The sequence below is a fragment of the Syzygium oleosum genome, unplaced genomic scaffold, assembly GCF_021117445.2.
Source record: "Syzygium oleosum isolate NSW1041296 unplaced genomic scaffold, Sole_v2.1 Sole_v2.31, whole genome shotgun sequence".
Taxonomy (NCBI): Eukaryota; Viridiplantae; Streptophyta; class Magnoliopsida; order Myrtales; family Myrtaceae; genus Syzygium; species Syzygium oleosum.
In genome coordinates, this window is record NW_026607515.1 from 1,728,500 (window position 1) to 1,793,850 (window position 65,351).

Here is a 65,351-nt window from a genome sequence, read left to right on the forward strand (position 1 = left end):
CGCAGCAATAATTAGGAAGATGAGGTGTCTAGGTAAGGTGGCCGTCCAATGGAAATGAATGTTCCGAAAATGTTACCTTGAGAAGATATTTTACATTTTGGTAGCAAAATCAAAGATATCGGGATCCATTCTAAAGCTGGTCAAGGACCACTGAAATATTTCAAACAGGCTGATGAACATGGATATGATCACAAACTCTCCTACATTGTACATCAATATTATGTACCTTCCGAAACAAGCATTCATTGTTTTCTGACCGTTCTCCTAACAACAATCATCTCATCATATTAACAAATGCGTAGAGAAAAAATTCAGAACAAGCCAGATGAAGAACGCAAATTCTGAAGTCATTTCTTATTCTCCGGATTTCATACACCATAGAGAGACTATTTCAGAACAAGCTTGATGGTTGGGGAATTATTGGACTGACGGTCCGATCTGGTTCCCGGTCCTAGAAATAGGGAACCGGTCCTCCCGATCTGGTTCTCAGTAATCCGGTTCCCGGTTTTTAGATGTAACCGGACCAGATCGGAAACCGATCACTCCTCTACAGGTCAAACCATCGGGGGATATGGCAAGTGTCCTAAAATTCTTGTGCAAGTGTGGGTCTTGCAAAGACCAATCAAGATAGACACTGACTGCTTCATTTGGCTTGTGGATATATATAATTTAAGCATGAACATGCAGACACGAGGTAATTTACAAGGCCATGAAGTTCTACTGTATGGTGGTCACAACGCTTGTCTCAACCTTTCCGTCCATGGATATGGCGGATCAACCTTGACCACCTCCCTCGAACTAAGCCAAAAAAAGGAAAGGAGAAGAGCGTCTTTTCTTGAAAAAGAAAGGTGACCCACTAGCCGAACACGGACATTTAAGAACTTTTATATGAAATTTGTAACAGGACAGTCTTAAAAAAAATGTTAAAGCAAAAAGCTTGCATCATTCTGTTTTGGGAATAAATCATCTTCAGTTACCAACATATTTTGCATAGCTAGGTTCTAAAATTATTTTCTATCCAAAACAAACCATGTTCATGCTCCAATGATTAGATATTTTCTACCCCAATCTATTCACCCATTATGAAACATGAAGTTATTCCAACTTCGGGAACACAGACACAGACCTTTTCCATGTGAATTATCATCTAAGCAACATCGAGCAATTGACAGTACCAGCAAATAAAACTAGCTCTATGTACAAAAACGTGCATCAATTGGTTCTCATTTCGAATAGTGTTTTTACCTTTTTTAGTCCGGCAATCATGGTTGCGTCGATCTCTTTTTTATCACCAACCACTTGTTTGATCTCATCTCTGAGCTGATCTTGCCACTCGGGATGCATGGCCAAAAGCAGCAACGTCCACGACAGAGCCAACGCCGTCGTCTCATGACCCCCGAAAAAGAACGTCTTGCACTCGTCCACCAACTCTCTCGTCGTCAAACTCTTCCCTACTTTTCCATTTCCGTAGTTCCCTTCGAGTAACAACCCAAGCAAGTCCTTCTGGTTATTCGCCACGAAGCTAGCCTTGCGATCATCGATGATCGACATTAGTAGGTTGTCTATTTCTTTTCCCAGTCTTTTTGCTTCAAGGGATTGTTTGGGGGCGATAAATTGGTTGAAAGGCACACCCACGAAACGGTTTGTCTTGAAGAGAGTGACCTGCACGGCTCGCAGTTTCTCGAGAACTTTCTTACCATTGTTGTTGCTAATGCCGAAGCTGGTCTTGGCTATGATCTCCCCCGCTGTCGATATGATCTCACTCTCGACATCGATTTCTGGCTTTCCGGAGTTTATGAGAGCTGTCCACTTTTCCAGCATCTTGTTGGCTGATTCCACCATTAAGCTTGACATTCCCTGTCGTACAACCAAATTATGTGCAAATTGAGTCAGTGTGTGGATAAAAGGCCTTAGGATAATTGAGTCTTTTGTTCTTGATACGTAAATTCTAACCGATCACCTCCTTTACATAATTAGAGATAAACAATTTACGTGTACATGCACTACGCCATTCTTGCGAAAGATTTTGTGACACACATTTCCTTTTCAAGAAATAAGTTTGACCTGACTCCCACGAGTTGCAATCATTCATATTCAAAAGCCCAAAGATCGGCACGTGTGTACGCATCTCTGCTGTGATAGAGAGAGAGAGAGAGAGAGAGAGAGAGAGAGAGAGAGAGAGAGAGAGACCTTGAGGTTGGCAGGAGAAAAAGCTGGAGTGATGACATGCCTGTGACGGACCCATTCGTCTCCCTCGGTCATGACCAGTCCGTTCCCGAACATGGGTTCTCGGTCGTTCTTGAACACCCTGGGCTTTCCCCAACTCTTCCCCATTACACCACTCGACATTTGCTTCAGAAACTCAGGCTCTGCAATGTACAAGAATGGCTCCGTGCCCAGCCAATACACGAACACCTTCCCTGAAATTAAAACACTGAGATTATTAACGAAAACCAACAAAAGTAACTGGCAACCCAACTTCATGAAATGAACTTCTCTGCAACAGATTCATTTTTGGGCTTACCATGTGATTTTTGCCAGCTAGCAAAGTAGGGGAAGACTGTGGAGTGAATGTCATGAGTGATGGCGTTCAAAGATTCAACATTAGAATTCACAGAACAGGAGGCATCTTTTATGGCCTTTTTCATGTCCATGAGATTCCCAAGAGGGAAAACCGGAGAAGGCCCTTTGAACCCATTTTTCTTGAGCTTTTGATAAGCTCTCGCAGGTGAAATCCAGCACCTGAACGACACCCTCCACAGAACAAAGAGCACAAAAGCGACCGAAGTGGTTAGAACAAGATTGCATAACTGAAGAAAACATTCCATCTCTCTCACTCTCTCTCTTAAAGACAACTCTCTCTCTCTCTCTCTCTCTCTCAAGAAGAAAAAAGAGAATGTAGAGCAGGTAAAGACCATACAGGTGAGGTCAAGGTTATGTGTTGATGTTGGTTGAGAAGGGAACTGGGGTATTTATAGGCGAGCGGAGGGTCCTTCAGAATGTCCGAACTTTGACTGTAGACCTGCGCATTGTCATGCCAAGATTTGAACATATCTTGTTTCGGTCTTAATGTAGTCTTAATCGTAGAACTCGGTAAACAAAAGTGGAAGTATTTTTTTTATTTTTATGTTCGGATGGCCCCCGTCTTGTTCGCTTTTCTCCGCTTCGGTTGTTGTCAAAAAAATCTTTCACTTTGGTTATTTTTAGAAACCATCCTAACGTGACAAAAAAGAATGACATAATTATCACGTCAATCTATCTTTTTTTTGTAGTGACCATAATATGAAAAAAAATAGACAAGCATTTATATATTGATGGTCTTTAACGTAAGCTCCTATTCATTTTTAAAATAAGTTTACCAACACCGAGATTGATTTTTAAAGTAATAAGGTTACTTTTGTTGAGTGTTAAATACTGCTTATTATTTATTTTTAACAAAAAAAATACGACTTACTTATTCAAATTCTCGCTTGCAATTTGCCATACCAACTAAAGAAACGATTTTGTAAATTAATCTTATAACATGGACTACTATTATTCCTTTTATTATATTCTTCGATGAAATTGTCAACCCCCAAATCTTTAACTTTTCCTCCTTGATTTGCTAGCAAGGGGTTAAGAAGACAAGATCCAACCTCGCGTGGAAGACGCCGCGACTCCAATTCTAAAGCCGGACCAACCAATCATCTCCTTTGACTGACACGTAGATCTATCAAAATGGGTCATAAACTCATTTCTTAACCCATATATCACTAAATGGGTAATAAATGAGTTAGTTATATTGAGTAAATATGTCATAAATAGGTATAAATATATATGAGTGTTAAATGAGTCATAAATGGGTCAAATGAGTTTGCAACTTGTTTAAATTCAACTTATTTATCTCGCTCTCACTCAATCTGATGCTCACTCATTTTGCACTCTCATTTCAGTTTGCATATGACTTTTCTTAAATTGAGTTAAATATTTAAGTATTTTAGCAATATGAGTCGGGTCGGGTATGTGTTAGGTCAGGTATAAGTAATTAGATTCGCATTACGTAAAAATGAGTCAAAACACATGTTTGACAGGTATACTTACACGTAACATACGTCCAACACTGAGCGTGGAAACTTGGAGAGGGTGTAATGTATTGGAGGGGTTAAAGTTCTTGCCATTGGCCCCTCTTTTCCTTACGTGCGTCCTATCAAATTATAAATTGCATGCTCATGGAAAAAGTTTCTGCGATTACCGTGAGCAATGATCTCATTACCCTTTACTTTCGAGGAAACTTCCCCCAGCTACTTTAAGGTCGGAGAACACGAATTTCTCTTTTTCTCTTAAGACATGCGACGTGTCGAGACAAATGATAGATGGGTCTCAGTAGTTTTTACGCGCGTCGTGACATGTGCAGTTTGAACCGTTCTCTTGTAAGAATCATGAGGGTGAACATGTGCACATTTTTAAATTGCGAATCTGCACATCTTCGAGTCAAACGTTGGACTCCCGGGGCGAATATGTTCGCGTTGCCTTTGTGTGCTTATGTAGTTGAAAAATCTTGGAGGAACATTTGATCGGCTTTTTATACGGGCTACTGCTTACTAGTTAATGAAAAAAACTAAATGTTTACTTTTTTATCACATGAATGAAATGTTGACTATATATATATATATATATATATATTAATTGGTCTTTTTCGTAACGGTAAGACGGTTTGTTCTCTTCTTTTGTTTGTCGTTCAGACATGCTGTGCCTCATTTATTATTGACATAGAATTGATTTTGAGAATGAAGTCTGAATGCAAGCTGTATGTTGAAGGAAGAAAGAAAGACCCTCGGCGGTCAGCAAATAACACAAAAATAAAAGTACTCGAAAACAAGAAATGCTCAAATAGAAATAGAAATTATTTTAAAGGATATGGTCCAAAAGAAATTCTGTCCTTGTTTACTTTTCTCGCTTGCTCCTTTTGCTATATAATTATTTTCTTGTCGTCATCAATCGAGAAAGAATGGCTTTGAGAGAAGAAGACAGGAAGGAGTTCGTTTGAATATTACAATAACCCATTTGATATTTCTTCTTAAGACCTTTCCCTTAGAATCGGATAATGAAAAAAAAATATATGTCTAAAAAGTTATGAACAGAATTATGTGTGACTCTACATGTTAATATTAGTAGATTTTAAGAGGTTTTTAAGTGTTTCGCAGTGAATAAAAGTCAAATTGAGGCGCTGAACTTTCTTTCCTTTTTTATAAAAATTAGGAGTCGAAGTCATCCTAAACAACTCAGTGCTTATTGAAAGTAATTTTTCCTCGTTCTAGATTGTTTGGTCCCGTTTTCATCAATCGTGGGTTTTTTTTGGTCCATAATAGTGAGTTGTTGACTGACAAGAGATTATCTTTTCTTTTAGTTTTACAAGGCGTTGTGCAAGAAACAAGAATTATCTTATTCCCAAACTACAACATTACTTGATAAGTTTTGTGAAAATTTCATTTTTGCACCTCAATTATTATGCACAATGATATGTTGATGTGAGGAGGATATGTTTTGTTTATTTATTCCTCACGAATTGAGAGGATCTACATCTCAATTCTCAAAAATAGACAATATGATACTAGCTAACATAAAAAAAAAAAACAAATTTGAAGGTCTGGATATAGAAGAATTATCTGATCAGCCAAAAATATATATTGTAATTGTTATATTATGCTCAGATGTGATTTTGGAAGGTGGACTAGCATGTGCTTGTTTGGTTTACTCCTGACTTGCCTAAATTTAGTGTGGTGGCTTGGATGACAATACTAAACAGCCTGCCTACTTTGGCTAAGTGCAAGTTGAATCAACAATTTTCATGGGATTATTTGTTTTCTTGCATGTGACTACGACAAACACTATAATGCAGTTGGATGACAATACTAAATAGCCTGCCTACTTTGGCTAAGTGCCAGTTGAATCAAGAATTTTTATGGAATCATTTGTTTTCTTGCATGTGACTACTACAAACACTATAATGCGGTTGGGAATGGCTTTTCTAAGGGGCTTTGGGCCTTTAAAGCCCCTTGAGAAAAAGTTAGGTGTTATGGAAATTTGTTTTGCACCCACTTTCTTGAAATGCTAGCCTTGGAAAAGTTGAAAGTCTCTACTTGCTTTGGGTTTTTAGCATTTTTGGAAAGTCACTCCCTCAGGGTTAATGAATTTTTTGTTCCAAAACAGCCCCCACCAATATTTTCTTTTTTCGGTCTTACCCTCATAAGATACTGTTGATCTTCTTCTCTAAGTTGCAGATGTCGAGATGCCCGTTTGTCTTCTCTAAGTTGCAGATGTGGAGGCACCGATGCTTTGCAAGATGGTCATCGGTGCAGCTTCGTTAGATGATTTGCGAGATGGACATGGGTGAAGCTATGATGTTGCAAATCCCCAATCTCACGCGTTGCAAATCAGATTCATGGCATCGCCTTGCCGAGATCGCATGACCCTACGGGTTGCCTTGCCCGGAGTTGTGTGACCTAAGTGCTGCGATGCTGGGGTTGCTGGATCCTAGGGGTTGCCTCGCCAAAGTTTGTGTGACCCAAGCGCAAATCACTTGGCTTTGCTCATCTTTAGTCGACGAGATCTACTCCGACAAGGGTTGCCAGTTGACTCTCGCCTAGCCGATGGTCACCTCTAGTAGCAGCCAATGCTCACCTGTGGTAGCCGTCGCCGCCGAAGCTGGCCCAGTCCCTATTTTCTTTGGTAATGCTCGCCCATACCTCTGTTATCTTTTTTTTTTTCCTTTTTTTTCACTTTAAAGTTGCTTAACGAAATATACACCAAAATGAGTTATACAAACACTATTTGCTTTTAGCAAATACTTATTCATTCAAAAGATCCTTGAGAAAATGACTTTGCATTCTCCCAAAGCAGCCCATCTAAGTGTATATTGTTGGGAGCATGCAGAAGTAAGATTGCCAAGAGAGAGTCAAAGTCCGAACCTGTTAATATATTCAGTTGGACCCACTTTCATTCGGCTTAAGCCAATGAGTCATGGACCAACTATGATATATTAGTTAACTACTTCACACCACACCATTTCTCCGATATAGGACCTTTTCTAACACAATTTACACATGCAAATCGTGTTGATCATGAGATTACTTTCTTAAGATTTTCACCAAACATGAATACATATTGGGAGTAGGCCACCAATCAACTAGTTCTCTGATGCTGGACTTTTTTTAATACAACTCACACATGCAAACCACGTTAGTCATGAGATTAGTTTCTTGACTTTTCACCAAACACCGATACACATTAGAAGTAGGCCACCAATCAACCATCAACTCTGATATTATTTGTGGTAGATGCATAATAGAAATCCGATACATTCACATGAGGAGATCGTAAAAAATGAGTCCAAGTCCGAGCCCGTCAATATATCCAATAGGACCTATCTTCACTCAAAATCTTAAGCTAATAAGTTACGAACCGACCATGATATATTAATTACTCCACACCACACTAATTCTTCGATATGAGACTTTTTTCTAACACAATTCACACATGCATTTTAACATATATATATATATATCACATTTAAATAGCTAGAGATGCTCTTTTACATGAAGGTTCACTTCTTTCTCTCAATGCTGTTGTTAACCACGTGAAGATTATTGTCAAAATTAGAATTGAGTGCTCTATGGTTTTGAGAAGATAAAATAGGTGTGTATATCACCCATTATTTGATTCTAGAATATCTAAGCATTAACTATCTATGAGACAAGATACTTTTGGTGCTTACTATTGCATAAAATTCTGATTTTAACCTCTAAAAGCCAAATAAAAAAAGTCCAAAAAGAAAAGTACACATCAAATCAACACCCAATAATTATTTTCTCTGGTGCAATCAAGGCCATGTAACTAAAATTTCCAAACACTTATTTGAACTAACGAGTGCCTTAGGGACACTTCTTAAGTAACTAATTAATGATATTTTATAGTTTCTAATACATTGAGTGTTCTTGAGTGATACATAATCAATACATTAAAGCCCCGTTCATTTCGCGAAAAATGTAACGTTTTTGAAAAATGTTTTTCAAGAAACTATTTTCCAGGAAAATAACAATAATTCCGATATTCAGTTGAAACTTGAAAATGAACTAGAAAATATTTTCGCCGTTTGATATCTGATTTGATTATATGGGGAAAATTAGCAAAAAATTCGAATATTTTAATTATTTTGTTCTTAAATTTGTTTTCTTTTCTTCTTTTTTCCTTTTCTTTCTTATTCTTTTTGCTTCTTCTTCGGTCAGTTGCCGGTCACATGCGAGCTCGAGCCTCGCCATATTTCTTTATGCAAAGCACAGAGCCTAAGAATCATATTAGCTCGAGCCTCGCCAATAAGCCGGCGACCGTGGTACGCAGGGAGGCTAAGAATCATATCATTTCGAGCTAAATATTCTTAATAAGCAGTAGTGCTCTTTGAACACTTTTTTTTTTTTTGGTCAGCACTCTTTGAACACTTTGCGGACCTCATTTATCTGTGAAAAGCTAGAGATACGATGGCCCCTCGTGGGATGATCTATGCATGATGATGAGTCACGATTCAATCTGAGTCCGCGTCCCTGCTCGTCCAGATTTTCACTCGTACGACCTCGCGTGGAGAAAAAAGACAAAAAATAAATATGATTAGAAGGAGTAAGAAAGTCAAAACCCTAATACATTAATATAATACCAAAATTCAAAACAATGCAGCGTGTGAACGGATGGACAACCGTACGGCGCCACACGGTCGTCAAAATTCTTCGGTCTTCGGGAGATTTTCTCTAAGCTTTAATTTCCCTTCTTCTTTTTCCGTCCAATAATTTACCTAATCTGTCTTCGCTTTTTCATGTTCGTACAGCAATTAAAATCTAATCTGCCTGCTCAAAGGGCCCAACAAGATGATTAGCACTCCATTAAAAGTGAACTCGGTTGTGTTTAATGTTGATATTGCAGCAACATTGCCTAAATTGTTGTCTAATCTATGTTCCTAGCAAATAAGAAAGCTAGATTATTGTCTTTTCTTTGTCCCCGGGGCAAAGTATTAAGAAACCTTATTAAAGTCAACTTTTTTAATCATGGTTGGAAACAAGGCAATCCCACATTTTGAATATTTTTTTGATCTTACAAACAACCTTACCAATAGAAGTTTAAATTTCGAAATGTTTTTCTTTTGCTGCACATATGTACTTGGCTTCTTTTTTTTTTTTTTTATATCGTCTTGATAATTTCTTTCCATAATTAATAATTCGAATATTTTGAGATAAGGCGATTTTGCAAAAAAATAATTAAATGTCAATTTATTGTTGGATACACTCAAAGTGTGTGTGAAGTTTTGAATGCCAATTTTATAGTCAACACAAAGTTAAAGAAAATGGGGGAAAAAAGAAAGAGGAGGCTATCAGTTCATATATGCATACTTTCACACATATGGATAGTCACCCGATATAAATTGTACCATTATATATTTATCGTTGGTAAAACTATCCAATAAGTGATAAACACATTGTACGGAAGTCAATTCGATTTTAAGCCTTTCTATATCGCCAGTTTAGTTTTAACCCTTTCGTGAGAATTTCCAATGTAGTACTTCTGATCAATTTTCGCAAGAATTCATTGGCGCAATTCTCTGATTATCGTTGGTCGTTCTATATGGCATACCAACACGTTAGCGATTTTTGGAGAAATTTGATTTCCGAAGAAATCGCTAAATTTATGATTTAGCGAGTTCTAGTTATCTATTTGGCTAGAATGACTACATTGGATATCGTATAACGGTTTATGACCGAATTAGTATCATTATAATATGTTGGGTTAATATCACGAAAAACCCAAAACTGGTACACTTGTGATAATTTTACCCTGAACTATTTTTTTGACCACAAAAAATCCCAAACTGATACACCTATGACAATTTTACCCCGAGCTATTTTTTTGATCACCAAAAACTCCACACTGGTACATCAGTGATAATTTTACCCCGAACTAGTTTTTGACCACCAAAAACCCCAAACTGGTACACCTATGATAAATTTACCCTCTGTTAGTTTCCGTTAAATTATACTGTCAAATTGCTAAGTTTGATGACACATGATAGTTGATAGGTGTATCAGTTTGGGGTTATACCCCTTTATTTGGCACAAGTTTATCAATTTGTGATTTTTTGTGATATTAATCCAATTTAATGGACATCAACGGAGAGTAAATTTGTCACAAATGTACCAGTTTAGAGTTTTTAGTTATCAAAAAATTAGTTTGGGGTAAAATTATCATAGGTGTACTAGTTTGGAGTTTTTGGTGGTCAAAAAATTAGTTCGGGGTAAATTTATCATAGATGTACCGATTTTGGATTTTGGATAGTCAAAAAATTAATTCGGGGTAAAATTATTACATGTATACTAATTTTAGATTTTTGTAGTATTATCACTTAATATGTCTAGAGCTGATTTGACAATCTTCCCATTTATTGTTTATTTAAATCCTTTTTCATCATATACTAGTGGCCATGGTATCATATGCTAGTGATGCTGCATGTGAAGCCGCAATTTTTAGAAGATCCCTCGTCCGTTTCCACACTTGCAATTGCAGAGTGAAGGGTCACATCTCCTGTCAATCATTTTAGATTCGACAGAAAATCGAAAAGGAAGTGCATGGCAGTGGAATGAGCACCCAATCTACTCATAGCTAGAAAGGCACGATGAAAGCATTAGCACCAAAATCCATATAGACCAAGTCGTATGTGGAATCGGACCAAGTCCTACGATGATCTTGAACTTCCCTCCGTTCCACTGAGTAATCATCGCGAGCGTCCTCAATTCTTGGACCTAATTGATGAACGAGCGAAGAGAGTTCAAAATCACACATACTTCTCGTGTGGGACATCTCTTACTAGGTATATTGGGAGATGACTATACCCATGTTATCCCAGCTCTTCCTCTGGCGAAACTTTTGGGATTTGAAAGGCTCGACGTGACACTTCTCTTTTGGTCGACATTCAATAAGTTTAGTCCTACACCACAATGTATTCCCCTGTCAGTATGAAACCTTTTTTTTATTTTGAGATTCTTGTTTATCTTTTTGCCATAGTAAGAGTGTTAAGAGGCTACTAGAATGGCAGTACTTGGTGCCGTAATTTTTTTTTTTTTTGGCTCCAGTTACAAAGTATTCCAACTTTAAAAGGATAGTCCTTCGAGATGGGGTAAGCCCTCCACGGTCGATAAAGCGGCCTTAGTGTCATTATCGAAGTTTGAGGATATTCAATTTGAAAAGGATAATCCTCCGAAATGGGGTAAATTACTTGTAGTCAATAAAGTGGCCTTAATTGGCTTGCATCCTTTACGACTCTCCTCCTTCTCAATATGGTTTGGCTCATGCAACTGCTATCGAAAGTAGATTCGAACACGCGATCTAAGAGTCGAAAGTGGTAATCACTTGATCAGGGAAAATATACCAAATTTTTTTTAAACTTATTGCATTTATGCCAATTTAGTCATAAACTTTTTAATTGTGTCAGTTAATTTTTAAAATTTTTAACGATTTACCAATGTAGTCTATCCTATCACTGACATGGATGATAGCGATCCTACGTGGCATGTCTGCCCTTGACGTGAATTTTTTTTTTAAAGTTTTCTAAATTCTTTATTACATTTCTTTTTCTTTCCTACCTTTTTTTTTGTTCCCCAACCTTGTGGGTGGGAAGGGCCGTCGGCCAACCCTGCCGGCTATAGAAAAAAGGTCGGGCGAGGGCGGCCCTCACCCAAATTCGGGAGACAAACGACACCCTCGCCTATTAGCCGATGAAGGCCATGACACCCTCAACTTGTCTGGGTGAGGGTCGAGAGCCCCTTGCTTGTGGCCAGCGAGGTGTCGATCCTCGCCCGCGGTCGATGAGGGTATCGGCCCTCGCCTAGATTTGGGCGTGGCCTGATGCTCTCACCAAGACCAGGCAAGGGTCTCTAGCCCTTGCTTGTGGCTAGCGATGGTTGGTTCGTGACCTTGCCGACCAAGAGTAGTGAAGAAAGAAAAGAATACAAGAATAATAAAAAAATCAAAAAATATTAAAAAATTATAAAATTTATCCATATCGATTACCGGTTATGTCACATAGGACAAATTGGGGTCCGTGTCAGAAACGATTTCGATCAAAATTGGTCGGATAAGTCGTGATCGACAAATCATCAAAAAATTTAGAACTGAATTGGCACAAATGCTATAGGTTTAGAACTTTTTCAGTACATTTGCCACTTGACTAGCTACACGACGTAGGTAGTATTTTAATTTTAGGGAGTTCACCAGTTCTGGCCGCTATGTTGAAGTCAGTTTCACGTTCCAAATGTGGCCACACATGAAAACCTAAGTCATCGATCTTATATAGGAAAAAGAGAATCGCTTCACGATCCAATCTTAGACTTGTTCCGCAGTAATGACCTACTCAGAATTGGTCAATGTGCCTAAGCACAAAAGGGTGATATTTAGGTCATCATCCCACATTTCATAATAAGTTTTTGCTTCTTTTTGGCCATTGGATGTCAACCATTGTAGCTCTCAAAAAGGTCTTTCGGTTACCTGCCGGTGTTGAGGCTTTCGTCATTTTATAAAGCTCCTATCGATCCGCTGCGAAGGGGCGATAGAGCACGTATTGCATAAACATAAAGATGTTTCGTTCTTGATGACATTGATTAATCTATTCAATGTTGGTTAAAGCTTCAACCACCGGATCGTTGATTTGAATTCGGCATTGGAACTATGCTTTTTGAAAGGTTCAACGATCGTCAAAAATTACAACGAAGTCTACCACGTTCGAACTAAATTTGTAGCCGCTCGGCCAACCTCTTGGAAATAACACATGCTAACTGTAGTTTGTGCATAGAAAGATTGAATGATGTTGAGTAATCTCATAACGGAATATAAGATTAAGTTGGCACAATTGAAAGGTTTAGGATTAAATCGGCTTCCGTATAATAGGTTCAAAACTTTTTAGACAATTTTCCTCCTAAGTGTGTGAGGCTGAGAAGGGAATTGCTTGCACTAACCTCTCCCAGTCTACTTTTAATCCGATTTGATGTAGCGGTGTCAAGGTTCATGATAACATCTAATGTAAACAAGTTCTTGTAAGTAACACCTAATTTCCATCAACACACATATATGTCAAACCCGTTTGGCACAATTTTCCTATATTCGTTGTGTTGCAGTTTTTCTAAGCTCACGATATAAACATGTCAAACATTTCGCCATTGCAGTATCTCCATAGCTGCAATAACCAGTAGCCTTCAAGGGAGAATTCATTCAACTTTAAGAGTAATGCATCTATTGTCACATGTATAAATTACTTCATAACACAGTAACAATCCACCGCAGTTACACACAATAGCACTACAACTGTACTAAATCGACACATATCAATCTAAACTTTTAGACTGTGGCAGTGGTATTGTAATACCCTAAAAGTTTCGTATAAGATGAGGAGTTTGTATTTTAAGGACCCACCAACATGTTCACCAGTTAAGTCCTTTTGAGGCCTACTTCAAATTGATCGGGCTTGATCATTACAAACATGCCCACGTGTACATCTTTGCATACTTATTGTTAATATCAAGGGTAAGTTTGATTGAAATGGAAATGGATAAGTGCACTGAAAGTTTTAAAATTTATCACGAAAATGTAATTGAGCATTAAAACTTCAAAAAGTGCAATCAGCGAAAATATTTGATTGGACCAATTCGACAAATTTCAGGACTTGATGCATTATTTGAAAGTTTTAGTGCTCAATTGTACTTTCATGATAAATTTTATGATTTAATTGCACTTATTAAAAGTTTTAGAATTTGATTGCACTTTCTTGATAAGTTTTAGGACTTCCAATGTACTTATCCTAATTGGAAATAAGAGATATAAAAGAGAGAGCTTAAGCATTGGTCGGTGCTTCGGCAAAGGAGGTCATAAGCACACTGGGATTTCAACTTCCAATGAGTGCATCTAGAAGACACTTTTAACGGACCAACGCACCACTTCCCATTTTCCCGGGTGGCTCTCGTCTTCTTCATCATCGTATCTTTACAATAACGTTACGAATATCAACTTTTTTGTGGCTGTGCTGCATTGTGTTCTGTGAGAAAAGCATTTTAGTCAACTGAAAGAAGAGGGCCAATTTGATAACGATCACTTCGGTGTGTTGCATGCGTTTGCCCTGTGCCATGGGCGGCGTCAACCTCGATATGCAATGGATGGTGCTCTTAAACCAAATCGGGCGACTTCATCTAGTTAAAACTTAGCTTCTTAATTCGTGGTTTCGCGTTACAAGTTCTTATCGATAAAGATTATACTCCTATCAGTAATATTTACATGCGTTTATTAAGAGCTCTTTTCTGATTTCACAATCGGTCGACAAATTACATTGCATTTACTCACATTAGTCTAAGTGCATGAAATGTTCTACAGACCACATGCGAAAACAAAAACCAAACGTTGAAGGGACAGGTTATCATTAGTATATAATTAACATAATTCCTACGCCCATTTTCGGCCTGCAGTGCATAATGGTTCCAAAATATACGAGTTCTCGAGCAATCACGTATGTTCATTAGGGGTGAGCGATTTTAGGATATGTTCCAGATTCAACTGAAACATGGAACCTACCTTATTGGAACCAGTTCCCTGATTTTTGGAACCTGAAACCGACCATGTGTACCCTGGAACCTGAAAACTACTTGGTCAATCAATCCTAGGGTTTACTTGGGAACTAGCCAATTTCTTCTTTTTTTGTTCCATTTTTTTGTTCTTTTTTTCGTTTCATTTTAAATTAAGCAAAATGAAAGTGAACGTAACAACAAAAATCCATGTTTTTCAATAGCAACAATTGATAAAAGATGAACACATAAAATAAAATAAACAATAAAAAGTTCAAAACACGTAACCACGGATCATGGGTTCTTCGATTCCCGGTCCAATTCTTACTCAAGAACAAGGAACCGAACCACACAATACCAATTTCACTTTTTTTGGAATCGGGAATCGAACTAATAACCGCAGAAACCTAGAACTGAACCAGTTTCTATGGCCGGTTCGATATGATTTCCGGTTCTACCTTTAACGAATGCTCACACCTAATGTCCATTAACTTTTTCTCTTTTGTTGACTTGGTACTTACTTCGGATTATTATCTGGGAAAGCCGGCGCGTAAAGCCACAAGTACGAAGGACCACTTAGGCACTTGCTCCCCACGATTTTCATCACCAAAGTCTATTTGGAGTAATTTGGTATTTTTCTCATTCCTTCTCAAATGGCGTGATGCTTATAATATGGGTTTTATTTAATTTTGAACATCTACAACCTCTTAAGGATATGCAAATATTGAAACGGGACTCATGTCGAATTTTTCCAAAATTTCCACAAAAGAGCAATTGGTTGATTGATGATATCTCCGTTAGCAATACGCGATCATAAATCAACAAACTGAAATTAGGAAACAAGTTATCAACAATGGGGATGAACACAAATTTGGGTAGAGTACCAAACTCAACATTGTCTAATAGACACTCCCCATTTCTAACTAATAGGAACCTAAATTTAATTTGTCAAATAGTTGCGAGGTGAGACCAAATTCCACCTATATGGCGTTCTAACATCTAGTAACCGAACCTGTATTTAGGATCTACAATTTTGAGCACGACCCAACCCATATAAACACGAAATAAATTATTAGACTAAAAAGGAAATTCGATACGGTACAAATACTTTTGCATCGCTGTTTCTCGTTCATCAAGGTCGAGATGGCAACCGGTAGGAAATCAATGGCACGGTATGAATGACCCATCTACATCAATTGGGCTATTTGACAAAAGCGACCAGACGTTATGGCCATTGGACGGCTAGGAATAGCAAACGCAAGTTTGGATCCAATTTTTCAGGTACTCAAATCTAGAAGCCCTCTTTCTTTCCTCTCTGTCAAATGAACACAGAAGCCGAAAAACGAGGAAGAAAAAGCCATTTGTCAGGTACTAAAAAAGACGGTGGGACGCGTCCAACGACTCTCCGACTTGGCCGGAGAACTCATGTTTTCTTGAGCTGCTGTGGCTGGGGTTTCTTCTATATCTGCGACCGCACCAAACTACAACTACGTGTTTGGACTGCAAATCTCTTATTTTGTTCCTTTCTTTCTTAGCCCCCGTGTTCTGCGGCATAATAAGTATGTATCACGTGAGGATGCGACCGCAATAATTTACTGAACCCCCCTTTTTGATTTAGTGAAGAGATGATGGTTAGAAATTGTTTAGTATAAAAATCACGATTTGAAGGACAAGATGATGCAAGAGGATTGATTAGTTTGGAAGCAAGAGGTCGCATGCGAAGACCTTAGTTCTCCGCTCCTGACCTGTTTTGAAGAAGAGAGGGATATGATATGCATGTGTTAAAGGTCAGGACGGAATAAATGTTGAAAACATGCTTGACATTTGGTTTCCCTGATAATTCTTACCTTGCATGTCCCATCGACACTGTAATAACAATTGCTTAGCAGCGCCGTGTAAATTATGCCCACTGTAACCACCTAAATCTCTAAATTATGCCCATTGTGATACTAATGTTCCAACTTTTTATTGTGTAAAAAATCCTAAATTTTTGTCACATTGTGACAAGTTTCATGTATTGGTGACATGATAAAAAAGTTTCGGGTGCCGGTGTGACAGTGGGCAAAGTTTATGATTTTTTTATTGTGGTAGACAAAGTGTATTTTCTGTCGTACAAATTTGAGGGATTTGATGATATAAAAATTGGGATATTAGAAATGAACATAATTTAGAGTTTTTGATGGTATCCCTTCATGAAAGAAGGTATTTCCAAAATAACCTTCTCTGTTGCTAGCTCTCCCTTTTATCGATGGTGGGGGTGATATTTGTCATAATAAGCATTTAATGAAGAATTTAGGATTCACCTATCATATTAATTATTTAATAATATACATTATATCATAACTTGATGATAGTATGTAATCTAAAATATGTAATTACATACTAATTACTTAACTGTAATTAATGATATCATGAGATAACAACTATTAAATTATTAAATTGATGTATTTAGAACAAAGAAATATCTAAAGGAATCTAATTAATGACTATTAACTTTAATATGATTGCTATGATTATAGTCACCATATAGTATGATCTATGACAAAATTACAAACCATCAATTTCATTTATTAATTTACTGAAGAGAGTGATAGGACATTCAAGTTAAACAATCCAATTGTCATTTTCGTTTTGTCTTATTATAGTTTTGATAGTTGTGACATAATAGCCTCCTATGCGGTAGAATACATGACTACTTGAGCAATAAAGCACCGCACCCTTTAATTTTCCTCGCGTGCATCAGGACTATTAAACAAGTTTTATAATGGAAAGCTGACATAAATGCTTGGAAAGAAAAATATCGTGTATGATCCGGGCGACTAGCGGAACTCAGGAACGGTCCATACTTATCTTTGGCTGAATAATGATCCACAATGGCACAAAAATTTGGACTCCCTATATGTTGCATCGGTGTCATTTCTTGCCCGCTAATTTAGAAAAGCATAAGGGCATAAGTCAAATGCACATCGGACGACCCACTTTTTATTATCTTAAGATACTTAGACCCAGCTATGCATTGAACACGCCCCCAAGGCATTCTTCTGTCAAATTCTATCCAGAGTTCAAAACATGCTGAGATTCAGTTTTACAAGTCCAGCCTCCGTAAAGATAGAAAAAGATTTGCCATTTCACCAATTCTCCCCTTCCCGTAAATGGAAAACTGTTGACCATAGAGTGCTCTTTCACACATTCAAAGTCGGCACCAAAGTCCATTCGACACCTTAAGAAAATAAACTAGACAAACTCTAGCAGTCATCCACGGAGTTTTCCGCCTTAGGGACGTTTTCCACGACGATTTCTGTGAGATACGCATGTTTTTTTATCTATCTAGAATCCGTTTGTTTCGTGAAAAACGATCTCTTGTATTGTTCGAATTAATTAACCAATGAGAAATATTTTCACTATCGGCAACAATTTATATTTATGTATTTTTATGGACGATGGAAATATTTTTTGTTCATTTATTTTTGTAAGTGAAATAAATAATCATTTTAGAAAAACACTCTCCAAATTATTCATTTTCCGCAAAACAAACGGAATCTTAAATCTCATGGTTTCCTACTGAAAAGTACCTTGTGAAGATCAAATGGCATAACGAGAATGCCGGAATTAAGCTAAACCATAAAAACTAGAGATGTACGAAGATGCTATGCTTTTAATATGAACAAAGTGAATACCACCTCGAACGAGTGGTAATGTTGGACTCGTGACTCCGAGCGGCTGAAGATTAAAGTCTTGCCCCAGAATGGAAAACGAAGAAACTCCTTTGCCCTTTTAGACTTGATATATACATATCAGTTGGCTTCATTGTTAACTCAGGAGCACTAACTTAATGGTTGTTAGAAAAATTAATTGGGAAGAATGGAATCAGACTTTGAGGCGTAATTGCACTGTCTCTAAGGAATTATTTGCTCCACAAGGTTGCTAATGATTACCGGCAAAAATCCTCCAAGATACAATAAAGTTTAAAAATGAGAATATCATATAGCAATTTTGCTATTTTTTTAAGGACTCTCAAAGGGAAATAATTGGACAATAAATATTGTATTTTAAGAAAGAAAAGAAAATTGAAAAGTCAAAGTTATTGAACCGAAAACATTGAATTTATAATAGTGAAAAATTATGTTTGAACAGATATTCCTCTACATCCTTTTGAAAGTGAATTATGGATAGACATACTGTTTCAAAAGGATACAACCTTTCTAAGTATGCCAAAATCGTGCACCTGCACGCGGATATTGTAGGGTATTCAATTATAAGGTTAGAAACCTTCCACTTATATAGGGAAAATTCTAAATAAGGACCTAAAGTGGGATCATTTTCTTGAAAGAGAGCCCAGAGTGAATATTGTTTCAAATAAAAGCATGAATGGGCCAATCAGTGTCAAATAAGGTATGAAAAGCTCAAAGGGACATCAAGCATTAGAACTAAAGTGCTTTGTGGATGCTAATTGGGGAGGTGACATTGATAGCAGGAGGTCAACCAGCGAATTTGTTATTTCCTTATTTGGCGGAATTGTGAGCTGGATGAACAAGAGGCAGAGCACGGTTGCTTTATCTACTATTGAGGCAGAGTACATGGATTTTACTCATGCTGCTAAGGAAGTGATTTGGATGTGCAGATTGTGTAAAGAGCTTAGTTTTACATAAGGAGGAGTGAAGATTGGGTGTGATAGGCAGAGTGCTATATTCTTGACTAAGAATCTTGGATTTCACACAAAAATAAAGCACATTAGCAGACAATATCACTTCATCCAAGATAAGGTGGAACAGAAGATTGTAGCGCTGGAGAAAGTTAACACAAGGTGAATAGTGCAGATTTTTTTACCAAGGCAGTGAATGCAGAAAAGTTTGAATGGTATACAACTGTGTTGGGTTTAAAGAAACATGTGAAGTATTTACCAAGCGAACGAGGGTTGTGGGGGCATCGCCCCTGAGCCACCATAAGGTTTTTACAGTTTGGGCTTAGGTCCATGAGTAACTATTGTGCCACATATATATAATCTTTTTTTCTTGTAATTGAGAGTTGTAACTAAAAGAAGATAGGTGCTAATTATAGTGAAATCCTCTGTTAGATGTAGACCCAGTTTAAGAGTGAATTATAATAAAACCTTGTGTCTCGATTTCTCTTTCTCATCTTTACTCTCTATTTCATTGTATTTGTGTGCATAATCCTAACATGATAAAGATGTATAAGATTTCTCATGTACGCCATTTGCCATAAACCCTATACTCTCCTTCTCCCTTGTAGCTCGTACACATCCAAGTTTCACAAAAGCGGCAAGAGTCGAATCACAACTTTTCAAGTTCGCGAACGTCAATGATTATGCTTCCTCTTGACGTATAACGATTTGATTCCTCCAATTTATACAGCATTAATTAGCGTAAATGCATCCATTTTTGTTCTTACTTTCTATCTGTTACTACATCTCGCATTCCCTAGCTTATCTATCTCATCGAAATCGTTGTAACCAGTTTATATTTCTTGTCGTTGTGGATTTAGTGGTTATGGAATACTGCAATAGTTTTCTTTACCGTTTATAGTTTAGTTTTTTAAGTGGTTGATGCCAACAAAAATGTCCTCACATTGGAAAACGGAACTTCAGAACAAAGGACTCCGGCAAACATGACCACACTATTTTAGGCAAGAAGTTCGATCCTAGAGGTAGTAAGGGTGAGAACTAGGATAATTCAACTATTACCAGGGGAATTGCCATAAAGCAGTTCTTTTTCCTGTGGATGAATCTGTAGCTAGAAACCTTAATCAACTCCAAACCTAGAAAGGCAGAGGGAGAGTTCGAAAGATGTTCATCAACTTAAGGAGAATGGTTCAGGTTTTGAACCCTTGTAGGAATTTTGAGGCTGGTTCTTGGAGACATTTGGCAGCTTTCTTTTTTTCTTTTTTGTTCGTCTAATGCCGTTTGTCTGGATTGGATACATCTAATAAAAAGGAATACGTACATGAGGTGATCCGGGCTGCTACATCCGGCTAAAATTCGAATTACTACAAAAAAAGAACCAATGTGAGAGTAAGAGACAACTGATGAAACTAAAAGGGAAATTGATTCCCATGTGATTTTGATGACTAAAAAATATATTATGGTTGCTAACATTGATTTCAATGTTATATTATTGATTATTTCATTCCTTTCACCAATCTTTCTAATGGTTTGTGTACTTTCTATATTGTTGATTCTGATGTGACTTTGGATAATTTTGCTATTGTCTTACCTGCTAGTTCGTTCTTGTTTGATGTTTCTGTTTTTTTTTCCTCCTTCGTTATGGATCACAATGATTTTGCTATTGTCTCACCTTTTTGCCGGTGAAAATCTCAGTGAAGACCCTTCAGAAGCTCATGCGGCTTTAGACCATGAAGAAGGTGAGAATCATGATGCTGAGGCAACTAATTGTGCAAGTCTAAACTTATCACCACCATCATCATCTTTCGAGCCTTTAAGAAGAAAGAGGGCCGAAGCAAGTAATAAATGAGCTGCTGGATTATCTGAGTTTGTGGGCACTTTTAGCTCTTTTTATGAAAAAGCTAATGAGAGATGGCGATGATTGGTAGTCACATTGGACATGCTAAAGAATTGGACAATAATACGAGAAAAATCGATGAGTGATAATATGTTATGTATGAATAAATTTGGCTAACTCATGAGCGAGCTAGTATACACCATCAAGGCTCAAGCGCCCCACCCAACCCTCCCCCCCCGAAAAAAAAAAGCTCATAGTGAAACCTCTTTAGATACAAGTACATCAATTCTACATTATAATGGTGTATATTGTTACTCTTAAACCTGAAGTAGTATTATGCTGACTATCCTAGAGAGGCTTTACTATGAGAGGCAATCCTCGGGAAGGTCTAAGAGAGAGCAAAATCGAAGGAGAGTGGCAATAGCTTGGTGAAACAGAGAAGGAAAACTTGGAGAGAATTAGGGTTAAGACAATCTTGTACTCCGTCATGGTCAAGTTCCGACCAATGCACATTCTCCCTCCAAACCCAAATGGCAAAAATCCCATCTTGTTCTTGCACCCGCCGTAGAGTGCGTCCTCTTTGAACCGCTCTGGCTTGAATTGGTTCACATCGTCCCCCCACAAAGCAGGGTCATGATGCATCGACACCACGTCAATCCACATGTTCGTTCCCTTAGGGATCACCATATCATATACTTTAATATCCTCTAGTGCCTGTCTTTGCACGTTCGGTGACGGACTATATAATCGCAGAACTTCGTTCATCACCCATCCCATCTGCAATTAATCACAAGTAAAGATAACATTACTAATTGAAAAGTCATGTGAGAAATATAAAAGCGGTTTGTTAGTGGGGTATGAGCACTAGTCAAACCATCAGGGGTTATGGCAAGTGTCCTAAAATTCTTGTGCATATGTGGGTCTTGCATAGACCTATCGAGATAGACACTGACTGCTTCACTTGGCTTATGGATATGTATTTTAAGCATGACATGCAGACACGTGGCAATTTGCAAGGCCGCGAAGTTCTATTGTTTGGTGGTCACAACGCTTGTCTCAACCTTTCCGTCCACGAATATGGCGGATCGACGTTGACCACCCCCCTCAAATTAAGCCAAAAAAAGGAAAGGAGAAGAGCATCTTTTCTTGAAAAAGAAAGGTGACCCACTAGCTAGCCGAACACGGACATTTAAGAACTTTCATATGAAATTTGTACATGACAGTTTTTGAATCGTTTTGTTTTGTGAATAAATCAGCTTCAGTTACCTACATATTTTGCATAGCTAGGTTCTACATAAATTTTCTATCCAAAACAAACCATGTTCATGCTCCAATGATTAGATATTTTCTACCCCAATCTATTCACCCATTATGAAACATGAAGTTATTCCAACTTCAGGAACACAGACACAAACCTTTTCCATGTGAATTATCATCTAAGCAACATCGAGCAATTGACAGTACTAGCAAATAAAACTAGCTCTATGTACAAAAACGTGCATCAATTGGTTCTCATTTCGAATAGTGTTTTTACCTTCTTTAGTCCAGCAATCATGGTTGCGTCGATCTCTTTTTTATCACCAACCACTTGTTTGATCTCATCTCTGAGCTGATCTTGCCACTCGGGATGCATGGCCAAAAGCAGCAACGTCCACGATAGAGCCAACGCCGTCGTCTCATGACCCCCGAAAAAGAACGTCTTGCACTCGTCCACCAACTCTCTCGTCGTCAAACTCTTCCCTACTTTTCCATTTCCGTAGTTCCCTTCGAGTAACAACCCAAGCAAGTCCTTCTGGTTATTCGCCACGAAGCTGGCCTTGCGATCATCGATGATCGACATTAGTAGGTTGTCTATTTCTTTTCCCAGTCTTTTTGCTTCTAAGGATTGTTTGGGGGCGATAAATTGGTTGAAAGGCACACCCACGAAACGGTTTGTCTTGAAGAGAGTGACCTGCACGGCTCGCAGTTTCTCGAGAACTTTCTTACCATCGCTGTTGCTAATGCCGAAGCTGGTCTTGGCTATGATCTCCCCCGCCGTCGATATGATCTCACTCTCGACATCGATTTCCGGCTTTCCGGAGTTTATGAGAGCTGTCCACTTTTCCAGCATCTTGTTGGCTGATTCCACCATTAAGCTTGACATTCCCTGTCGTACAACCAAATTATGTGCAAATTGAGTTAAGTGTGCGGATAAAAGGCCTTAAAGATAATTGAGTCTTTTGTTCTGAAACGTAAACTCTAACTAATCACCTCCTTTACCTAATTAGAGATAAACAACTTACGTGTACATGCACTCCGCAATTCTTGCGAAAGATTTTGTGACACACATTTCCTTTTCAAGAAATAAGTTTGACGTGACTCCCACGAGTTGCTATCACTCATATTCAAAAGCCCAAATATCGGTACGTGTGTACGCATCTCTGCTGTGATAGAGAGAGAGAGAGAGAGAGAGAGAGAGAGAGAGACCTTGAGGTTGGCAGGAGAGAAGGCTGGGGTGATGACATGCCTGTGACGGACCCATTCGTCCCCCTCGGTCATGACCAGTCCGTTCCCGAACATGGGTTCTCGGTCGTTCTTGAACACCCTGGGCTTTCCCCAACTCTTCCCCAATACACCACTCGACATTTGCTTCAGAAACTCAGGCTCCGCAATGTACAAGAATGGCTCTGTGCCTAGCCAATAAATGAACACCTTCCCTGAAATCAAAACACAGAAATTATTAATGAAAACCAACAGAAGTAATTGGCAACCCAACTTCATGAAAATGAACTTTTCTGTGACAGATTTGTTTTTGGGCTTACCATGTGATTTCTGCCAGCTAGCAAAGTAGGGGAAGACCGTGGAGTGAATGTCATGAGTGATGCCGTTCAAAGATTCATCATTAGAGTTCACAGAACAGGAGCCATCTTTTATGGCCTTTTGCATGTCCATGAGGTTCCCAAGAGGGAAAACTGGAGAAGGACCTTTGAACCCATTTCCCCTGAGCTTCTGATAAGCTCTCGCAGGTGAAATCCAGCACCTGAACGACACTCTCCACACAACAAACAGCACAAAAACAACCGAAGTTGATAGAACAAGATTGTACAACTGAAGAAAATATTCCATCTCTCTCTCTCTCTCTTAAAGACAAGTCTCTCTCCCTCTCTCTCTGAAGACGAAAACAAGAGACTGTAGAGCAGGCAAAGACTACACGAGGTCAAGATGATGTGTTGATGTTGGGTGAGAAGGGTGAGGATGGAACTGGGGTATTTATAGGCGACGAAGGACGGTCGTCTCCAAATGTCGGAACTTTGACCCGCCCATTAGCATGCCACGGCTTTGAACCCTTTTCGTCCTGGTCATTAATGTGGAACTTGGAAAAGAAACAGTGGTTTTCGTTTTTCAATTTAAGGTGTGGCCCCGTCTTGGTCGTTGTCAAAATCTTTAACTTCAGTTATCTCCAGAAAATATCCTCATGTGACAAAAAATAACATAATGATCATGCTAGTTTATTTTATGAATGATGTCCTGAACGTATCTAATTATACTATAAAAAAGGATATAAGAGCATTTGTGTGTTTGATGGTCTTCGACATAGATCATTCTCTTTTTCAAGATAATTGTACGCATAATAAAGTAATAAGATTGCTCTAAGGTTACTCTAATTGGATGTTAAATACTACATATTTATTCATATTCTTACTTGCAATGCACCAAATCAACTAAAAAATTGATTTAATAAATTAATCTTACAACATGGCATTACTCTTTTTTAATAGAAAATTATCATTGACTTTTATAATCTAGAAAAATACCTTCAGAAATTAAGTTCTTCGATTGAATTGTCAACCCCCAAACTTTTCTTTTATTTTTCTAAGGAGCCGCAATTCGAAGCTGGCCCAACCAATGACATCGTTCCACGTCATGTCCTTTGACCGACACATTCATGCGTGGAGACTTGGCGGGTGAAGTTCTTGCCATTGGCTCTTTTTTCTTACGTGCGTCAAATCAAATATATAAATTGCATGCTCGTGGAAAAGTTTTGCGATATACCAGGAAATAGGAATTTTCTTAAGACTTTGATGTGTAAAAATAATTTGGTCTTAAAAATTTTCATGAGCGTCATTTTCGTAAAACAACAGCCACAATTTGATTCATTCTCTTGTAAGAATTTATGAGAATCATTTGTAATAGTTTATTCAAGACGCCGCCGATGAAGACTTGTGTGAAGCGTACGCATGTATATTTTACAATATCGAAGTTGCATATATTCAAGTAAAACATTAGACTCCAAGCATGTATGTGCTCGTGTTGCCTTTGCGTGCTAGTGTAGTTGAAAAATCTAGGAGGAACATTTGATCGCCTATTTAATGTACTAATTGCTAATTAGTTAAAAAAATATAATAAATCTTGACTTTTTTTTTATCAAATGTATGAAATGTTGACTATAATATAAATCTAAAATCGTCCTTTTCATATATCGTAGGGCGGTTTGTTCTCTTCTCTTTTCTGTTCAAGAATTTTGACTATAAATATAAATTCAATTATTGACTAAGAATTGATTTTGAGAATGAAGTCTGAATGCATAGGATTTGGTGAAGAAAAAGAAAGAGCCTCGCCTGTCGTCAAATAAGCCAACATAAGTACTTTAAAATAAGAGATATTCAAACAAGAAAAAAAGAAAATCTTTTCTTAAATAATATAGCCAAAATAATTCTGCCCTTGTTTATTTTTCTCGCTCGATGCTTTCCTGTTTAATTAGTTTCTATTCCTCAAAAGAATGTCCATAAAAGAAAAAAAAAGGACGTGAAGGAGCTTGTTTGAAACTTACAGAAACACATTTGTTATTTCTTCTTACAACTTTTCCCTCAAAATTAGATAATAAAAAAAATATCTCGAAAAATTATGAAATTTTTTTTGTGGGACTCTACATACTAATATTATTATCTCATAAGAGATTTTAATATTTTGTGATAAATAGAAGTTAAATTGAAGAGCTTACAAATAGGAAAAGGAAATTAAGAGCTGAAGTCATCCTAAACAAACCCTACTGCCTATTGAAAGATTATCATTACTTTTAGTTTTAGAAGGTGCTGTTAAAGAGACATGAATAATCTTTTTCAAGAATTTCAAACATTCATTGATTAGTTTTGTGAAAAATTCACTTTTGCAACTCAAATATTATCTTCTAGGTAATGATAAGTTTACCTAGAAGATAATAATAAGTTGATGTTAGGACTTAGGAGGATATATTTTATTTATTTATTCCTCACAAATTGAGAGGATTCATATCTCAACTCTCAAAAATTAGACAATATCATACTCGCTATCATGAAAGACAACTTTGAAGGTCTGGATATAAAATTAAGAACTATCTGATGGGAAAAAATATATATTGCAACTGTTATATTATTCTCCGATGCGATTTTCGAAGCAGCTTAAATGCATACATTAGCCTAAGAAGCCATTTGATTAGATCATAAGACAAATCGAAACACCACTTTTTATTTTTATTTTTTGGTCAAAATCTCATATTTCTTAAAGAAAAGATCATATAGATATAAGATGAGTTCAGAATTTAGGTGTTACATATAGTCTAGATCAACTAGTTGTGCAAAGTAGTAGTATATGAGGAAGAAAATAAAGAAAGTTAGGCCTTGCCTTAAGCCTTTTGTGAAACGTGTTGTCATCACAATTGGCACCCACGCATGGTCCGCTTTTGCACCATCCTAAAAGAGTTATTTAGATTCTGGTATCTATCTCAATATTAGGTTAGAACATGGGATAATGATACAAATGGTCCATGAACTTTAGTTTAATGTGCAATATGATCCTTGAACTTTTAATTTGTTCAATGTGGTCTTTGAACTTTAGTACAATGTGTAATGTGATCTTTGAATTTTTAATTTATTCACTATGGTCCCTAAAATTTTGGTACGTGTTCAACTTAGTCCCTGAATTAAATGAAAATTTTCAATATTGTCATTTCATTAATTTAAAGTCATGGATAATATTGAACGTTTTCATGTAGTTCAGGAACTAAATTGAACACGTACAAAAAATTCAAGACCACATTAAATAAATCGAAAGTTTAGAGACCACATTGCACATTGTGCCAAATTTCATTGATCATTCGTGTCACTTTCCCTTAGAAAAAGTTGTGATAAAAGCTAGATAAGGTTGTCTTTTATGTCTCAAGGTGCGACCTCGTCTACTGCTAATGCTTGCTTGAGATACCCTAAGGTGGACTAGCATAGGATTGTTTGGTTTACTCCTTCAACTCGCCCAAGTTTAGTCTTACGGCTTTAGATGAAAAGCTATGGATAATAAAACGGATTTTGCTAGCCATCTTGAGAATAACATGATATTACGAGCTATAAATTCTTGAAAAAATTGAATTCACAATAATTTATAATTATTATTTATTTATTATTTTATAATTTAAAATATGCTATTATTATCTCACAGTAGAATAAGAACGGTCACTTAATTATTTCTATGGTAAAGTAAGGCCTCGTAGAATCATCTAGGCATGAGTCATGTCGCCGAACGCGCGTCACACTCGTCCCGATGCTATTCCAACGACCAGGCATGGAGAAGAAAGACAAAATGATTCTGAGTCACAAAGTCAAAGTTTATCTCCGCGGTTTAATAAAAAACTAAAGGTCAAAACCCATTGGTGGGAAACAGATGCAAGGCCGTACGGCCCCCAAATTCTTCGGCCTCTATAGTTTTTAATCTCTCATTTGCCGCCGTCCAATAATTTACTTTAAACCGTCCTCACTTTTTCACAAACATACAGCAATCAAAGTCTAATCTGCCTGGTCAAAGGGCAGACAAAATTGAGGAAACCGTGATTACCACTTCCTTAAAAGCGAGCTCGGTTGTTTAATTTTGACGTTGCGGCAGCATCAGATGTTGCGTCAAAACCGATGTCTCATCTTATGTATACGAAAGCCAAGTTATTGTCTGATCTTTTTGTCCCCAGCAAAGTAATAAGAAAGCTTATTATAGTCACTTTTTATGATGGTTGGGAACGAGACAATGTAAAACGGCGTGTAAACAATCAAGAGATGTTTACATTGTTTCATAGTTCACGTGATGTAAGGTGAAAACTAACTTAACCGTGAAATCTTTGCCATGCCAAAAAAGAATTTTGTTGAATATACATTGGAAGGTACACAAGAGAGGAAATAAGTGAATTGGAAGTACCACTTCAGATTTGATAAGGAGCAGTTAATATGTTTAATTTGTCTATGACAAGTGACTATTAAATTCAAGACGCACAATTATCATTTTCTTCCCTTAACTATGTAATCAAGAATTTATAATTGTGCGAATTGGATAAAGAATGAAAAGAGAAATGTTACAAGGACTTGTTTACTAGCTCCTTATCTATATTGTTCAGGGAAAATTGTCCACTCAATTATAAATTTATTGTAAAAATGCTTATTCAGTTATAAACTTTTTAGTTTTATCAATTTAGTCTTAAACCTTGTGCGAAATTCCAATGGAGTCCTTCTGGCCAATTTTCGTTGTAAATCACTGACATGATAGTGTGCCACGTGGGATGGCTGGCAGTGGTTGGGCTACTACGTTTGAGATTTTCAGCAAAAATTAATCAAAAGACTACATTGAAATGTCACTCAAATCAGCAAAATTGAAAAGTTTTACAATTGAATTAACATACTTACATTAAGTTTACGACTGATTTTGTAATTTTCCCATATTATCATTATTATTATATACAATAAAGAGGACATTCTCTTGATAGGAATTACATTCCTTTTTTTTCGCTTTTTGAAAATATCCACTATCGAGTACTTTATAAATATTTTATCAGTGGATGGATGCCTAAATAACTAAATTTTTTTTAGCTCTCATGCATTCCAATTATAAATTTTAATTTTTTTCTGTTTTATAAACAACCTTACCAGAACAAGTTAAAATATTGACATATTCATTCTTTCCATGTATATATACACAAGTTTTTCATGTTGTCTTAATAATTTCTTTTCATTAATTAAAACTTCACATATTTCTTTATAAGGTGACTTTGCAAAACTTTTTAAATGTCAATTTTTATTTGCATACACCCAACATGTGGAGGTATTATATACTTTTTACCTAAATCCTTTTTCATCAGATACTGGTGGCCATAGTATCATATGCTAGTGTGATGCTGCATGTGAAGCCCCCATTTTTAGAAGATCCCTCATCTGTTTCCACACTTGCGATTGCAAAGTGAAAGGAATACATCTCTTGTCAATCATTGTAGATTCGACAGAAAACGGAAAAAAGGGCAAGAAAAAGAAGAAGTGATGACAGTGGAATGAGCACCCAATCTATTCGTGGCTAAAAAGGCACGATGAACTTATTAGCACCAAAAAATCCATATGGACCAAGTCCTATGGAGAATCAGACCGAGTCCTATGAAGATCTTGAGCTTCCTTTGTTCCACTGAGCAATCATGGCGAGCGTCCTCAATTCTTGGACCTCAATGATGAACAAGAGAAGAGACCTTTCAAAATCACATATACTTCTCGTGTGGGACATCTCACTAAGGTATATTGGGAGATGACTATACCCATGTTATCCAAGTTCTTCCACTGGCGAAACTTTGGGATTTGGAAAGTTCGACGTAACACTTTTCCCTTTGGTCGACATTCAATGTTTCTCCTCCCTCCCTTGCATGTGGCTATTTGCACAAAAAAGGAAAAAAACGAAAAAAAAAAAAAAACTAGGATTTGATATAAGGGACTCGGGATCTGAGCAAGTCCTCAAAATGTTTCATCTCTCAAGATCTCTCTCTTAGGTCTTAGGGGAAGTAAAACCCAAAGGGGATACTCCCTCCTCCCTATGAGGAAAAAATAATGGCAAGGAATAGGGGAGCTCTAGGTCGTTCAGCTGTCGAGACGTGAAAAAAGGCGTATATGCCTCCGGTCAGCCTTAATAGAGTTGGTCGGAGTCGCCCCAGAGTAGCAATGATCCCTAGGGTTAACCAGAACAACCCTAGGGGGAGCATCCCCTGGTTATCAGAATAACCCTAGGGGAACTTGATATAATCAAGTATAATCATATTGCTTACTCAAGAAAAATTTACAATGGGACGACATGCATCATTATGTCCAATTTAGATACGATGATTGCATCAGTGATGGTATTATAGTCCTGATTTAGGTGCGAGAAATCGACTATAGCAACAATAAGTCCTAGTTCTACACCACTCTATCCTCCGATCCTATCGCCGTGGAACCGTTTCTTTTTTTTAGATTCTTGTTTATTTCTTGCTAAAGTAAAAGAGCAGTAAGGCGCAATTAAAATAACAATAGTTTAGTGTCGTCAGAAAAAAATTTCACACCAATTACAAAATATTCGACTTAATAAAAGGATAGTCCTCCGAGACGGGTTAAGCCCTCGACGGTCAACAAAGCAGCCTCAGTGCCACTATACAAGTGTGAAAATATTGGGTTATGAAAGGGAAAATAATTCTCATGGTCAACAAAGCGGCCTTAATTGGCATGAAAGTTTGATGACTCTCCTCCTTCTGAGTATGGTTTGGCTGGTGCAGCTGCTATCGAAAGTTCAATTCCAACGCGCAATCTAAGAGTTGGAAGTCGTAATCACTCGACCAGCTACACCGTGGTAGGTTGTATTTTTTTATTTTAGGGAGTTGATGACTTAGATATAGCGCAAGTTTCACGTTCCAAATTTGACTACACACATGGAAACCCAAGTCATCGATCAATGTGTCTTAGACTTGCTTGACGATCTAATCGAAGACTCGTTCAGTAGTAATTACTTAGACAGAATTGGTCAATGTTTCTGAGCACAAAAGGGTTGTGGTATAGCTCATCATCCCACACATTTCACTATAAGGTATTTTGCTTCTTTGTGGGCTAATGGATGTCAACCATTGTCGTTCTCAAAAGGGTCTTTCGGCTACGCACCGGGTGTTGAGGCTTTCGTCGTTTTATAAGTTTCTATTCTATACGCGTGAAGGTGAGGTACAGCACATATTGCATTGACATAAAAATGATTCCATCCTGTTGAAAATACTTGTGCTATTGAATATTGGTTAAAGCTTCAACCATCGGATCCATGATTTGAATCAGCATTGGAACTATGCTTTTAAAAGTTTCAACTCTTGGACCATCAATAATTATCAGGAAAATTGTTCAAAAAATCCTAAACCTACTGTACAGCGGTCAATTTAGTCCTAAACCTTTCAATTATGCCAATTTAGTCCTAAACCTTTTAACAACTTGTCAATTTAGTCATAAATTTTTCAATTAAGCCAATTGGGTCATTAACCTTTTAACAATTTGTCAATATAGTCCTTTCGGCCAATTATCTTTTGGGACTAATTTGGCAAAATTTCAAAAGGTTTATGATTAAATTGGCACAATTGAAAGGTTTAGGATTGAATTAACTATTGTACAATAGGTTTAAAACTTTGTGGACAGTTATACCATAATTACCACCAAGTCTGCCACATCCTAACTAAACTCTTAATCACTCAGCCAATCCCTAGAAAATCACACACGCTAATCTTAGTTTAAGATACTTGTATCATTTGTGCTGCTTGCATACATGGACAAATTAAATGATGTTGAGTAATTCGATCTCATAAGGGAGTGTAAACTAGATCCAATTAATGGACGGGCAAAGCCTAATACGTGCCACAACCTGATATTTTAATACCCTAAAAATCTCGTATAAGATGAAGAGCTTGTATTGTATGGACCCACCACCATATTTACCGATTAAGTCTTTGCGATGCCCGACGCCAGTTGATCGGGCTAGGTCTACAAACACGCCGACGTGTGCATCTCAACATCCTTATTATTAAGATCCAACTTATAAGTTCGATCAAAATGGATTCAAAGAGAGCGAAAGTATTGGTCGGTTCTTCAGTGAAGGAGATCATAAACATATTGGGATCATATTCATCATCATATCTTTATAATAACATACCAACGTGCGACTTCTCATTTTCGTGGGTTATATTCATCATCATCATATCTTTATAATAACATTTCGATTATCCACCTTTCATGGCGGTGCTGCGTTGTGTTCTGCGGGGAAAGCATTTTATGCAACTGAATAAAGAGAACCAATTTATTAACAACCACTTTGGTGTTGAATATAGTAAAGTAGGTCAACAAAATCGTTTTTTTTTTTTTACATTTGTTATTTTAATCGTTTTTTAAAACTTTTTTAACAGTCTGCTTGGCAAAATCTTTTATGCATATTAATTAGAATTTGTGGCCATTGCATGCATTTGCTCTCTGCCATGGGCGGCGTCAACCTCTTCTCCAATTTGTGGTGCTCTTAAACCAAATCGGACCCCTACAAACACTTAATAATTAGCATTTTAATTAGTGGTTCGGACTCTTTCGTTGTAATCTCTATTATATTCTATCCATACGATATTTTGTGTGTTATATCCATAAAACTTTAATATCGTTGTCTGTCAGATAAGTATGCATACACAGTAGGCATGAATTTTCACCGATAAAAATCATACTCCTATAATTAATGTTGATGTGTGCTTATTAAGAACTTGGTTCCGATTTCACTATCGGTCGAAAAATCACATTGCATTCACTCACGTCAATCTGTGTACACGAAATGTCATGCAGGCGTGCGAAACAAAAAGCTAAAGGTTAAATACAAATGAATGATTGTTGTGAATTGAGAACAATGTCATGGAAATGTGAGTACTGAGTACACGATTGATTACCACTGTAATTAAAGGGTCGTGGTATCATTAACATATTATAAAAGATAATTAGTCCGCCCTTTTTCTGCCTTCTGTGCATAATGGGTATATATATAACGTATGGTCTTCTCTTTCTGAAAAATCCACAAAAAAAGTCCCCGAAGGCTTACAAGAACTCGAGCAGCCACGTATGTGCGTAACTTTTTTTTTTTTTTCGGTTGACTTCATTCTTACAAGGTATTATTATTACCTAGGAAAACTGGTGAGTAAGACCGCGAGTTTAAAGGACCACTTAGGCACTTACTCCACGTGATATTCATCACCAATTGAAGTAATTTTACCGAGTGGGTCCATTCGATCAATTTTAACCTGTTATTGCTGACATGGACGCCAACCGTAACATGACATGGCCGGTGCTAAAGAGAATAATTTTTACAATTTTTTAAAATAAATTCGAATTATAATAATTTTTGCAAGCTTTTTCCGTTGGTGACTGGCCAAAGGCAAGGGCCAACCTTGCTGGTGAGCTCGAGCCTCAACTAGCAAGTCTTGCTCGAGGCCGGCGAGGTTTTACGTTGCCAAATCCCTGTGAGCTTGAGCATCGCTAGATTCGGTGAGGCCGGCCCTCGCCATATTCGGTGAGGGTGACCCTCGCCTCTAGCTGGTTGCCGGCCGTGGCAATCGGCGGAGGAAGAAGGAAAAAGAAAAAGAAAAAGAAAAATAAAGGAAAGAAAAAATAAAATTATTTAAAAAAATTGGAATTAAAAAAAATTGTAAAAATTATATACGTCAGTACCAGCTGTAACACATAGGACGCACGGCGTCCACGTCAATAATTTCTAATCAAAATTAGCCATATGGACTTAATTGGCAAAATGTGAAAATATTTATGGCTCAATTGCACAATTAAAATGTTTATGACTAAATTGACAAGAATACAATAGGTCTAAGACTTCTTTGATAATTCCCCCCCCCATATAAACACTAAATAAATTATTAGACTAAAATGGAAATCCACTACGGTACAGACATATTTGTATCACTTTGACGGAGTTATTCCGACAGTGACGCGTACGAAATCAATGGCACGGCACGAATGACCCATCTACGTCAATCGGGCAATTTGACAAAAGCGACCAGACGTCATGGCCATTTGGACGGCCAGGAGTAGCAAACCCAAGTTTGGATCCAATTTTTCAGGTACTCAAATTTAGAAGCCCTCTTTCTGTCCTATCTCTATCAAATGACCACAGAAGCCGAAAAAAGAAGAAGAAAAAGCCATTTTTCAGGTACTAAAGGGTAGTAGGATCAGTTCAGAATCCAATTCAAAAAGGGCAACACCGACACCTGAAAGTAGACGGTGGGACGCGTCCAACGCGACTCTTTCCCTCTGACTTGGCCGGAGAACCCATGTTTTCTTGGGCTTGAAACTGCGTGTTTGGACTGAACAGCTCTCATTTCCCCCCTTTGCTGCTGCATCATAATAAATATGGATCATGTGAGTGAGGATCTGGCCGGAATAATTCACTGTACCCTTCTTTTTTTTTAAATCTTAGTGAAGATTTGTTGGCTAGAAATTCTATTAGTATAAAGAATCACGATTTCAAGGAAAAGATCGTGCAAGAGGTATAGTTTTTGGAAGAAGTACGTCATATGCGAAGACCATGATTCGCATTCGGGGTGCATTTGTTTGGGTGAAATGATTTTCCGCTAATCAGTTTTATGTACCTTCGCACGTCTGGTTTGCCGAAAGATGATCAGTCGATGGAAAACCATTTACGGTCAAATAAAATATGTATACTTGAAGTTAGGAAAATGAATTTCCTAACCTAAAAAGAGGAAAACACTTTCCTAGAAAATGATTTCCATGAAACAACTTTACTTTATCATGAAGTTTTCTCCGTAACAAACACACGCTTAGTCCCTAATAATTATGGGAATTGTATACTTATGATTAATGAGATGGGTGGTTAGATCTCTACCTTTAGATCAAAAGGGAATCAACGTTTGAGAAAACATGTGCTCGTGTTTAAATAGGGATGCTCTCTCCTCATATATTGACCGTAACATTAACATGTCAAATTTAGTAGCTTCCTACATGAAACACATTGGTAGTGCGGTGCATTATTTTAGTAGATTTTTTTATCTTGTATGAGATTTCTCCGGCATTCCCTTTGTTTAGGTATTTAAGCAATGAATATAAGTGCTTTATAAGTAAAATATTTATACTTTTATAATTTATACATTGCCTCACATGCTTCAGCATTAGGAGGTCATTTTGGCAGGAGAGGCTCTTATCAAGGGACAAGCAACTGTTGTTTTGGCCAAAGAAATGATTTTTGGGGGGACTAAAGAAATTTCCACATTTCTTGGATCCTATTGAGCCACTTTGACTCTGGCTCTTCTAATCTTTCAACAAGCTCGCATATATGAACATGATGAACATGGAATTTATTTGATTTGTCTTAAAATTTCTAGAATTATAATCACCATTTTATATGATTTATCATAAAATTGCAAACCATGAATTTGAATTTTTATTTTACTGAAGAGAGTGATTGGACATTTCAATCTAAGCAATGTGATAGTTATTTTCCTCTTATCTTATTATAGTATTGATAACTATCACATTATAGCATTTTTTCCAAGTGTAGCACATGACTGTTTGAGCAATTAAGCAGCACACCCCTAATTTTTCTCGGGTGCATTGGGACTATTAAACAAGTTTTATGACGGAAAACCGAGATAAGTGTTTGGAAAGAAAAATCTTCCATATGATCCGAGTGACTAGTAAACTGAGTCCATAATGGCACAAAGATATGGACTGTCTAAAAGTTACATAAACGTGATTTCTTGCCTGTTGATACAGAAAAGCATAAGGGCATAAGTTAAATGCACATTAGATGACCCAATTTTGATTATCTTAAGATACTTAGACCCGGCTATGCAATTAACACGCTCCCAAGGCATTCTTCAGTCAAGTTCTATTCAAAGTTCAAAACATGCTGAGAACTCAGTTTAACTAGTCCAGGCTCAATGAGTTCATTCTCCATGGAGATAGAAAAAGATCTGCCATTTCACCAATTCACTTCCTAAATGGGGAACTATTGACCATAGCGGCTCTTTCACACATCCAAAGTCCACACAAAGGTCCATTTGACACCTCAAGAAAAAAACACTTGACAAACTATACCGGTGATCGACAGGGTTTTCACCCTTTTGTGAGATACGCATGCTTTACTCTATCTTAAACTTAATCTCAAGATTTCCTACTGAAAAGTACCTTCGGGAACATCAAAATGGCACGACGAGAATGCTGAAATTAAACTTAAACCATTAAAACTAGAGATGTACAAAGATACTCTGCTTTTTAATATGAACAAAGTGAATACCACCACAAACGAGTGGTCATGTTGGACTTGTGACTCCAAGCGGCTAAAGTTTACATTCTTGCCCCAGAATGCAGAACGAAGGAACTCCTATGCCCTTTTAGACTTGATGCAGACCTATCAGTTTGCTTCAGTGTTTAACTCAGGAGCACTACCTTAATAGTCAGCATGAACACCCAGGTTCCTGATGCAGTCAGCTCAATCCTTAGTAACATGTTAAAAGTTACTTTCTCGGGGATCAAATCACCATTGCCTCAAAGCATATTACTCCTCTGGAACATCATAAGTCAAATCACAACTCTCTTCTCATCTCTCGATTTGAGCTGACCAAGAAAAGAAGTCATTAAGTACATGAATGAATGAATGTAACTGCCATATCTCCCGATCATGATATAACAAAATAAACCAGTGATGTACCTGGCGCTCCTCAGATAGATGTCTACACAATCAACTGGCTTTAGCATTTCCATGCAGTCAAGACTCAGAAGTCATGGAACAGCATGATAGCATCATCAAGCTTCATCAGAGATGATTCGAGCAGCAACCTCACTGTTCTTAACCGGCTGTACCTCTTCTCAAGCGGCCCACTTCTTTTCTCAATGGGAAGATTCAGAAGCTGGAAGAAAGAATATCAAATTCACTGAAAAGTAATACCTCTCTCACTGCACAATAAAAGGAAAACCAAGCAAACGAAGTGCCTAATTGTTTGTTTTACTTTTTCCCTTCTTGGGTCTAGAGAGGCAAGGAAAGGTCGAGATGAGGCAGATGTCGCATGAGGAAGCAGATTGCGAGTAAACAGAGACAAATGATATATTAAGTTACATTGGAGATATGTCTAAATATATGCATGTGAAACCTCATTTTCTTTCTCCAGTTCGTAGGCCACCCTCAGGTTCAGATTCAACGCAGCATGGTACATCTCATCCAGTACATGTGGCCAAAGAGTAGATTTGTTTACTTTCCACAGCAAGAATTGCATTTGTCTAGGTGCAGTGACAACTACTTTCTGCAAGGATCAAATGTAATTTATAAGATGTACGCAAAGGACAAGAACCTTTGATTATGATTAAGAGTGGGAGTGAATATGCAAGAAACTTCCATGCTTTGAGAAAACTTACAACCAGACAAATATAAACTTCCCACTGCAGAAACTTTTTGACATCAAGCATTATCCATGAGTGTGGAAACCAAACAACATAAATGATACTTTTTTTACAAAGGAAATTACATGAATGCTGTGCGTAAGAGAATCTGATCACAAGAATTTTCAAGCATACCTCCATGTGCAAGAATTCGTCTTTCCAGAGCCTACAAAGAATTTTTGATATCTCCTTCTTATCCACAAATGCAGTATCGGAAATCTACAGAAAAGGAGCTGAGTAAAAATAATGTCTCAGTCCAAGCAATAACTTCTCAGACAAACATTTTCTTGAAGTACCAGTAGAAACACATAAGATCTCAACTACTCACATCAAGAACCTAAATCATTTGGCAATGATGCTTGCGTGAAAAGCTAAGGTCAACAGCATAACATGAGTGGGTCAAAACAGAAAATTGTTGATTTCTACTCTTACTGGCCTTCAAAATTTACGCAACACATGGTGACAATGCTCGGTACTCATGCATTCCAAAATTTTTTTTATAACCAAACTGGGAACTTTGATTACCATCATAGGTTTATAGTGATTGGGGACGAATAATTATAAACCAGGGGGTAGCCTAGCCATAATAACTAGAAGCAATAAGACCGTTAGAAAGGCATGTTCAGCATAAAGACTATCTATGTAATTAACTAAAAGAAAATGTTGACAACACAGCTCTAATGGTCAAGCCTGAAAATGATGGCTATTTTTACAAGACCAAAATCAGCGTGGTGGGAGCAGGGGGCCGGGGGCCAGTGGGTTTCTCAACACCAGGTCTAATGGTCAAGCCTGAAAATGATGGCTTCACAATGATGATCAAAAAGTGGAATATGGATATTAATCAAACGCGTTAAAAAAGTGAAGAACGCCCTGTGACCATTCATTAGTTGTTTTTTTTCAGTGAGGAGTCCCAAACAGCACCCAAAAAAAAAAAAGTACATGCAAGAGAAAAAAAAAGAATTTGGGGATTCTCATTTGCATTCTTGAAAGGCCACAGTTAAAAGTTGGCAAAACCTGAAAAATGACTAACCTTGTCAGTCTCAAGTAGCCGATTGGCCTTTGACAGCAACCTAAATATTCTGTAAGCTACCCGGCCGTATCTTTCCAAGACAACAGACTCTACCTGCAGTTCAACACCATACATATGCATCCAACTTGTACTTAGTCTTCATGATATAATATCTCAAGTACAGATAAAAGAGACAACAGACCTCCTCATTCTGAGCTTGTTCAATAATGTTCTTCAAATCTGGACAAGACATGGAGAGTAGTAAAATTTAGAAAACATGAAAATAATTGCTGAGGTAAAAAGAATGTGATGAAGACAAAACTCTTCGTGTGAAGGAGAAAAAAGCTAGAAGGACAGAGAGGCAACATTACCAATTTTATATGACTCGTCTGCCCCTCTTTCACAACCCAACATAACAAGAGATGCTCTAAGATGATCCAATGTCATAGAACGACCTGCTTCTCCTTTCATAACCTCTTCGTAAATGGTATTAATTGACAGCGGAACTGCAACATAAAATGCTACAATTAGTGAAGAGACATAATCTACCAATTAGTTCAAAGAACATCATCATCGAGTCACCGGCCAAGTCATTAACTTAACAAACAAGAACTTGTACTTTTCTATGCCAAAGCTCTTAGGATCCTTCAAAACCTCCAAAGAACATCAATTATTCTATTCCAAATTGCTGCAAAAACCATATTACCAGAATTATCTGTTTTCACTTTCTTCTCCATGCTCCTGGATGTCTCGAGCATTGCACTTAGGGCAACAGCAGCTCCACCATCCAACCGTTCCCGAACATTCTCAACACAAGCCTATAATAACAAAAAAACCCCGATTGGATGTAAACTTTGAATTAAACCACAGAAAGATAAGTTCAACTTACACTTGCACAGAGAGAGAGAGGGGTTCTGATACATGTAGAACTACTTTGTTCCCATTATTTGTCAAACGTAACTACCAAGAAAAGATAAGTCCTTGAGTATAATCATGACCCCAAGTCTGAACCATCCTCTAACAATGTGCATCAAGCTCCATTCAGTTTGGCACAACTGTCGTCAAAATTACTGACGAGTGACCAAAACCGGATCAACCTGGTCTTGGTTTTGACATTGCTCTATGCAAGGGCTAGTAGTATTCCCCTTTGAGCTGCAAGATTAAGCTTCGCTGGGGTTATGGGGCTCTGACCATGGAGCTAGTAGGTATACAGCATTACCTCAATCATTCATTTTCACTTTTTCACCTTTCTCACGGTCAAACATTGTAAAACAAAGTCCAGATAAATCTGGAGTGGTTACCTTAAAGATCATTTGTTGTGATAATCCTTTTCAGTCAAATGTCAAAAGTCAGATAGTGTTATTCTCCAATATATAATTTCCATAAAAGAGATAGTGAGAGCTTTGCTATTTGCTAAGCACCATGTCTTGCTAGAAACCATCTAATATCTAATTACTGTGACAGTCTACCTGAAAGGATGAATCATAAAGAAGTTAGTGAAGGCAAATACAAACCCTCACTCAATGATTGCATGGCAATCAAATCCGATCATTCATTGAAGATAATGATACAAATGGTCACTGAATTTTGACCCAATGTGCAATGTGATTTATGAACTTTTTCATACAGTCCAAAAACTAAATTGAACATGTATACAAAAATCCAGCAACCACTTTGAACAAATTATAAGTTTAGGGACGACATTGCACATTGGGCTAAAGTTCAGGAACCACATTGAACAAATTTAAAGTTTGGGGACCACATTACATATTAGGCCAAAGTTCAGGGACCATTTGTGTCATTTACCCTTCATTGAATTAGCATCATACACATCCTTGAGTCCCAAAAAATAAGTGAAGTACAATGTTCTTTGGTAGAACAAACTTTTATGCGGTCAACATGTTCCTGAAAATTTCAAGGAAGCTAATTATCTGGAGCCGGATAATTGGGGAAGGGGTAGTGAGAGCGCGTGCAAAGTAATTCCATTATAACTTATCGGTCCCAATGAAAACTCTAACTAGCAAAAGAGTTCAATCCTCTTATATGAAAGCAGTCTTTCCATCCCCTAATCTAAATGTAGTTGCAAAATATAAATGAAGAGATGACAAACCTTATGCCTAAAACGATGCATGAACTCCTGGACATTGACGCGCCAAAGAACTTGGTCGCCATCACTTCCAAGTTCTTTATCTGATTCCAAAGCATCACTCTTCCTCTATACATTGTTAATACATATAATTAATAATAAGGTAAAGCTGATGGGCTGTGCAATCTATATATGTACCAACCTTCTCACCAACACCAAGGAAAGAATCCTCCGTCTTCTGACCATCTTCTTCAGTAGTGGTATCAAAAAAAATTAGGAATCTTTTTGCTTCCATTGGAGCAGCTGCAGCAAGCACACGTTCTTCTATAGTCTCCGGCTCGATGGCCATCTATATGCATATATTCGTTATGGAGATGACAGACTACAAATTTCACTCCCAAATTGACTACTTAAGCGAAATGGTCCGATCAATGAATTAATGAGGTGATGGTACATGAGATAGAAAGCTAAGCACATCAGACAAGCATTTCTCATTTAGGTTGACTATGTAGATGAATCATTTTATGCTGACGCATTTAGACATAGGGAAATAAAAGAGCAAATATAAACCTTCAGTTTCTAATAACTAATGCAAATGCAGTAGGAAACTTACCATGTAAAAAGTCATATGTCATGGTTTCCAAAAAAGTAAGATTTGATCACATTTTCAAATACGGATGACGTATGAGAAAACCACTGAAACTTCAGAGTTCTCCTTACCCTTCAAATAAATCGTTCATGTGGTAGAAATATGCTCATTGCTAGCAGTTGATTTGCTGTGTCTGGAGAATGATTGTATGGATTTGCATGAACTTGTGCTTAACATCACATATAAACCAAGTTTCTAGTGCCACTGATAGTAAATTAAAAACATGTATTCATTGGAACAGAAGGCAAGAGTACCCAGCAATGGATATCTTTAGAGCAAGCACCTTAGAAGACTTGGTTCGCTTTCTTGCAGGAGCTTCTTCTTCACTTGGTGGAGAAAGATGTGGCTCAGGGTCAGGGCAGCGTTCAACAAATCGAGCATTTATGAGTTTAGAAAGGGTTTCCCGTGTAGCATCCTGAGCAGTAGAATCTTCTGAATGGACACACAGGTTTTCGTAAGTGGTATGATTTGAATAATCGAAACATGTGTTTTCTAACACAAAGCTTCTTCCCACTTTAAAAGTACAAAAATTACTTTAGCCTTCATACAGAAAAATTATCAGCAAGGGCTATTTCTTGTTTCACAACTTGAGTCCTAAGCACAAACAAAACGCACAAGACTTGCGAATGCGACCCAAACATTATACAAGTACGACAAAAAATACGAAGAGATACATGAAGTTAACATGACAAAAACATGAACTCAGAACTGATCTGTCATCATATTAGTCGATAGATCTTTTGCTAATGGCACAGATTATTGACTTGAACACAATGACATGACATAATTGCAACGACTAGCTATATCTAAATAGCAGAGCCTATCAAAGTCTCAATAAAAAAATACTATCCAAAGCAAACTGGCTCGTCACTTTTTAGTAACATCGTTTGCCTCGATTACTCAGCTTAGAACTTTGAGCCAATAGCACGTATTCAACCTCCAATTACAGTATGAATCAGACAGAAAATGGAGAACGAGCAGATAAAAGCGCCAATGCATGATAGATCTCAGTACTATACTCCTCCTATCGATTGCAAAACTTCTCACGAGACTTGCCTCGGCCACATTTAGCTCTGTCAATCATCTTTTCCAGTGTCAGCCTACCATGCTGGAGCAAACCTTGAAACAGTTCTACGCACTGCCCACAATCAAGAAAACAAACAAATCAACAATAAACACGGACCGACTTCACGAACTAGGAAACAATTCACGCCCAGACGAGAGCAGAAACCGACTTCTTTGTCAAGTTCCTGGGACACAACAGCCATGAACTTCGGGAACCTCATTCGATGATTTATATTATCAAACAATGCCATGTACTCGGTGCTACGTCTCGGCGCATCGCCAACACCACCTGGTCCGCGGCATCATGAACAGGAAAAAAAAAGAAAAAAAGAAATCAATCTAACAAGGCCACGGCTCACTCATCCAGTCGCGAAATTAAGATACGGCCGACCGATGCGAATCTACCTGGATGCTCGACGGAGAAGGCTTGAACGCAGTTCTGCTGGATCAAGACTAGCAAGCAGTTTTTGACTTGAGAAGCCGACACCTCCGTGAAGCGGGCGATGTTCTGGTGCGTCAACGGCCCTCGCCGGAGGAGACACTCGCACACCTTCTGCAAAACACGCGGAGCCTCACGATGTGAAGCGGAGAGAGAGAGAGAGAGAGAGAGAGAGAGAGGGGTAGGGATTACGGCGACGAGGTCGCCGAAGTGAGAGGAGATGATGTGGACGGCGTATTTGACGCCGTACTGCGACGGCGACGCCATTGTTCTGCCTCCTCTCGGCGGCTTCCGCTTCCGCTTCCGCTCCTGCTCCGAACTGCTGCGCTTGGGCACGCCGCGTATCCGGAGGAGGAGGAAGAAGAAGAAGATGCGAGGGTGTCACAAATGGGCCTGAAGGCCCAATAAGCTCCTTAAGGGGCCTGAGCTTGGTCATGATCGTGATGGTTTTGGGCCGGATAGTCAGGTACGAACTGGGCCATGTTGGGCCTTGGGATTCGGGGGATGATTCCAATCCGAGCGTCCTCGTAATCAAAGCCAGATCCAACGGTCGTGTCCGATTAATCAACGCGGGAAATTCTGTGAAAGAAATTCGCTTGTGAAGTTCAGAGCCTTCTTGAATAATGAGGTGTTCAATTATCTAGGAGATTTTCCCCTTGGCAGGAGCGTTTGCAAAGAAGGTCCGGCAAAATCTATGCACACACAACTTGCCTAAGTTCCCAAGCAGTTAACTTCGGAAGATGTCAAAACTTAACCCCGCCCACACACAGATGGGATTTGGATTCCACATGAAATAGGATTCTCATAAAGTGTCGAATTAAATTACCTATCAATAGTTAGTAGGGGTAAGCGGTTTTGGGGTTAGGTTTAGATTCCACCTGGAACCTACCTATCGAGATCGGTTCCCAGTTTTTGAAATCTAGAACCTACCATGTATACCCTAGAACCGACTGTGGAACGAAGTTGTGGTTCCAAGCGGTTCCATGATTGATTCTAGGGTCTATCCAAGGACCGATCAATTCCTTTTTTTTTTGTCTCATTTTTAGTCGAGCAAAATAAAAGATAAACCAACTATAAAAAATCCCCATCCATTTTTTCCATGACAAAGTCATAGCAGAGAGAGTCACTGCTGGAGAATTCTCTTTTCACCCTTGCACTTGTTAGTCGATGCAGATTTATCTTTTTGGTTTCAGAATAAATGTGCAAGCAATAAATGGTTTTTCTTGTTTGTGATGAGATACCTACTTAATATGTTGTAGTTATAGAATCGTAATTCGGTTTTGGTTAATTGAGGTGACTCTTGTTGTTCCTCAAAATTTGGAGCGACATGGTTTTTCCCCCTTCAAATGGTGCCCCGCTCTGGTTGTTTGGAAATTGCTCAAAAGGCTTCAAGGGGTTGGCCTTGGTTTTCGACCTAATATATGTTTGTGGTATTGAATGTGTCCATTGTGAAAGTTTTTTGCAATCTAATGAATGACTATTGGTGCAAGATTTGTAAGAGAAGTCCTGCAAGAAAAGCTATGAGGAATGGGTATAGCGTTAGCAGTGTTGCAGCTAAGAGAGAAGTGCTGCAAGAAAGGTTATCAGTACATTCGTCCATATAAATGGATCAGAATAACCTAATCACTATAAGAAAATACAACCAGGGCAAAGAGTGAAGAGAATTTAGGGTTACTTCCCGCAAAGAGATTTCACTATGTTTTTAGGTTACAACCCAACGAACTTCCTGATGAAAGAAAAAGATAAGAAAAGCAAAATATATATATGCCCCAAACGGCCCAAAACCTAAACCTATATGAAATCTCTTAATCTCGCACTATACGGCCAACCCAAACCCGTTGAGTGGGCGGAACCAGGGCAACCGGCACGAAGACGCGGCAGGGATCTGCACGCCCCCACACATTGTTTGGAATCGGGAATCGAGACCGGTTCTCATGGTCTATTCGGTCATATTCACGGTTCTACCGGGACCCATGCTCACCTCTAATAAAAAGTATTGAGATTCTTATTCCACATTCCTACCATGAAAAAACTATAGAATAAAAGAAAAACCAACTCCATCGCCACCGCTGCCATCATCATTGATTGGCACCGCTGGCCATCGTTTTTCGATTGGTGATACCCGATAGCTGTCATCGATCGTCAATTGCCACTCGCCAGCACTGATCATCAATTGCCGGTCGCCTCGTCGTTGAGAAGTATTCTTTCCTAAAGGCCAAAACTTTTATCGTTCAAAAAGGAATTTTAAAATTAAAAAATGATATTACGTGGAATGAGAATCTATTCGAGTATTCTCGTTCATGATATCAAAAGATGTTTCTAGTGATATGAACAGGATTGAGACTGTGAACTCAAACCCATCTCAAACACTAACATGATTCGTGCAACGTGATTGAAACCTACTATAATGCTAAATATTCATATCATGCATCATCTAATTAGGGTTTCGTCACAAAGAAAAATTTGTGATTACAATCCTATTCCTTATCTGAGCTTTTCGGCGCTTAGTACTGGTCAATCTCGCCATGTTAAGGACACCACGAATCTTAACATGTCAAAGAAGTGACATAAAAAAAGCGTCTGACTTGTGCATGCCATTTTTTAAACAAATCTGTAAGTACCATTACTTTTATATTTTGTACTTGATGTTATGTTCACACTGAGATTGGGCCGTTCTTATGCCGCGAGGCCGATGTTTATCTATGTTGGGATAGAATATGGACCTATGCTCTTCAGTAATCTCTTTGTATTGGCCAATAATTTGTTTTTGTCTTACTCTTCTCTTCTATGCACAAGTGTGCACGGGATTAAACTCTGGACCTGGTACTTTCCAGCCCCACCTCCCAATCCCTTTACCAGCAGGGTCCATGCCTACTGGCATATCGGCCAATAAATTTGACCTGCCAGTCACTCTAAACTTTCCTGTTGCAAGATTCTCCTCTCGCACCCTAGATATTTTTTTACCCGCACCTCAAGTCAAGCGCTGAGTCGACGGCACCCAAACTAAAAAATCTGAGGGCACAGCGAAAAGGAGATCAAAACCTAGACGCAATGTGTCGGAGGATTCAAAAGAAAAAGGAGAAAGAACATGAATAGGCATAAGCCAGTGAAAAGGTTGCAGAAGAGAAATGGAACTTCTGGTGCAAATGGAGCTGTTGCGATCCCTGGGTTTAAAAGAGAAGCCAACAGGGGCGACCCCAGGTGAACCGAATCAAGGGGACACATGGATGTGAGTGCATGGGGGACGTACCATAATGGGCACGCGCGTGGGATGTGACGTGCCAATGTGCCATCTCATATTTGTCTCAGCACATCACATGACCTTGTCTCTATGCGTGAACAGTCCACCATGTCTGTGACTTCAGATTTGAGAGGGCACCAGCTTACTTAACTTACATTGTTTATCACAAGATGGTTAGGTTATTATTTTTATGATGTTTGTGTAAAACTAGCCGTGAAGTATGTTGCTGTCATTTTCATTTACTTTCCACTGGATACACTGAGTTAAAACAGGTCGCTTGCACATGTTTGCTTCTGCCAATAGTTTTTTAGAACGGTCGAGTCTTTGTAGTTCCAATCATGCTATGTATGGAGTAAGAGTCGGATGCAAAGAGAGAGGACTTTTGCGGATTCAGAGATCAAACTCTCGAATTCCCCGCACTTGAAGCATATAGAAACGATCATTTTAACTTAATTATAATGCGTCTCGACATCTAAATAACAGTACTTCGTTGTTTCGCTTTGCAAAGGAAAAGGGAAGGTTCATTTTTCGCAACCTTTACTAGATTCCGTGTGCTAAATGTTTATTGGGACATAGATTGAGAGGTCCAACTCTCGAATTCCCCTCACTAGAAGTGTATAGGAATGATCATTTGAGCTTATTTATAACGCGTCTCGACACCTAGGTAATAGCAATTCACAGCTTCGCTTTGCAAAGGAAAAGGAAAAAAGGTTCATTTTTCTCGACCTTTACTAGATTCCGTGCGCCGATCGTTTATAGGGACGAACGGGCAACTAGCAAGCTGCACATTTAGCAAATAAGATTAAAATGGAGAGTGAATCTACACCCATCTGATTGGGAGGGTTAATCAATTCATAATTTGTGTGCCTCTTTCGGTTAATAAGCATTGATTCTCGATTAGTTTTGGGATGAGGATAAGATGGCATCCAAGCATTAAAGATAAAGATGATAAAGAGGGAAGTGGGGAAGAGAATAGGCATCGTTTTCGTGGGAATGGACTGGTGTCTTGCTCCTTCCTAGCAGCATTTGTTGTTTGATTGCAACCCTTAGCTTCCCCGACAATAACTCAGTCTCACCTTTAGCCATTTTGAGGCAAAAAGAGGAGGAGCTAGCGGTGGCTATCGCCCCATTAACCACCGAGTGCTTGGTGCAATTTCTATTTATGTTCATTGTATTCTTAAAAAAGTTTCACTTTACATCTCTATATCGAGCCTCCTAAGCTCAAATCTTTCCAAATTCCTTAACCCGTATCCCTCGAGTGAGAACTCAGAGTCTACCGTTGCTCTCTTTGTTCGCCCAATTTGTCCGACCATTGAAAAACTACTCTTTGTCCATGACTTATTTCGAAGTTAATCAATTAGAATTTGTTGTCGCAATAACTGATTTATACGCATAATTAGATTTGGCACCTATGGATCGGTTGAGCATATAAGTGCTATCAAATATATCGTTTATGTAGATAAGTATCGCAAGGAACATATCACTTCATTTTGGCATTATGTTGTCGAAGTTGCTAATTCATTTCGCCTTTTTTTCCTAAAAGTTTTACTGGACTTTAGGATAAAGCTCTTAGAGCAAATGATTATAAATTATTCAACAACAATTGAACAAAACCATGATTAACATATCTTAACTTATTTTAGATCACTTAAATATAAAAAAAGGAGTTTTTTTATGGGTGATCCGTTAGGATTGGGGGCACAAACACAACGAAATAGAGAGTAAAGTCGATAAAAAAAATCGAGACACAAGTTTTATCCTAATTCACCCTTAAGCTAGGACTACATCCAACAGATAATTCCACTATAATTAGCATATCTCACCTTTTTCTTTATATATATAGACATTCAGTAATTATTTATAGGCCCAAACTCAAACTAACATTAAAATATGGGCTCAAATTATAAAAGTCATTTGACATTGCGGGGGACAACCCTCACCAATGTAGCTCCCGAACCCTTGCCCGCTCACTAGGGAGCGGGACCCCCATACTTTCTTATCAATTGAAAGTATGAATCACACCCCAATATAATTTGGATCATCAAGAATCATGTAACAACAATAAAAGTTAAGTGGCCAAAGTTTAAGAATATATGACTGGTAATAATGAGTTGCACTTACATTGCTCAGCATATTGCTCTGAGCAAATCCTCACAACTCGATGCATGTCGACGAATTGTATGATGTGCGTCATATTTTGCCGTTCGATAATTGAGACGCATCCCGATTAGTGCCACGGAATACCTACCAAAAATTCCACTCGTTCGCGTGCGCTTTTTGGCAGTCGTGATGTGAAGTCCCTCTTGGAGCCATTCCAAAGGAAAGACACTTCATCTCATCTCAAACAGTTGGGAAACGTATGCTTTCAAGTAGCTCTCCCTCTCCCACTTGGCTTAGAAGATAAGCTGTGTGCGCGTTCGCTTTTTTCGAGGGCTAATAATGCTTCGGATGCCACTTTTCCTGCATTCTACTTCACAAATTTAATGCCATTGACGACTAAATTTGCCACGCATGCCGCAGAAAAATCGCCAAACCATCCCTCTCGGTCACGCCAGTTGCGTGAACCCCCAAGAATATATACGCACCGGCAGCATCGCCTAAGCAACCCCCAAAAAGAAAGATCCCTTTTTCTTCCTTTTTCATCTTCCTTTGGATCAAGAACCGAGCTCCCCTCATGCTTTTGGATCTCCAGAGCTCGTTCTTGATCAGCCCAGGACTTCAAAAAAAACCCCACGATGGCTTCCCTATGGCCGTTTCTTGAATCTTGATCTTGACCTAGTTCTATAGTTATACAGTAAGGTTTTGGTTAGTGCAGGTGGAGAGTTCCAAAGGGATCGCATTGATCTGATCATCGAAGATACCTGAATTCGAATCAAAAGGTTCGATCTTTTCTTTTTCTCAGTGCCCGTGGATCAGATCATGCGCTCCCTTCGGAATTCTCCATCAGATTGCTCTAAAATTTCACATGGCTGTGTGCTAAATGGTCTCTCTCTCTCCCCCTCCTCTCAAGGTACGCCTTACATGTTCCTGCACTAGACTAGTTGATTGTAAGTTGTCTCAAGAATGATTTTGCACATGATCCGAGGTTTTACGTATCAATCTCTTAATTTATCTTTTTGTGAGCTTATAAAGTACATGACTGATTGCTAGTCCTGGATTTTTTTTTTTACAGAGTTCGGGTTTCTTTCTTGTTTGATTAGCCCAGGAGTTGTGTAATATCCTCGTCAGTCAATCCGTAGATAGGTTTATAACTTTAAATGAGGATCGCAGACTTGATCTTCGCGTAATTTCGCAAGATGAAATAGTCCTAGGTAATTAATTACGGTCTTGTTCTTGCTATAAAACCCTAAACAGGTCATCGTGAATTTAGCTTTTATCTTTTCCTGCTGCCTCAATTCTTGTTAGATCATCAAGAAAAAGGTACCAGGGAGCTCTCTTTTATGCTGGAAATAGTAATTGACCGGAATAAGGCATGTGCTCTGCGAGATTATGATCACCAATTGTATCAACTCTGATCATTCAGTAATTTCAAATTTATAAGACTGACATATACGTACTGCATCGGATCATTCGCTGTTTTTAAATTAATCATATCATATACCAAGTTTGACAACATCATCGTCGCTATGTTCCTGCATCCTTCATGCCCTGATCTATCAATTTCCGAAGCTCCCTTTAGACTTTCGGAAGCTCTCTTTTGTTGATTAATCTCTCGAACTCTACTGAAAAAATTCGACTCTTTCATTTTAATCAACTGTGTGGCCATCGACAGAACGCAATCAATCAACCACAAGTACTGGTTCGCTTACGAAAAAGAAGGAAAAGATCATGCATAAGAGTCGCTACTGCGTGACCTTGACAGACCATATAAAACCAAGTTTTGCTTGGATGTATGTCATTGCATGCATGGTAGTCGTGGAGCACATGTAGGGATGAGGGAGACAAAGCAATTCCATGATATCTTGGGTTTGCAGAAAGCTTTGAGAGACATGTTATCCCCTTTATGTTCTCGGATCTGTCAACACAGTGTTGAAGATATTGTTCTCTATTGTTCTTAAAAAAAAAAAAAGAGAGAGAGAGAAAATTCTTCTTGCCATTTGTTCCGTCTACAATTCTGCGCTACTTTTTATTACCTTTGACCACGCATTGCACGTGCATCGATATTGTTGATATGAATGAACAAATTGTCTCTGCATATTTATGTTGTTTTGTGCAAATAATACGTGACATAATGTCTGTGCCCACACACATATAGCTATGCATATATACATGGGCCATGTGCAAATACATGTCTCTATGTGTGTATGTGTGCCTAGTTGGTGCGTCCAAGCATGTGCTCGCTCATATACCTTTTGGTTCGAGATTTATCGGGTGGACTAAGGCTAGAATTCATGGATTGTTATTTTCTAATTAGTTCTCACTTAGTATGCTGGTGATTAAGCCAAAAATGCATATGGTTTCGAAATCTCTCGGGATACATATGAATTCACATTTCTCATTCCATGTCAAATTAATTTAGTGTGTTTTGCCCATGTAATACTTTTCTCGTGGTCCTTGATGCATTAGAGGTTCAAACTAACAATGTAGAAAGCATTGGGCAAACACCTAGCTCTCACGTACTGACTTACTATCCGATCGGACCACGTGCACCATTTATGTCATGTGGTCTTCCACGATGCGAAGGTTCGACACCATAATACAGCTTTACTGATCAACCAAAACTCTAGTGTGTGGAATGCCTTTCTAGAAAGAGTTTAGATTTAAGAGTAGATTACTATTTTTTTTGTATTGTTTCACGATTTATTTCTCATTGCACGTGACCATTGAATGTTATAGTTTGATTTCATTCTATTAGTAGCTTCAAACGCATTTTCCTTGTTTATTTATCTGTAATAATTTTCTTTCATACACAATTAGCATAAAAAGGCACGCAAAAAGGTGTGTGCAAAAAATAGGATACTTTGGGTTTACTTTATACTATAGAGAGATCAAAGAAAATCGACAAGTTCTACGCTATTACTACATACTCGAATTCCCAGATTTCTTCTATTTAACAAATTACATAGTTTCAAATTGCAAAAGACATCCTTAAAATCAAGTGAATTTTTCACTCCAAAATCAGAGAGAGAATTAGTAAAGGGTACTGCCCTTCGAACATGACAGATCATAAAATCATCTCCCAGTGAAGCCGCCATTTGCATTTTATACTGTCGAATGGATGTTGCGGGATTTGAAAACTCATTTTATTCGGAATGAACATGAGATTGAATTTTGTGGATTGGATGTTCTTTCATTTCCTCATGCGGCATAGAAAGAGGATATCTTCACCTTTGTTCTTGGAAAGCGAAAAGAAAGCTTTCTGCCATGAGACCTAAATTTTTAAATTTTTTGGGCCAACCAAGTGACCCTAAATCAAAACAGATTGTAATCTAATCTGCCTAGTTTCATTGGGCAGTATGAGGAAAAATACCATTTGAAGATCCATTTCAACTCTACGGGCCAACTTCAGCAAATGAGGAGCCTGCAGTTTCAGAAACGTGGGCTATGGTATTTCTTGCTGTCTCTCGGGCCCGAAAGGCCTGGAGTGACCTATATGCTGCCGAATGGGGAGATTACGTGGTAAAGGTGAGCTCGATTGGGTTTTTTTTTTTTTTTTTTTTTTTCAATAATGAGGTGTCGGGGACTCTTTGAGGATTCGACTATTCGCCGCTAGATATGACATGCTTCATCATGTAAGTGACCTTGTTACTATGGCTCGAAGAGCGAATTTCTCGCGTTTGATTTTTTGCGGTAATCGATTCTCTAGGTCCATGGGTTGTTGGCTGACCTCACTCTAGCTACCACTTAGAAATAGGTCCGAAGCGTTTTGGAAATTTTTTTATTTTTGTTCTCATACTTTCACTATTTTTCTAGATGAGGCCATGTACATTCAATTTTTCTAATCAAGTCATTTCATTTAAATGAATTTTACAATCAGGCCCCTCCGACTCAATATCAGGCCAAATTCCATTGATGTCGCCCCGACAAATGATGCTAGAGTGTGACATGGAATAAAAACTTTCTACTTGGACACCCACTATAGGGCGACGATATTGAGTAGATTAATTTTTTATTGATTTGGTTTTTTATTCTCACGCCAATTAACTATGCATAGTGTGTGTTCATGTAAGTACCATTTGATCTACAATATATTCCGACGTCCTTCAATGGCAATATCAGCAAGATTTAGCTGAATTTGTTTACATCGAAAGGATTTGATTAGACATTTTATGTAAGTAGGATGATTTGATTGGAAAAATGATAGGTACAATGATTAGGTTAGAAAAGTAATAAAAATACAAGGACAAGAACTAGAATTTTTTCCAAGGGCTTTGGATGCATTCATATTTCATCTACGAATATTAAGGGCTTGTCTTAAGAAAAAAAATTTCAGTCTAAAAATGTTTGGTCGTGTGGTGACGATTATTTCCGTTTTTGATAACCACAAATAGAAGGGAAAATTATCAAAAACGGTCATGAACTTATTGTATTTGTATTAATTCGATCATAAACCTTTCAATGGTGCCAATTTATTCCTAAAACTTTTGACAATTTGCCAATGTAGTCCTTTTGATCAATTTTAGTCGGAAAACGCTGACATGGTCATCTAGTCAGTACCGACCATCCTATATGGCATACTGGTGTTGATGTGAACAATTTTTAATTTTTTTGTGAAATTTTTTTCCTTTTTAGGCAAGGTTGATCCTCGATAGCTACAAGCAAGGGCTTGGGTGGGTGAGGGTCGGCCTCATCTGGGTAGGGCGAGTGTCACCTTGGCCAGGCAAGGCCATCCCTCGCCTGTGGTCGGCGAGGGTGGCCTTGCTAGATCGAGCGAGCACGCCCAGATTTCTTCGGGCATCACCGGTGGCACATCGCCGGTGACCGACCACCGGCGAAAAGGCAAGGCTATCCCTCACCTGTGGCAGGCGAGGGCGACCCTCAATGGCCACAGATGAGGGCCGGACTCACTTGGGCGAGGGTTGGCCTCGCTTGGGTAGGCCGAGGGTCGCCTTGCTTAGGTGAGCCGTCCTTCACCTGTGGCCCTCACCCAGCCCTCTTCGAGCATCGCTGGTGGCCGGCCATCGCTTGAGATGGACCATCGACGAAAAGGGAAGAAAAAAATAGAAAAAGGAAAAATGAAAGAACAAAAGAAAAAAAATTTAGAAAATTTTCAAAAAATTGTCCACATCAGCGTCGATACGCCACACAGGACTATCGACATTGACTAGACCGCCACGTCATCATTTTCCGATCAAAATTAGCCAGAAAGACTACATTGGCCAATTGTCAAAAAGTTTAAAAATGAATTGACACAATTGAAAGGTTTATGACTAAATTGGCACAAATGTAATAGGTTTATGACTGTTTTGGTAATTTCCCCAAATGGAAACAAGAAATATATGTCTACGAAATGTGTAGTTTAAATGAACGAGAGATCTCCTGTTAATATGAAAACACGCATTTATAGTGCATTTGTTCCACGGAAAACTCAAGATTTGGACCCAAAAAATGATTGGTTATATTGCATAGAAAAATTAGTCAACGGAAAATGTTTTTGAGATCGAGAACAACTCATTCCTAACTATTTTCGTGGTTGATAAAACTAATTTTTTATTCATTTATTTTTGTAAGCGATACAATCGATTATTTTTCGGAAAATGTTCTCTAATTCTTGAGTTTAAGTTCAAACATAACACAATCATACATATATTTACAAACTTCATTCATCTTGAAAACCTTTATTTCCAAGAGTCAAATATGTTCAACAGAAAATAATTTTTTAAAATTTTATTTTCATTATTTCACGAGCCATATGTATTGCTGGCTACTCAACCATGCATTAACCATCGTTTGAGCTCTTGGCCCTTTGAAACAGGGTGATCGGATCCAGTGAGTCGATTTCAAATTTTTAGAATCAGGAATAGAATTGGTCGGCTGTGGTACCGCCAAGTCCTGGTTCCATCAGAGATCCGGCCCTCTTTTTTATTTTGTGTGAAAAATCTAACTCTCATAATAAAACGCAAAAGTTGCATTATTTCACTATAAAAACTTATGTTGATCAGGAGGTTATTTTAATTTGTTCATATTGAAAACGAGGAGCAAAAGTTAAAAAAAGAAGCCACAAAACCTGTTCGACGCAGGAAGTGAACCGATTCTCAGCCGGTTCTAGGTTCGGGGAACTAGGAACCGGACTGGTTCTCCCTAAAAGCGATCTTGAGCTAGTCAATTCAAGTCAGTTCAGTTTGGTTTCCGAATTGAACCTGACCCGATGCTTACCACTACTTTGAAATAAATAGTGGAGGAAAATCTGAGTATTATATCTTGCTTGTCAGTCAATTTAGCCTTATTTTCACGATCTTCTTGTAATGCTTCCAGTTCTATTGATGTCACCAAATCATCTTATATGCACAATATGAAAATCTTGACAACGTAGGGTCTTTACTCATGCTTTTACAATCTCTCACTCTATTTTAAATCGTTTAAATACTGAAACTATTAAATAGTCGCCTCCCATGCTTTTACAATCTCTCGCTCTTTCAAATATTCGATTTCACAAAGTTTCATATGATTATGATTACGGTAAGCGATCCCGAGCTCAAATTTATTCCATCTAATAACTTAACAGTTTAGATTAGTTAACATTGATCTCGCAAGATTGTACGCTCTCGCAAAATTGTACGCATCGTCTTCCGTCCATTTTGGTTTAGCATGTTGAAATGGACTCTAGAGACTTCGCATCACTTTCCCAATGACATCTATCCCGCCGAATTTGTACGCGGCTGTCTTCCGTCCATTTTGCTTTAGCATGCGAAATGGGCCCTAAGAGACTTGCATCACTTTCACATGCACATTGCAATTTCCTTCCCTCTTTCTGGGAGCCCAAATTGTCAATTCAACGGTCGACACATAACGAACTTCGTAGTCGCTAATGAGCATCATTGCTATACCTTGCGCCGTGACGAACGGGAGCGGACTGACCAAGTCCATCTCACGAAGCATAGAACTCATATTGATTACGCAAGACTTGAAGAATTGACGTATCTCCTTTGTAACTTGACCTCAATTCCATCTTTGTTTCTCTCTATTCACTTAGAAACGTAGTCTAAGTAAGTCGGTCTTTATGGTGGAAAAATGAAGGATCTCTCTAGAAGTAGATGGCCGCCCTGTTTTAGGCCATGCCTTGTTTTTTCTTTTTTCTTTTTTGGTCAAAAGAGATTTCTATTCGTTACCAAAATGATACATAAAACGATTCATAGGAAATCTCAAAAGTTACCATAACAAGACATGCCTGTAAAACTCCAAAACAAACCAAAACCTAGAAATCAAAGTACATCATTAAAGCATGGTTGACACAGATAATCACACGCTCGTTCCTCAAGAACATATCTGCTGCTGCATCCAGGCGAAATGATCGGCGATCGATCACCGAATCACACATCTTCATCAGTGATGAGCATACGCTAGGATCTCCATCTGTAGTTACGATTTTTCCTTTCGATGGTGTGCGGCCAAGGTTCGGCGTCCCCAACACCATGACCGTACGAAGACAACATAAACATGTTGAACAAGCTTAGATCTAACACCTATGAGAACAAGTCCTTTAGCAAGTGCGAGACTCCGAAACTTTTAACAAAAACACGTTAAATGAGCACAAATTTGACACCAAAGCTGCTGTGAACGCCATTGAAACTGGAGACGGAATATTTATTCATTACAACTCCTAAATCTAAAATTAGATAGGAGAGAAAAGCTCCCAGATCTAATATCGGGAGAGCAAAACTCCCAAATCTAAAAATAGATCGAGAGAGCAAGAAAAGAAAAAAAAGAAATTAAAGGAAAAAACAACGAGGGAGGGGAGGGGAGGGAGAGATCTAGGTCAAATCCCTCCCCTCCAGAAGTTGAAGAGACGAAGAACGGACAAAACGCAAGAGAGAGAATGGGGGGGAGGGAGAGAAGACCCTAGCCCGTTTTTCTTCAAGTGGTATCAAGTTGGGCCATGCCTTGTTTGACCAGAAAGGAATGTGTCACGCAATGGGAACGTTGAAGGATACCACGTGAGTCCCATATGCCACGTCTTTAACTGATATCGGGTGCCCACTAATCATGATTTATCTTCACGCTTAATAGCGTGCTTAGCTAATTTTGCGATTTCGAAAACCGTCTATGTCATACACGTATAGGCAATATCGATTAATGACGTGATATGATTGATTGAATGCATTGAATTAATATTCATGAGCTTTTACTTTAATATTTAGGATGATAAAAAAAAAACTGGGGGTCCTTCTTGTCATTTTTAGTAGTTAATATTTGCCTAACCTAGATACTTCTGGCACAACCTATAACCAAGGTCATCAAATTGTGAGCGACGAGTACGGCAATGAGAATATATAGATTTTGCCCACCTCAAGCCTCATTAATGCACAAGAAAGTTGAGCTCAAGACCACTCTAAACACAGTTGATTAAGGCAGAGGACTTAGACTGATTAAACCCATGAGCTCAATTTTGTAGAGGAACAAGAGGGCTGGGTTAAATCAAAGATCCACGTTTAGGGAAATGGGGAAAAGTAACATCTTTCTGGGTGTCCTAAGCTCGCAAGTGTCGCCATCAGATACACCAAACTTTGACCCTCAGGTTCCGTCAAACTACAAGAGCATGGAAAAAGGGAAGCAGAAGGAGATTGATTTTGATCCATGTGTTGATTCAAACTTCTCTGGAAGACCCGCCGAGATTGAAGTTCCACATGGTGGCAGAGGCCCCCATCCGCCATTGATGGCGGAGCCTTAAGGGGCATTGCCACCGATGGAACATGCAGTCCCAACAAAATTAAAGATGACATATTGACATCTATGGACATTAAGTCTACCGTGTAGATGGGATGAAGCTGATCTCTTTTTGCATGTTAGATATACTCATTTTTGTGAATAATTTGAAGATTATCAACTTGAGTTTCCGTTTCGTTGCAAGCTTTGTTAGTGTGTAACTTGATAGGAGACGGACTCTCTTTGTAGATAAGCACTATGTTGATTTCGAACCAAAGTTCGCATTAATGAACATACAAATTCGAATATAATTACGAATGGCTCCATTTTGTTTCGCGAAAAATGAATAATTTGAAAATCAATTTCCTAAAAAATGATCGCTTGTATTTCTTACAGAAATGAACGAACGAAAAAACTTTCATCGTCCACGAAAATATTTAGACATGAATTATTGTCGATAATAAAAATATTTCTCGTTGACCAATTATTATTAGCGATACAAGCGATCATTTTTTAAAAAATATTTTTCAAATTGTTCATTTTCCGCGAAAAAAACGAAACCTTAACTTTGAAATTGGAATAATAATAAATAAATAAAAAATTACATGTGAAGGTTATTTATCTACTTGTCTATCTATTTATATTTACTCAATATTTATCGATCTGTTCATGCATAATAGAAGAGAAAAAGAGGATCTTTTCTGGGTTTGGGGAAGTGAATCTTCTTATCTTGCCAAATTGCCTTTGAAGATTATGATGGCGGAAGTGTGAGACAAAATGGGATTTCCCCTTCAAACACGTACCGTAATATCGTTTGACGAAGTCTAGCAAATATGGATCTAAAATGGAGTTCGTATCTGTCACTTTTTTGCTTGTCTCCTTCACACATTGAAAGTTCATGCTAAGTCTACCCATCTACACGCACGTCAACAGTTCCATTGACACCCCTATAAATGGCCTGGCCGCTCGCATTTGTTAGGCACTACTCGAAAACATTGAGAAAGAGTTCAATAAGCCTCCTCTCTAGCTCTCCCCACTCTCACCTTCTCTTCCTCTCGGAGCTTTGAATTCAGAAAACAATGGCTTCCAGCTTCTGCAACCTCGCGCTCCTCGGTCTCGCCATTGCATTCTGCGTTCAAGGAACCCTAGGTACTTGTATGCGTCGTGTTATCTTGAAAAGTGTTGATGTCTTTTCATGCATCTTGATATATATATGTTGGTGAGTCATTTGCAGGAGATATTGCATGCGAGAATCTTGACCACGGGTCGTGCGCGTTCGCCGTGTCGTCCACGGGCAAGCGGTGCGTGCTCGAGAAGCAGGTGAGGAGAAGCGGGGAGGAAGCGTACACGTGCCGGTCCTCAGAGATCGAGGCCGACAATCTGAAGGACTATATCGAGACCGACGAGTGCATCGCCGCGTGCGGGCTCGACCGGAAGACTCTTGGGGTCTCCTCGGATTCGCTCCTCGAGTCTCACTTCACCCAAAAGCTCTGCTCCTCCGGGTGCTACGAGAACTGCCCCAACATTGTCGATCTCTACTTCAGTCTCGCCGCCGGCGAAGGTAATTACATCAACTACGTTCCCTCGTCAATAAACCAAACCACTCGTAGTCGTAGCATCCGCTTGAAAAAGAAACGTAAAGTATTACAAGCTTGTCCAATATCTTAATCCCTCACTTAACAGTTTAGAAGAGCAGATTGGATTCGCGGATTAAAGAACAGAATCTTCATCTTAAGAATTGATTTCAATAGAGATTGTACATGGTAATCCTTTAATTTTCCGATAAGTATGCCTTTTGATTCAACTGCGCGCGTAAAATTTCTTTGTGCAGGTGTGTTTCTTCCCAAACTATGCGAGGCACAAAGAGGGATTGCGCGCAGAGGAATGGCAGAGATCCGAAGCTCCGGCGACGTGGCTCCAGGACCAATTCAACCTGTCAAGTTCATAGGTGTCGCCCCCGCGATGGCGCCTTCTTACTAATCGCTTCGCTTCATTCTCCAAAGCATATCTCTGCAGAAGTTATGTCAATAGAATAGGCTATACGGGTTTGTTTTGATTTCATTATACTCCTCGACCGATGGTTGCCGGGCCTGCACGCTTCGCCGTTGCGTCGTGTACGTGCAGACGTGCATTGGTATACTTAAACGATGTATGCACAAAGCATTTTCGATTGAAGCTCAAACATATAGATATCTGCAATAAGGTGCTCTATAGGAGCATCAAAGTTTATGTATTGTTTCGAGTTGTGTGGTGCCTTTGGTTCAAGTTTAGTTCGTTGTCCATGGATTTTGGAAATGAATAAGGATCTGTAACGCGTATTCTGCATATTTAAAGTTGTAAAATGAGCAGAATTCTATCATATCGCTTATAAAAAAGTACATTTTTTTTTTCCATCTTGGTAATTCTAATAAGTATTGACAAATATCAACAAAATTGTTGGTTAAAAAAAATGATGGGTGAATTTTTTTTAGGTGAATTGTTGGTAAGTTATTAATAATTTTATGAAATTACTAATTTATTATGATAGTTTGCAATTAGTAATTTTGTACAAACCGACCAATTTTTAATCGCATAGCTTACCAATGTTTCCATTTTACTAGCTCTTTTATGAAATGATGATCCGAAACTAGAGCGATTAACCAACTTTTGTCAGGTTAAATTACCTATTATTCATCGGTCACGAACTCTCGTATGAGTTACCGGACAACTTTTAATTCAGCTATTCCTTTTGAGTTATCAACTTTTATTTGTCTTGGTCAATTACCCCTTACAATTATTAACTCTGAATTACCGTGACTCGTTAACTTTTCTCCCATTAATCTGATAGTTTCTCCTATGTTTTTTTAGGAGAAGGCTTTTGCAAATATGGTACAAGATGGGAAAAATTGATAATTTGCATAGTACTAAAAAAAAGAGTTGATAATTTCATAAAAAGTGTTGGTAAATTACCAATAAGCTATTAAGAAATTAGGTGACCTTTTAGCAACAATTCACTAAATAAAGGTTTTTTTTTCCTAGAGCAAAACAATAAAATCGTCCGATGGGATGAGATGAGATCCAATAAGAACAATAAAATTGCGGGTTCCCTGGGTCATAAAAAAAAAACGTCCGATGGGATGAGATGAGATCCAATAAGAACAATAAAATTTTTAAAGAAGTTCTTTCTTTATTCATTTATCTAGGTATAAAGTATGAATAATGGAAGATTATTCTATGGTTTGAAAATGCTTACATCATCGGAAGTAACCGATTTGGTTTACAGTTCGTTAATCAAGGATAGCCGGGGCATAACCCGCCGCAATACATCAAGCAGACATCCTTGCTGAGGTTTCCACACTGCTTTTTCGAGTGAATGCACTTTTCGTAACATCGCAACTTTGGCATTACATATGTTACATACGAAGGGTATTCCGAAGCTTCCGCACAGCTATCATTGTCCCAGCAATCCTTCGTGACGCCAAGAACCATCGACGCCATCGAAGATAGTACACAGGCGCAATCAGCATCAGTACCACAGCTCGTTTATCAGCCATCCCAACCACCTGCAATGTGATGTTAAAGCCAAAGCATGTTATATACCAACCATGCCGAAATTATATCTGTCCTCATCAAATGAAGCTTTGCGTGTGTGGGGTCTAAGCTGATATTTTCTCTAGTAATGAATGACGAGCTCAGGTTAATTGATCATACTTTGTACTAGAAAAAACATTCTTGATGTAAGTTGATGTACACAACGTGTGCAGAAATGCTGAATCGTGCCCCTATAGTCGTAGCTGTTCTTCTCTGTTCTCAGATTTGTAATGGGGTTACAAGCTTATTACATAATCTCTAGTAGTGCCAGTGAAAGAGAGGTGCTCCGAAGCGGTTGAGGACTGGCTCCGACACGGTTGCCCCGATCTGTGCCGCCTCCATCCCCGACGACGAACTGTGTTGCTGCTACCTTCTCGAGCGAGGCCTGCTGTTGCTGCGCAGAGCGTCGACTCAGCCACTCCGCCCTGCATCAAAAGCCTGATCACAACAACTTTGCTGTCGATCCTCCCAGAAATTGGTGGCTGTTTGCTGTGGGACTTTGGATTTCTAGGTTGCTGAGTTGTTGAATTTCTGGGGATGCTGAGTTGCTGTTCGCTGAAGGTGATGTCCACGAGCAACAGAACAGAGAATGCATACTAGGTGTTCGACAAAATTCCTCAAAGAAGGAATGTTGCCACCTGACTTGCGAAGTGCAACCTTCCTCGGGCGTGCGTCTCCAGGACCACGACCAAACTCCTCCAACTCCACGACCTGTCACTGCTCCTCTGCCACGAGTTTGATGCCGGCTCCGGCGCTGTTGCCCCAGTCTATGCTGCTCTGGATTGCTAGAGGTGATGTCCAGTGGTCAACAAAATTCCTCAAAGAAGGGAAATTGTCCTTTAGCTGTGGCTGGACTGGTTGGTTGGTTCTAGTCGTGATCCATGGTTCAGGCCCTTGAACGCGTCGACCCAGACGCCTCTCCCACGAGGATTCGACGCACCTCCTCTCTAAAAATATTGCTCCATCGCGATGGTCCAAACTCGTAGCAGACAAATCTAGTGTTCGAAAACCTCAATATCCAAGAAGTTGAAGAACCCAAGCTACTTCAGCTGAGATTAAAAGCAGCCTTTTCAAATCTTTAAAGGAGAAAGAGGTTGAGACTTTGAACTCAATTGCTCCGAAAACTTGTTCCAACTGTGCCAATATAGTTCAAAATTGTAATCTTAATGCTGGATGTGGCTGTGGTAATCTCGATTGTAATTTGGCTATTGATATCGGTGGTGTTAAGCCGGCTTCTATGAGTCCAAATTGTGTTGCTGAACCCGAAGTTGAAGCCTCCATTAAGGAAGATGGTATTATGTGCAATAGTAGCATGACTGGATCCATCTTTGCTAAGTCACTTCCTAGCCAAGATCCACCTTCACCGAACCTTGCTGCTGCCCCAAATCCATCTTGGAAAAGTATTACCATGGTTAAGATCTCCCAAACAGCAAATTGGATTTCATCCCTCCAAACAAACACGGCCAATAAGCTTGGTGCTCCCTCCTCCCCCCCCCCGGAGATTATTGAAGAAGGAAAGGCACACTTTGAGAACTGTCTTGTTGGTCACTTTCTCATTGGTAATGTCTCATTTTACCGGTTGAGAGGTATCGTTGAAAAACTCTAGGGCAAAGAAAATCTTTTAAAAGCTTGGCTACGGAAGACGGTTTTTTCTTTTTCCGATTCTCTAACGTCCAAAAGCTAGTCGAGGTTATGGAGGTGGGGATATGGGACATAGCTGGCAAACCATTATTTTTACAGAAATGGCATCCCCAAATCAGACTGGAAAAGGCAAAGATTACTTCCATGCCAATTTGGGTACGTCTCTATAATATACCCCATGTCCTGTGGACCAAAACCGGTCTAAGCTATGTGTGCAGCTTTCTTGGTAGACCTTTGTACATGGATAAGGCTACCGAGGAAAAACGACGACTAACATTTGCTCATGTATGCATTCTCATGGACTTTGATAGCTCATTCCCGGACAATTTTGATCTTGATAAGGGAAACGAGGAAACCTTTGGGATTACTGTTGATTATAGCTGGATTCCGCTAAAATGCAAAAAATGTAACTGCTTTGGTCATAAGGATTGCAATGTGCCGAACAAGACAATATGGGTTCCTAAATCCCAATTGGTGGCAAGACCACCGGGAAATAATGCTTCTATTGCTCCCATCCCACCTGGAACGATTACCAAAGTGCTGTCAAATAAAAATTCCTCGGCCATACTATCGAAAGCTCTGCTCCTATCAACGATCTTGGTATTTCCATGGTCAATCACCGAAGAATCTTGTTCGTGATGCTTCACGGTCAGGTTTTTCCTATACAAATGTCAAACATGGTGGAAGTCAGGAGTTAGGCTCCATTAAAAAAAGTAGAGATACTTTCAATTCTTTGAATCTATCTCCAAATAGATTTGCGTTATTGGACGAGGGCGATCATTCTGCTATTTCTGATTGGCCCCTTGCTCTACTTGGGGATGTGGGGAGTGGAGCGGAACCCCCTGACCAATGAATATCCTCTCATGGAACGTACGGGGCCTTAACAGTAGCCCCAAACAAAAGGAAATTGTAGATTTTGCTTTATCTCAAGACCCTTCTATTCTTATTTTGATTGAGCATAAAATAAAAGAGGGACATGCGGAATTTGTCATCAATAGTAAGTTTCGAGGCTGGAAATTTATCCATAACTATCAGAACAGCAGTTTGGATAGAATATGGGTATTATGGAAACCGTCTATTTTAAACTTGACTATGATGGAAGGTTCGGCTCAAGTCATTCACTGCCTTGTTGAAAAACCAAGAGATGACTCATTTCTCCTATCTGCAGTTTATGGAGGCAATTCTAAAACTGAAAGGAGATCCCTATGGCATAATGTTAATACATTCTCCACTGGTAATACAGGAAATATGCCTTGGTTACTTATAGGTGATTTCAATGAAACGAGAGATACAATTGAACGGATCGGATCTAATACCCAATAGACTTCTGGAATGGATGAGCTAAACACAATGATTGAGGAGCTAGCGCTGATTGAGCCTAATTCCACAGGCCCATTTTTCACATGGACAAATAAAAGGTCCAATGATGATCTTAGAGCAAGCAAGATTGACAGGGTCTTCATTAATGCAAATTGGCAGAACAGGTACTCTCATTATTCGGTAGAATTTTTACTACCGGGTGTTTCAGATCATTCTCCATGCCTAGTGCGTCTTAACACCACTAATAGGAGAAGGAAGCCCTCTTTTAAATTCTTCAATTTCTGGACTAAAAGTCCCGATTTTCTACCGATTGTCTACACTGGCTGGCAACTGGATTTTAGAGGATCCAAAATGTTTATTCTAGTGAACAAGCTCAAAGCATTGAAACAAAAACTCAATCACTTGAATAAATCTCAATTTGGTGACCTATGTCGTAAGGTCAAAGATGCTAGAGCGAATCTACAGCGAATACAACGAGATCTTGCATTGGACCTGTACAACATAAACACCCGGGATGAAGAAAAGGCACAATTGGAGCAACTATTGACCCATAGCAAACATGAAGAAGTCCTCCTAAAGCAAAAATCTAGAAATCTATGGTTGAAGGAGGGGGACAACAACAGCAGGATTTTCTTTGCCTCCATGATGCATAGAAGTGCTCAGAACAGAATTAACCAGCTCTCACTCGATGATGGCACTACTATAATAGATGAGGGATGAGGGAGTTCTTAGGGATGCAATTGTATCTTATTATCATCGCGTACTTGGTAGCTCTAGGCACACTCATTTCCCTTACGAACGGTTTGCTTCCCTATTCCCTGAAGATGTCAGTACCGCCATCATTTTACCAGACTTTCAACGTACTGAGATCATTAAAGTGCTCAAAGGCCTAAATAATTTCAAAGCCCTGAGTCCATATGGATACAATACTTTATTCTTTAAAAAAGCCTGGCCCATCATAGGGCGTGATATAGAGGATGCTATCATGGACTTCTTCTCCTCTAGAAGACTGCTGAAAGCTATCAATTCTACTATGTTATCCCTTGTGCCGAAGGTACAAAATCCATCCCGCCTCACAAATTCCAGGCCCATCTTATGCTGCAATGTTCTATATAAGATCATATCGAAACTACTTGCGGAAAGACTCAGCTATTTCCTTCCTTCGGTTGTTGGCCTCAATCAAACCGCTTTTATCTCGGGTAGACAAATATCGGAGAAAATTCTGCTTTGCCAGGACCTTCTTCATAACTACCATAAGGGCGATAAAGGTAAACGCTTGGCAATAAAAATTGACCTTATGAAAGCTTTTGATATGGTAAAATGGGAAGCAGTTCTTGGTGTTCTTAGGTCTATCAATATACCTCAGCATTTGTTTGATCTGATAGCTCAATGCATAACTACACCGAGGTTTTCGATAAACCTCAACAGCGAACAAGTTGGCTACTTTGCTAGTACCAATGGACTAAGACAAGGTGACCCACTCTCTCCTTATCTGTTTGTCTTGGTTATGGAAATCCTCAACAGGATCATAATTGAGAAAGTTGCAGCATCCTCCTTCAAATATCATTGGCGCTGCAAAACGGAAAAAATCACTCACTTATGCTTCGCAGATGATCTGTTTCTTTTTTCTCACGGGGATGTAAATTCAGTCATTTGCCTTGTTGATGTACTTGATGAATTTGCAGCTCTCTCAGGACCGCACTTCAATCCAAATAAATGCAAAATCTTTTTCTCTGGGTTGTCCGAGGAAGAAAAGGGAATTATATTGGATCACACACCTTTCCCCGTAGGTAACCTCCCTATTGGATACCTTGGTGTTCCGCTTATTACAAGAAGACTCACACAAGCAGATTGTAAGAGTCTTGACCGATAAAATCTTTAGAAAAATATAAGGCTGGGGCATGCAACATATTAGCTACGCTGGTCGTCTCCAGTTGACAAAATCGGTACTTATTTCCATCTGTACCTTTTGAATGCAAATGTTTTTACTTCCAAAGCAAACCATATATGAAATTGAAAAGAAGATTAGACATTTTTTGTGGGTTGGAAATACAGAAGGCCACGGATCACACAAAGTTGCTTGGGAAGTTGTTTGTTCGCCAAAAAAGGAAGGAGGTCTAGGGTTGCCTCATCTAAAATTATGGAACAAAGTTTTGCTTGGCCGTATGCTTTGGAACCTCATAAATTGTCCGTCATCTT

At 38.6% G+C, this 65,351-nt stretch overlaps 4 protein-coding genes and 1 long non-coding RNA gene across 8 annotated transcripts in view; 2 read left to right on the forward strand and 3 right to left on the reverse strand.

Moving 5' to 3' along the window:
• The window catches only part of LOC115692484 (cytokinin hydroxylase-like), a 3,694-nt gene extending 866 nt beyond the window's left edge, over positions 1-2,828 (reverse strand). Inside the window, exons 1-3 of the mRNA XM_030619339.2 lie at positions 2,525-2,828; positions 2,191-2,420; positions 1,246-1,857 (exon numbers count right to left, since the gene is read on the reverse strand). Coding sequence (XP_030475199.2) covers positions 1,246-1,857; positions 2,191-2,420; positions 2,525-2,828 — 1,146 coding nt within the window. The remainder of the gene's footprint in view (positions 1-1,245; positions 1,858-2,190; positions 2,421-2,524) is intronic.
• An 18,527-nt stretch (positions 2,829-21,355) lies between these two features.
• On the reverse strand, positions 21,356-24,294 carry LOC115667565 (cytokinin hydroxylase-like). The gene is made up of 4 exons (XM_056304294.1): positions 23,896-24,294; positions 23,561-23,790; positions 22,629-23,240; positions 21,356-21,871 (listed from the first exon to the last, which is right to left on the reverse strand). Exons 1-4 carry the CDS (start codon positions 24,197-24,199, stop codon positions 21,443-21,445), a joined length of 1,575 nt encoding a protein of 524 aa, XP_056160269.1. The 5' UTR covers positions 24,200-24,294; the 3' UTR covers positions 21,356-21,442.
• An 11,818-nt stretch (positions 24,295-36,112) lies between these two features.
• LOC115692478 (uncharacterized) lies at positions 36,113-42,942 on the reverse strand. 4 transcript variants are annotated; one of them, XM_030619332.2, is made up of 15 exons: positions 42,770-42,938; positions 42,544-42,691; positions 42,309-42,427; positions 42,130-42,211; positions 41,357-41,505; positions 40,627-40,773; positions 40,449-40,553; positions 39,045-39,156; positions 38,710-38,844; positions 38,541-38,578; positions 38,360-38,452; positions 37,465-37,548; positions 37,044-37,193; positions 36,605-36,803; positions 36,113-36,510 (listed from the first exon to the last, which is right to left on the reverse strand). In XM_030619332.2, exons 1-14 carry the CDS (start codon positions 42,842-42,844, stop codon positions 36,669-36,671), a joined length of 1,572 nt encoding a protein of 523 aa, XP_030475192.2. In that variant the 5' UTR covers positions 42,845-42,938; the 3' UTR covers positions 36,113-36,510; positions 36,605-36,668. The 4 variants fall into 4 exon arrangements, with proteins under 4 accessions (XP_030475192.2, XP_056160271.1, XP_056160273.1 ...); XM_056304296.1 differs by lacking the exon at positions 37,044-37,193 and having other exon boundaries at positions 42,770-42,942; XM_056304298.1 differs by lacking the exons at positions 36,113-36,510; positions 37,044-37,193 and having other exon boundaries at positions 36,760-36,803; positions 37,465-37,562; positions 42,770-42,942.
• A 5,138-nt stretch (positions 42,943-48,080) lies between these two features.
• LOC130135356 (uncharacterized) lies at positions 48,081-49,866 on the forward strand. Its single transcript, XR_008814770.1, has 2 exons — positions 48,081-48,828; positions 48,991-49,866. It is a non-coding gene; the product is annotated as an uncharacterized LOC130135356 (long non-coding RNA).
• Positions 49,867-57,605: 7,739 nt separating this feature from the next.
• Positions 57,606-58,963, forward strand: LOC130135348 (uncharacterized). The gene is made up of 3 exons (XM_056304273.1): positions 57,606-57,770; positions 57,856-58,182; positions 58,453-58,963. The coding sequence occupies exons 1-3, from the start codon at positions 57,701-57,703 to the stop codon at positions 58,599-58,601; spliced, it is 546 nt and encodes a 181-aa protein (XP_056160248.1). The 5' UTR covers positions 57,606-57,700; the 3' UTR covers positions 58,602-58,963.
• Positions 58,964-65,351: the final 6,388 nt, after the last annotated feature.

Bases quoted from the DNA above. Each gene is read 5' to 3' on its own strand.
- LOC130135348 (XM_056304273.1), top strand. From the start codon at position 57,701: ATGGCTTCCAGCTTCTGCAACCTCGCGCTCCTCGGTCTCGCCATTGCA. The intron at 57,771-57,855 runs GTACTTGTATGC...AGTCATTTGCAG, and splicing joins CTGCGTTCAAGGAACCCTAG to GAGATATTGCATGCGAGAAT. The intron at 58,183-58,452 runs GTAATTACATCA...TTCTTTGTGCAG, and splicing joins CAGTCTCGCCGCCGGCGAAG to GTGTGTTTCTTCCCAAACTA.
- LOC115667565 (XM_056304294.1), bottom strand. From the start codon at position 24,199: ATGGAATATTTTCTTCAGTTGTACAATCTTGTTCTATCAACTTCGGTT. The intron at 23,241-23,560 runs GTCTCTCTCTCT...GTTGTACGACAG, and splicing joins TCTCTCCTGCCAACCTCAAG to GGAATGTCAAGCTTAATGGT. The intron at 21,872-22,628 runs GTAAAAACACTA...GATTAATTGCAG, and splicing joins TGATTGCTGGACTAAAGAAG to ATGGGATGGGTGATGAACGA.
- LOC115692478 (XM_030619332.2), bottom strand. From the start codon at position 42,844: ATGGCGTCGCCGTCGCAGTACGGCGTCAAATACGCCGTCCACATCATC. The intron at 42,212-42,308 runs GTCGGTTTCTGC...GATTGTGGGCAG, and splicing joins CCCAGGAACTTGACAAAGAA to TGCGTAGAACTGTTTCAAGG. The intron at 40,554-40,626 runs GTTGGTACATAT...AACAATGTATAG, and splicing joins TCCTTGGTGTTGGTGAGAAG to AGGAAGAGTGATGCTTTGGA.